This window comes from Tauraco erythrolophus, chromosome 2 (genome assembly GCF_009769465.1).
Source record: "Tauraco erythrolophus isolate bTauEry1 chromosome 2, bTauEry1.pri, whole genome shotgun sequence".
Taxonomy (NCBI): domain Eukaryota; kingdom Metazoa; phylum Chordata; class Aves; order Musophagiformes; family Musophagidae; genus Tauraco; species Tauraco erythrolophus.
This window is the reverse complement of record NC_141466.1, coordinates 131,668,263-131,729,210: the sequence shown is the minus strand read 5'-3', so window position 1 is coordinate 131,729,210 and position 60,948 is coordinate 131,668,263. Positions and strand designations below refer to the sequence as shown.

Sequence of the window (60,948 nt, the reverse complement as noted above, 5' to 3'; positions counted from 1 at the left end):
CTTAATAAATGATTCTCTTATGAAAAACTTCTTATTGATAGCAGTCAGTGTCAAGGGCACCAACAGGTCTAATCATCCTGACCAGCCTCACCTGTGAGGTGAGGCCAACCACACCCCCTCTGCTCCTTGGTCCAGGAGCTCCATTTAAGCTCAGGGCTGAGCACATCCCTTTCTCTTAGGTCATAGGCAAACCAGCTTTCACCTTCAGCTCTGTCTTCAGCCTTGCCTTTTAGCTGTATCTTGCCTCTATGTTGTAGCTGTGTTTCCAGTTTAGTCTTTAACTGCTCCTGGCTGGACCCTGCTGTTACCCCTGGCTTGGTGTGCCCTGCTCAGGTACTGTGGTAAGTGTCACTTCAGCCTGAAGGTCATCCTCAGCTCCCTGCATAGCCACACTTAGGCTGTTTCCTGATGTTTGTATGCAATGGCACCATTGCAGGTTTCTAGTGTGTTCCTGTGATGATATTCTTTGCTATATTTTTTTTTCTATGATTAGAAACAGAATAGTAAGAAAACTTCACCTAAGCAAGTGTTAGGAGGAATTTTTAAAGACTTAATGCTCAGAGTAGAGGCAGGTGACTGAGTAGTCAAACCAGACCTATCTGCAATGAGAGTTTTCACCAATTGCAAAAAGCTTGCCAAGTAAAGCATCTTTCAGAATCAAGAAACCCTTCTGTAGAAGCTTAAGTTGCAATAATAGTTGTTCCTAGATGGCACTGTGCTGGGAGTGAAAGTTAATCTGTGTATCAGAAGTGAGAACACAAAACAGCATCTTTCAAAAGAGACAGAGGACTAAAAGCTGGCTAGCACATACTTGTTTTAACAAGGATGTGTAGTGATCAGAAAAGAAAAGTAAAACTAATATGGTGAAATAAGAGATGAATTGTAAAAAAGCAACTGCTGTGAGCGTAGCAAAGGCCTGGGCAAACTGGCACCATAATGGTCACTGCTGGAATTTCTCTCTCAGATATTAATCATGACTGTTGCTGTTTTGTCTTAGTAATAAAGAAGGTCACTCTTATTTACTGAGTAGCAAACTGGGCCCAACATGTGGTAATAGCTAAGCTGGCAGCAGTATGAAAGACTCTGTATTTTATCTCTAGATGATCTACAGATGTTATGGCATTATGTTTTCTGCTTATTCTCAAGTTTATCCTAAAGGTACAATAATTTGTTTGTTGCAAGAAATGTTCATAATTGTTTGCATTCCTCTGCAGTATAATCAAGGAATATATCTTATGCCTTAACAGACGTAGGTGTTTAGCATTTTTTACAATTGGCAATAGCTTTAGAAAGTGCAACCAGCTGATTCTTTTTCAGTCAATGTCACCACCCTAGAGTAAACAGCTGAAAGTGGGAGGGAAATTCAGAGCTTCCTTGACTTCACACAGGCTGTCTACATTAGAGTGTGCTAAAGCTCCCTTGCTAATTAGAGTAACGGAATACTGCTTGCCTATTGATTACTTGGACTGCAAAATATTAGGGATTTCATGGTATCATCTTCTGGAGTTCTTCAGGCTTTGCATGGTATCTCTGCTACTTGTCATGAAATAATGAGCAACTCAGACTTCTTTAGGGAAAGAGAGGCAAGATGTTCTTATAGCAAATAAAAAAAAATCTTAAACTGACTTTTCTGAAAAAAGAGAATAGCTGCAGGAAGACAAGAGATTAGAGTACCACTGAGTCAGGAAGCTCTCGAGGAACAGCAACAGGAATGGATTCCCATCCTGAGAATGAGCCAATGCAGATATGAGGAGACCTGAGTGACATCAGGAAAACCCACCTTAAAGGTCAAAGATTCTCTTGATAAAACAAAGGTTGTTAATGGCAGTACTGGAATGTGCAGATAGCAAAAGGCAATCAGAACCAGAATAAGCTCTGGTTTCAAGGCTTGTGTTTCAGTGCTTTATACTGTAAATAGATAGGCTGCTATTGTAAATTTATTTTTTTACCTGTCTTGCTCTTCACTGCTGATAGATGGCAGCAAATGATGAAAGATTTTCATGTTGTATTGCATTGTTCCTCTTTCTGTAGAATTCTCCTCTTTAAAAACAAAATGGTGCTGATTCCACACTAGTGAAACGTATGACCCCTGTAAAAGGCAATGGTTTGGTTTAACATGCTGTATAGTTGAAGCAAATGATGAAACTTTGTCCATTGTCTTCCTAGTCCTTGTGATACTGGACGTTTTCTGTGTTGATGCGACTATTTTTGTTCTGTGCTGAATCAAATGGTTGTCTCTGGTTACTTGATGAGTCTTGGAAAAGCAATTTTATTTTTTTCTAGGTCTTGATCTATTTTGAACTTCCCTCTAGTCTTGAGTTCTAAACATGTAAACAACTTGAGTTATGCTGCATTATGGCTAGAACAAGAAGTGGTAGTGGTGGGGAAATTGCCTGTTGGAGAGAGCCAATAAAATAATTATTATTCTTATTGTGAAGCCACAGTTAACCTGCCAGTAAAAGAAGGCTGAGTTCATGGTTAAATATTGTTTCTAGTGTAGAATTCTACCTGAAAACACTTAGATTTTTTTTTTTTAAAAAAAGCAAATATGGGGTGTGGGAAACTGCAAGCAGGCACAGAATACTCCAGAGAAAAATCTTTGTGGTTTTCCATTGGAGACAGCCTAATAACCAACCAGTTTCTAGTCTGTATTTTGGCACATGTAGCACCTACATAAAAGAAATTACATGCAAACACTTCTGGGAAAGGCTTGCTAATGAAAACCTGAGCACTAATAGGTGTCGTTTTGGAAGTCAGGTGAGCAATTTGCATGAGGAGAGCTTTCCCCTGCCAAGGCTGCTGCTCCAGCTGAGCAGTCTAGCCCCATGCTGGCTTCGGTCTTTGCCTCAGCACTGTGCTTGAAAAAGGAAGAGAAATGAGCTTTGGAAAGTCTGGATGAAAGCTTTAAGTAACATGGAGATGTGAGAGAAGTCACTCATTGCCAGGGAGGGATGAAAGAGGGGAGATTTAGATTGGATATAAGGAAGAAATTTTTTACATTGAGGGTGGTGAGGCACTGGCACAGGTTGCCCAGAGAAGCTGTGGCTGCCCCATCCCTGGCAGTGTTCCAGGCCAGGTTGGATGAGGCTTTGAGCAACCTGGTGTAGTGGAGGGTGTCCCTGCCCATGGCAGGGGGATTGGAACTGGATGATCTTTGAGGTCCCTTCCAACCCAAACCATTCCATGATTCTATAAATTTGGGAGGTTTTCCTATGTTTTAGCTCTCAACTACTCCACTTCCCACTGTATCGATCAAAATCACCTCTAGTTCAGTCACGTATGGCAAATACTTTTTTTTTAGTTTCAAAGATTCTTGTCAATACCCGAAAAAGTGTGATGCTGGTTACCTGTTAGGGGATGCTGGAGGCGGGAAACCTGGTTGGGTGCACACGTCCTGCAGCAGGACACAGCCTCGCAGGGCCGCTTCTCCCGGTCCGAGATCGGTTCGGGGCGCCCCGATCCCGCCCCCCTCCCGCCATCCCGGAGCGCCTGTGCGTGAGGCGGCCGCTCCCGCGGGAAGCTTGAGCCTCGCGCGCTGCCGTCCGAGCGCCGCGCCCCGCGGGGGGACCCCGCTCGGCCGCGGCCCGCTACGCCACAGCGGCTCGTCCTTCACCGCCATGTCCGCCCTGGCGAAAGCCTCCGGCGCGCTCAAATCCGTGGATTACGAAGTGTTTGGACGAGTGCAAGGTAAAAACGGGGGCTGTACGCCCAGGGGTGAGAGGCGCGGTGGTGGCGGGCCGCGCATGCGCGGGGGGCGGCGGCGTGTGAGGGAGCGGCCGCCGCCTCCTGAGGAGGAGCGCGGAGGAAATGGCTGTAAAGGCGCCCCCGCCATAAAGCTCGCCCGGCTCCTGCGGAGCGCAGGCTGTGCTGTCAAAAGCGCTTCCCGATTCCCTTCTGTCAGCGCGGTTGTGTGGGAATGACCCCCCCCCCACACACGCACACCCGCCCCTTGTGTTGGCGGGAAGAGTTGGCAGCGAAAACTGAGTCAAAGGCGATTCCTTTTTTACCTAAAAAAAGATTTTCCTAAAATTTTTTAGGAAAAAATTTTTTACCATGAGAGTTGTAGAACACTGGCACAGGTTGCCCAGAGAGGTGGTGGATGCTCCATCCCTGGAGACGTTCAAGGCCAGGTTGGACGAGGCCCTGAGCAACCTGATCTAGTTGGAGATATCCCTGTTCCTTGCAGGGGAGTTGGACTAGATGACCTTGGAAGGTCCCTTCCAGCCCTAACCATTCTATGATTCTACACACTGCAACACCTTCGTTAGAGCAAGCGGCGTGTGCTGCGCTAATGAAAATAACTGTTTGTCCAAGGAAAGCTGGAGGCCCGCTTCTCTGCACATCTCCAGAGTTAACATTTGTAACTGCTCCCTGAAATTTCTGTGAGAAAAGACCGCAGGTGGCCTGTATGCAGTTTCCTGTAACTTTGTATTACAGTGAGATTCCTAAAAGCGACGTTCTTTCCAATTATCCTGATGTCCGTTTCTTTCTTTTCCAGGTGTTTGTTTCAGGATGGTAAGGCAATGTCTGATCTCCCAGTTCTGTTTGCAGTGTAGTGTTGCCAGTGCTAAAAATACAGCAGCAGGTCTGTAGAGCACAAAAACATATCCTTTGAGTTAGACACTACAGTATTGCAAGTCCATTTAAAAGGGACAAAAAATGGTTTTATATTGCCGTGGTATTAAATTTGATTTTTTTAAAGCTTGCTAATGTGTTGCTTGTGTAGTATCTAAAGGTTTTGTTTGGATTACTTGTGATAAAACAGCCGCAAGAGCGTTGTAACATATTAATCTTTAGAACAATTAAATTGGAAGATCTCAATATTGGCTTCTGAAACGGTGTGTTCTAGTTTATTTTTTTTTTAATGGCAGTTATAGTACTAGTATTTAAAGAAGCTGATTGTGTTTCCTTTTAACAATGTACTACAGACATGCAGTCTGTGGCTTATCCCAGGCAAACATCTCCACCAGCTCTGAACGTGCAACAGGTAGTTTTGCATTTTGCTGAAACCCAAGAAACAAGAGGATGCGTTTCAAACAGGATTGTTTTTTTCTGAAAATAGTGAGCCATGCTTAATATTACTTAAAAGTTGTTATGCGTAGTTTACATATATTGTGAAACAGTGCAAAATTGAAATGGGTAGAGGATTGCAATATAATATATCTTGAATTTAGCTGTTTTATCAAGTGGGAAGTGCATGTCCATGCAATATGTGATGGGCAGGTGCAAGCTTGCTCTGCCTTGTTTTGAGCTGAGCTGAAGCCATGTGAACACACACCGTAGTGCCAGTCCTGAGCTAATAAGCAGTATCGAGAAACAGATTGTCAGCTGCATTCCCATGCTTTTGGACAAGTTTCTATGGAGAAGCTGCTCATAATCAACTTCAAAAATACTCTTCATAGTTAGCAGCACCTTTTCATTGCCTAGATTACCTCAAAATTTGTTTTGTCTTTTGGAATATAGGCATACTGACCTGAAGTTTGACTGTCAACATTAGAATAAGTGTCTAAAGAGGCTGGTAGTGCAGTGTGCACATTCAGTATCTGTGTACTGTTTTGGGTATTACTGCACATACTTTAAAATATTTGGCTAGTTCTCATCAAAATGTATTGAAAAATCTCAGATTTTATTGTTAGAGCCATCAGTCTGATATTCTGTAATACAAGATAAAAACATGGGCCATTTAGCCTTATACCTCTTAGCTAAACAACATGCAAGAAGCAAAACAGAGGTATTGTAAATGAATTTGCAATTAATGAAATGAAGTACTGTGTATTGGCTAATAGTGTTTTTATTGTCCTACATGGAACAAAATTTTAACAGATTCCTGCAAAACAGGGTTTCTGATCCCTACCATTTCAGTGCTCATACACAAATTATGAAAACCATGCATATATCTTGTATGTCTGTGAAAGACAGAAAATGAGAGGTTTTTTTAAAAAAAAACACACCTCAAAACCAGGATACTTGGAAGTTGCTGATTTCATCACAAGAAGTGAATAGCTGGGAAGCCATAATTTGTTGTGGTATCACAAAAATATTAGAAAAACAGTATAATTAGGTTATGACCTTTGCTGCCATTTGTTAGTAACAATGCAGCAGCTGGAGCTAGAATCGAAGAGGTGAAAGTCAGGATTTAAAATGAAACTGAAGAAAAGGAGCTATGAAGTTTGTACATGTAGCAAATTTAATGAGTTTAAACACTGGGATTGCTGAAGTGGCAAATGAGCAGTGATAGGAGCTGTAGAAAGGAAGGGAGTAGGTACAAGGGAGCCATGTGGGATTAGTAAGAGTCCTTTGAGATCAAGATTATGTTAAAAGTTCCTGAAATAAGGGGAGCAAGTCTTTGGCCTCCCTGTGAATGGAAAAGCCTCACGCCATCAGGAGATTTCTATGCATGTACAATGATAAAGCAAAGAGGAGTATTACTTTTGTTATGAGCAGTGTCATGTCTTGATGGGAGCCATCATCTGTGTCATTTTTTTAAAGAAAATTATTAAACCTGTGAAAACGTAAGTGGGAATTAACTCATGCATTTATTCTGTATATGTAAAGTCTCATTCTTCTCCAAAAGTGGGCTGCTTCTGCTGCAACTTCAGAGCTGACAGGAGCATCTTAGTGCCTGAGTATGAGCATCTTCTATGGATTTTTATTTTGGTTTTAAGTGTAGGTCTTAAAGCCGTGAAAATGAAAGTGGGGTTTGAAGTGGTGTATGCATGTGATGTATGTGTTGACACTGATTGTCTTTTTTTCGTTTTTTTCACATCAGTACACAGAAGAGGAAGCTAGGAAATTAGGAGTGGTTGGCTGGGTTAAAAATACCAGTCAAGGAACTGTAACGGGTCAAGTTCAGGGCCCAGAAGATAAAGTAAATGCAATGTAAGTATTTCTGTGGGTCTTTTTAGTCTTAAAGTCATTTACAGAAACACTTTTAATCCAAAATGACAAGTAGATTCATATGTCAGTAATGCAACAGTACTTTCAATGATCAGATTTGGTGTTGAGGAGATACATTCTTTCAAGCTGTAAAAAAGCCTTGAAGCTTTAGAAATAGTGTTTAGCATCAACCAGTTTTAATTTCTAATGTCACGCAGTTTGTCAGTATATTTCTCTAACATGTTTTTTAAAATCTTGTGAAATGAAGAAAAAGCGTTTTCATACATGTGAGCACAGATCTGGTTTTTAATTCTTCAAAACATCTCTTTAAAGAAACAGACTGAAGAAATTCTTGAAATGCTTGCTCAGCCTGTGCTTAAACCAATTTAAAGGAAACAAATGGGTTTAAGTATGATTGTTTCTTTCTGATTTAAGAAAGCTGATACATGGACACGTTTCAGCAAAGGCCTATAGTCTCTACCATCTGAAAATAAATTTTGAAATGTTTTGGTGTCTTTAAAAGAATGGTTGTGATTTTCTCTATTAAACTGCCAGCTTCCAAATGCTTACAGCTATCAGTCTGAGGAAATGATGCCTGGAAAAAACACAAAGCCCAATTCAGTTGCTTCCAACTATCACTTTTTGCAAGTCTATATAGGGAGATGGTTGGGAGCTTTCTAAAATCCTACAGTGGTTTGTTCTCTCAAAGAATGAGTCGTGGTAAAACTTTCCTGTGTAAGGTTTGTTATGAAAGGGCAATTTAGTGCTAATTCTGCAAGCACTTTCCAATACAGGAATTGCTTCAAAACGGAACTTTTAATAAAGAGAAGTTGGCTTTTTTCAGAGAAAATATTGTTACCCTTTCTGGTAAAGAGATTTATATATGATTTTCTCATATGACTGAACTATTTGTAGTCATTTTCTTTAGTCTTGAGCTTAACATTAGGTTGCTCTTTTGGGCTGCAAAACACTTACAAAGCCAGAGAAACATCAGTTGTTTGTTTCCTAGGTCAAGTTTATACTTATTTGCTGGAAGACCTTTGCTAATAGCCTGATCTAAATATTTTGTAGGTTTAGTATCTTGATGCCATCTCTCTAGTTAATTTAGAATACTGAAAATGAGAAATCAGGGTTTGGTTTCTATTTGTTGGAGTACTTTTTCTTTTAAAAACTCCTAGTCAGTTGATTTATTCTCATTAAGCAAGCTTAAGTGAAAGCACATCTCAGCTCCTGGTACTGCTTGTATTTGCATGAACTAGTATTGCTGCAGGGTGCAGTGTGGTTTTTTCTATCCTTTCCCCTTTTCTGTAACCTGTGAGATGGGATTTAAAGGAAACCGTGCTTACCCCAACACCTGCAAGTTTGTGTGTAACAGGGGATCTCACAGTAGAGCTGCAAAATTAGACTAACAAGACTAGGCTTGTTATCAAAGATGTGGTGGCTTACAGACTATTCAAAAAAATATTTTTTTTATTTTCCATTGTTAAACAATTTTAAGCTGAGTCAGCAAGCTGAATTGCAACCAAAAGAAAGTTGATGCTTTTGATGTACATTGTGTTTGATATTCAGAGCAAATAAAAAGCTGTTCTGAGTTGCTGCTTCTTCATTTCATGCTGTAAATCAATGTTTTTTTATGATGTGGGGATAATGTTGCAGTGCTGAAGTTAAAATATGGTTTTGAAGTATGCATTGAGATATGGATTAGTAAACTGGAGATCCTAGAGTAGAATGTTGAAGGATAAGCAGTTTTTATTGCTCCCTCTATGGGCTCCGATATATTGAAAAGGTAGTAAGTTAATTTTTGAAATGAAATTGGTGAACTTGCACATGAAAAGGGAGCTATTGTATATGAACAGCTGCTTTGAAAGGCCCTTATTTTGATCTTTTGTTAACGTGTACTAGCAGAGAAATAAGTTAGAGTTTTCTGAAGTTTTTTCCAGAGCTTATAGCATTTTTGTAATGCTTAGTCATGCTTCCTAGGAATTCATAATACTGTATTCTAGATTCAAGAGTTGTTTAAAATGTTATATTAAATAAAAACAAAAATAGGCTTTCTTCTGCTATGGCAAATTAATATGAACCAGTAATCATGAACATGTATTTGTATTGAAACTGTGATAAATCATCAGGAGGAAATTCTGGCACCAGCCTCCTATGCAAGCTCTGGTTTGTATTTGCTGGATATTCAGAACTTGAAAGGGGCTGTATGTGCATGACACTACTTGAAAACGCTCTTCAAAGAAATACGGTACATCAATCAGTATTGTGAGATGTTTTAAGAGAGGTTCCTGGTGAGTTCAAATATTGGAACAGCGTGTTGCATTGTAGGAATCTTTCAGGAATAGTTTGTGCAATGTCTTTTGGACAGGTATTTTTACTCTTGCCTAAGTTTCCAAATTAAACTTTAGGCATGAACCAGCCTGATTATCAGAGGTGCAGCACTTGGATTTTTAAAAATCATGTATTAATAGTAATAAAACAATTTATTGGTAGTTTTACTGATTCTGACTTGTTAATGTTTGTGTTTTTCTGGGGGAAGGTGGAAGAGGTGTTTGGGAGGGAGGAAAGGGGAGATAAGAGGATGAAGATGGGGAACGTGTAAAAAGTCTGGGAAGAACACCGTGAGGCAATTCAACGTTACCAGAAGTGTGGAGTGAGTAACAAAGCTTGCCTTTGTTCCGGAGCAGTAAGGTGGCAGGCCTCTAACCCAACAGTTTTCCAGCAGCAATCCTTTGCTCCTGATTTTCTGACCCTTTTTATTCTACTTTGCATCACTACTTGTATTGTGACACGCAGCTGGGAAGCGTCCAGTACAGGCTCAAGAAAAAAATAGCTGTATGATTTTTTTTAATGCAGGCTGCAAGGTAAAAATGTAATCTGGAATTGAGGACACTCCTGGTGATCTAGTTTAAGCGTTATTGTAATGCGTGTGTAGAGTTCAGATGGAGAGTGACCAGAACCAGTGTAAAGTGGAGAAAACAAGACTTAAAGCAGGAGAGTTGGAGGTATGACTATCCACCTGTACTGTGGGTTTGGTTCCTGTCCTGCCAGGGAAGAGAACCGGCCTTTTTTTCCTGAGCCGGGTGTAGTTTCTTAAACAGTGTGCTGAAGCCTGAATTTTTTCCTAAAACGGGGAAGCAATTGTCTCCCTGCAGACTTAAAATGTGCTTTTGATTAATTACTTCTAAAGATGGCGTGCAAAATAGCTTGCTCTGGAGCATGTACCAGCTTAGCTGGCCTTCTGTCTTTTGCAGAAATAAGTGGAAAATGATGGGTAAGTATGAAGGGTTTGGGCGTAAGTTTTGCACGTGCAAGAAGTTGTGTTCCTTATTGGATCATTCACTTAGTGTTGAAAGAGGATTTTAATCGTCGTTGAAGTAGTGGTGGAAGACTGACTTTGATTTGCATTCTGTGATGATGAGATCTTGATCACACTGAAAACTACCACAATTTACAGACTCTCCTGATGCCAAGGTTTTGTGTGAATTTCACTGAAAGGCAAGAAGCTTAAGGTATGAATGAGCAGGCTTTGATTTTTTTAGATGTTTTCATTTCAAGATTTATCTTCACTTTGCTTTTAAGGAAAAACTTTTAGGTTCTTAAAGATCAAATGAGTTTTACATTAAAAATTGACTTGAAAACACGTTTTTGTTTTAACTGGGAGATCTTGCAGGCCATTTTAAAGGGTATTTTTAAGAAGCCTCGAGAAGCTTTCCCCTGGAAGCTTGCTTTAATATCCCGAGCTTTTTAACCTCCAGATGGAGCTGTTCGTTCTGGAGAGACTTTCAACTACACATGCTTCGATTGAATTGGATCTATTTTTAGACTTATGGTAGAATCCATCTTTTTCCTTGCTTTTTCCCCTACTGTATTTGATAGTCCTGTCTGTTTCTTTTGCTCCAAACGGAATAACGCCCATTATCCTTAGATACTACAAGCTCATTTTCAGTCTTTGACCTGTTGGTAAGCCAGAGAATACTGAAGTCCCAAGAAAAGCAGGGTCCCAAGGTTTTCAAAACAATGACATAAGGCTTTACAGTAAACTGAAGGCTTTTTTGCCAGCCCAGATATTGTTAAATGGGGTAGAAAAGGTCCTTTAGTTTCTTTTTTCCAGGAAGGCTTACAGTACAGAGTGTTTCATTATAGTATCTTGTGATATTTTTTCCATTTTATTCATGAAATAAGGCTAGAGCCTTTGTAGTCATTGTGGTTGTTGCCATAGCAACTTGCACTGACAGGCTAGAAATCGCTTTCCTAAGATGATTTTTTGAACTTTGAATGATGACATGTTACTTACTTATCAATTAAAAAAGGAAGAGAAGACTCCAATGTAGATTGCCAAGTTCAGAATTTATTCCAGAAATCAAAGATTTCAAGTCAGGCTGACTCTTAAAAGTGTAAAATCTTAGGATGTTTTTTAGGCACAAGTAGTGTGTAACAGTGTAGTAAGTCTTATTTTTGTCTTTGTAGAAAGGCCTGATGTTAAATATAGATTGCTTGTCTTGGAAATTGGTTTTGATTAGTAAATTAATGCTAATTTAATTTGAATGGTTTAATTTTTAATATCAATGTCAGTTAAGAAGAATTAATATTAAATACGTAAATGGTACACACTGAAGTAGTTTTCGAGTCTTGTATCTGCATAGAAAAATCTGTATTTTTGCCATATAAAAGGGGAGAAGGAATTGTGTTAATTTCTGTTAGTTTTCTGTTTCATTAGTCAGATGTATCCAGGATTCCTGTCTGTCCCAACTAGCATTGACTAAATACTCTTTTCCTCCATGTTTTTTAATCGTTTGCAGAGAATAGCCCTGAAGCATGACATGAAACTAAATGCTAACAGAAAAACCCTTCCATATTTAGACTATGACTGGGTTCCTTGAGCAAAATTCTGTATCGTAATATGAAATTCATGCTGAGATAGATCATGAACAGATTTTAGTCTGTATTTTGAGATTTTTCTCTGCTTCAAAAGGATATCTTTTTAGACTTTAAGCTCAATCTAAATCTTATTTAGGAGAAGAAACTGTAACACTTCTTTGCACATGAACCTAGGCATAATGGTAGACATGAATCTGCAGAGGATGTTTGTACACACAGGGAAGTGCTTTAGATTTTGAAATACATTTGAGACACCTGTGATACAGTCAGAAGCCCGATTTTGAAATGAAGACAAAGGCAGTTGAGTGAAAAGTTCAAAGAGTTTGGAATTATTTATGGATTAGGGGGAGAGTATGGGAGCTGGTTTGGGTTTGGCAATAGTGGATCTGCAAGATGCTGTGGTCACAGATTGTGAATCAGTTTCAATAAGCAGTGAGTAACATCAGAGCAGCAGAAAAAGGGCAAAACTTAAAGATGCTTATTTATCCAGGGGACAGAGATGCAGCATGATACACTAACCAAAGGTGAGCTGTGATAGGAAAAAATGATGGGAGACTGGCCCTAGAGATAGAAGGAAAATTCTGAAATCTGTTAGTGTGGGAGAGGAGAATGTCAGAGGGATGAGCTAATTGCAGTGAAAGTGAAATACCAAGGGAGGGGAAAGCAAGTTTATGGTCTGACACAGCAGAGAGGGTTTAGCAAGAAAGGGATCGTTAGACCATCTTAACACAAGTGCTTCTGAAACAGATTACATAGGCTGTGAGAAGCTCCTACTGATCTTCAAAGGCAAACACTGTTGTTTTCAAATAAGGCTCCAGATCCATAGAAACACATTTTCAGGGTTGCGTTTATTAAAAGGTTGTAATAATTTATTACTGGAATGATTTTTATTACTAGCCATGTTTGAACATAGTGGCTGCAATTCTGCTGTGTGTTTTATCTGGTGAAGGAATGAGTAGGCCATGGTGGACGTTAGCATCCCATGTGTCTAAAAAAGCATATTGATGGAGAACTGCTAGATTTGATCGTGCAAAGAACACTGGGCATTGTATGTTCAGTGTTACAGAGAACATTTACAAGATTGTGAGGACTAATACTTTTTGCCAGGCTTATTTTCTGTAAAAAAACATCTGCTCTGATGTAGAGCACTTCATGTTTACCTTGTATCTTGTCAGCAGGGCAGCTTCATGCCATAGTGGTATGGCTGAAATATTCCCTGGACGGGCTGTTCTTGGGAAGCTGACAGGGGGGAAATTGAAATCACGTTCTCTAAGATTTCTTTTTTCACTTTGCTAAAATATGACAGAGGGGAAAAGTGTTGAGATGTGTTCTCATTTCTGATTGTAACGAAGTACAGTCTTTACATTAATCAGTGCTGAAAGTGTTTACAGTATTTCAGTGTCTCAGTAGCAGTCAAATGGCATGAAATAGGATGGAGGTTTTATAGTTCAGTGTGGATCCAAGTATAACAAGCTTGGGGTTTTTTATTTTGGTTTTTTTTTTCAAGGTAAAACTAACCTATACTGGAAAATTAAATTATGCTAAGCTGTCATCTTTGTGACTAGTATAATGGTAAATGTGACCGTCTCTTCTCATACTGAATTCTTGATTATGGATTTCTTATCTGTGATTATTTGATTATTGCTCAAAATTGACTGACTGAATTTTAAACTGTTTCAGATATGCAGGCTCAGAGCTTGGTCCTGTAAATTAAATTTACTAAAGGTTACTGATAATGACCTGGGAAAGAAAGGAATTAAACCTTCTTCTTTGGGGTTTCAGTGATTCAAAACTAGATAAATGAAGTGCAGTTTATTACTGTACTCTGCTTAAAAGACAAGGTAAGTCAGAAGATGCAGTTTTTGTTGCTGGTTTCTGAGAATAAAACCAGTAAGTCTGTGATGATACTTAGCTGAAGGAGAGCTGCATGCTTCCAACACAAAACTTGGAGGCCTGCTGGCTTGCCTGTGGCTTGCCCTTGTTGTGCCCTTGCTATTTTGTTTTCACAGTAGTGCTGACTGCCCCTAGGTGAGGTCCCTTCTCGTTAGTCACTTAGGGGCACAGCAGAAGGCAATTCTCTCCCTGTGGACCAAGAGTGGTGGAAGGAGGAGAGGTGTAGCTCTCCACTGAAGGTCACACAGCCCACCACTGAAAGAGCCAGAAACAGAAGTGGACTCCTGGCACAGGTCCTGTCCTTTGGACTCTGCTGGATTGTCACTGTGTTCAGTTTGAAATGCCATCAGCCACTAAAGCTTTTAGCCATGATTATGTCTTTCTGGTTATGGAATAATGCAAAAAGAATGTTTTCCACGCTTGCATTTCTTCTGCTGGGGTATAAAGATAGCTGTCTTGTACGACCTTGTAGATGGGTTTGAATTTGGTGATTTTTACAGTTGCTGTGAATTTGCTGTGGCTCAGTGGAATTGGAATTCTTTATAAAGTGTCTGCTTCCGTTTCTGATCACCAAAGTGTTCATAGTAATACGTTTTGATAAAAATACAGTTTAATAAACCATGCTAAATGTAGGCTTATAACACAAATAGTTAATTAGAATTTACTAAGTACTGTCTTATTAGAGCATAATGCTCATGCTTTCTTCAGCTTTTGAGTATAAAATTTTTTGAAGGTGTGCACGCTAAGCAGTTTAGTCACTTTTGAGAATAAAACAAAAGCTTCTGTTGAAATTCTCATGTTCTCATGGACACTTAAACAATGCCCTTACTTACTAACCTTAATTCTCACAGCTATTACTTTAAAATATATGTTATAGTTTAGTCTCATACCTTAAACTCAAGTCTATTGAGGCATTTTCATTGTTGGGGGGGAGGGTGGCACCTCTCAACAGTTTGTGGTATTTGATGCTTGAATTAATTCAGTGAAGAATGTTTCTTCCAGCCTATGCCATTCTATGATTCCAGCTCCCTCTGAAGCTGCCAGAAATGTCTGTTTGCTTTAGGAGCCATATGACTCCTGTTGTTCATTAAAATTTTAAGATGTTCCACACTTTGCATGTTTTTTTTCCTTTAGAGACCTACGAAGTTGCTACAGGCCTATTCTATGTACCTGGTCTTTGTATTGCTAGTGAGCATATTAATATTTGTTTAAGTGTTGGATACAGACAAGACAAAGCTGCTTTCCTTTTATGTGTATAGAGCATCTACCAGATGTTGTTCCTGCATTTAAACAGGACTGAATTTCTGGAATCGTATCTCTGGAATAAGAAGCATTAGTGTATACAGTGGCTTGGAAAATTCAGTGTGTGATCTTGGGCAAGGTGCATAACTTTTTTGAACTTTCTGGTGACTTACCTCTTTGGAACTGATGGTTCCATGGGGATGTTGCTTTCATATTTCAAAGTCCTTGGGCTTAATACATGAAGCCTTAATTTGCTACAGAATTCCAGACTTTCACTTGCTTAGCTGATGACTCTCTGTTAACATTCAATTCTCAAATCTCTGTTGCAGTTGAAAGCAAGTAGGACTGCAAGGTTGTTTTGGATTGTGCTATAAACACAGGCAAGTGGAACTGTTGTCTGAACACTCAGGTTAAGGATTTTCTTGCACAGTTAGAAGTGTGATGTGCCTTTCTTACATCCGCACTGGAAAATCAAGCAACTTATTTTGCCTCTAAATTAATCTTCTGAATTAAACCACAGTAACTGTTCTAGAGTGACTCTATGCAGAAGTGGTTGAGCTTTCTGAGAGACTTTTCAAAATGCAGATGCCAGTAAGATGTGTGTTTTTTCTACTGGAAGCTTTGTATTCATTTGAGTATTTTAAAGGTTTATGCATTCTTTACAAGTGATATTACTGGGACCATGTGTAATGCTTTGATATTTTCCAAGTGGAGATGTTATCTTATTACGGATACAGTAGAATGTGGAGCAGTTCAGTGCTATTATTCTGGCTTTTTGTGTCGATGAAAGATGGTTATAGATGTCTTTAGGGCTCCAACACAACTTTTGCAGAAATACTGAGTAAAAGTTCTGTTTAAACTATATTTTGAAGGAGATTTTTTGTACTCCAGCTTGTCAACGGGAATAACTCTGTGCCCACAGTTAGAAACAGACCTTTGGCAGCAAACTGGTAATTATCAATAAAAGCACATACTTGAGAAGTGAAAGTATCTTTGAAATCTGTTGTAGATGCTGTATTTGACAAAGCTGCCTGGGGCTTTGTGGTGTGGAAATAAAACTATACTTTAGTGGTGTGAGGTTCTAAATGTTTGTCCTGTCAAATATGGCTTGATCTGTGAAGATGGAGACAGTGTCTGCGTTGCCTTCTGGAGGCACAGTCTTCCTTGGCCATTGCTGAAACAGCCCAAAGCTGTGGGACTCTTCACAGCAGCAGAACATGGACCTGAGCTGCTGTACTCTGCTTCTCAGCACACTTCTCTAGCTTGAGCTTAGTGCTTCACTGATGATGTGCTGTAGCTTCCAGTCATCTGAGCACAGGGCAGAGCTTGCTTGTGCTTGCCTGTATCAAAATGCACAAGTGTAGTGGGACGGAAATTGAGAAACTTGTTATAATTTCCTGTGTGGAAAAGGCTCAGATGCTGGGGGGATTGAATTTATTCAAGTGTGTGGATTACACACATGCGATTGTTTATAAGCTCCAGTGAGTTTGTGTACAGGCATCTTGGCCACAGCTTGCATGTGATGTTTCAAACAAGTTCTGAAAATAAAAACCAGCTAATGTGTGTCTTAAAAAAAAAATTACACTTCTGAAGTTGTTCTTTGTTTTGCCTTTTTTGTCAAACATATTTTCTTTGACCTCAAATTCTGAAGTGTTTTTTCTACTGAAGTGAATTGGGGCATTTAAAAATGTTTTTTTTAACTGCATTGCTTAAAGCTAATGTATTTCAGCAGATTAGGCACAAAGATTGTGTTGGGATGGTTGTGACTTTGTTCAGTGCTGTCCAGGAAGCCATGCCAGAAGCATGATATAAATTCTGGAATGATAATTCTTGGTTTGGTTTCAGGTAAATGCTCACATTTCTCCCTATGTACTAAAGTACGTAGTAACTTCCATTGGCATGAACTAAGAAATAGCCAGGGATGCCTACACTGTAGCTGCATATCATAGTGGATATTTGCCTTCTGAAAAGCGCAAGGCATAAGAATTAACAAATCCTGTGTGCTGAAAGGGTAACTAACACTGTTTATACAAACTTAGAATTTGGTAAGGGTGTCCACTTGATGTTCTAACCTACAGAAGCTTACTGAGAAGAAAAAGCAATCAACTAACTGGTCTAAAAATGGAGCTGGGATGTGCAGAGCAAAGTTAAAAGATCACAACTGGATTGGTGAAGCCAAGCGTTCAGAAGTTGGGATAGACTAGAAATGAGTTGTATTACAGTGCACTAGAAAGTCTGGCTTGTTCTCTGATCTTCCCACTTAATGGCTGACGGGCATTTTTTTCCTTTTGTGTGTGTGCCTATTACATTTGAAGATTAATAGTCCAGTAAGTAGGGAGCAAGCCTGTTATGACCACTTTTGTGTCTTCAGAGGGGTGAAGGGTGTTACTCCGGGTCTAGAGGTTGGTGTTTGTAATCCACAGGAGAAAGCAACCTTAAACTAACATTAAGGTTGCATAATGGAAGGATGAAAAGGCCTCTGCAAGAATGCTGCTGCTGTCCCCAAAACAAGTGTTATGAACTGGGCAAACAGATTCAGGATGAAGCTGGTAGTAGCCTTTGCTTCTGATGAGAAATTGGGAGGGAATGTTTTCCAGATATATTAATCATATGTATAGTGCCAGGTACAAGAACTCTTCCGTAGGAGTGGAGAGGTTTTGTAGTCCGAATGGACGGCATGCGAAGGAGGAGCAGACAGTTAATGGTGAGCCCTGTGTTGAGTGGGTGGAGCTGATTTCCTTCTGAATTCACTAGTGTAATTATGCCCCTGTCCTATGAATCTGACTTCTGCTGATCTTACCAACACTCTGGTGGTAAAGAAGCTGACTTGGAAAAGCATAATCTCTCTAGGATTTAAACGCTTCATTAGCTAGTTGAATCTGGGACTTTGAGTGAAATCTTTATTACTTATGCTGTGCTGTACAGATAGCCAGAGAGGAAGAGGAAGCTACTTAGAGCTTGTGTTAAGGGGAAAGAACTCTGTGTTGCCGAGATACCTGTTTGTTTTATTCCACAAATTACTGCAGTACTGATTTGATTCGTGAGCAAGCTATGTGCAGTTTATTTGCCATGTCTTTATAGAAGATGAGTATGTTTCACACGTACTTAGGATATGCCTTTTGCCAATAGGAGAAAAAAAACCCCAAAGTTGCTTCCGATGCTGCTCTTCTCTGCCCCTATTAGTGTATTGCAGCAGTAGAAAAAAATTATGTTGCTGGGTAACTTCATTACAGAATATGTAACTCAATTTTCCCTTGTTCTTTTTTCCCAACTCTCCATCTGCTCCCTTGTCTTACACGCCAGGGAAATCAGTGTTTATTTGCTTAATGTGGTGCCCTTAGATTCTTCCCTAGAGCTATGCTGGATGTTACTTTTTGTAGCTTTACCTTTGTTTTATGTGGCCCCTCTGGAGGGGATGCTCAAGTCTCTTTATGCAGAATCATTTCTATAAACTTGGAGAAGACACTGGGTTGGGTCTGACATCCTTTTGAACTCAAGTTGAGTTCACTCTGTGTTACTGGGTTAGAAGTTTTCTCAGGCTGATATTCTTTGTGATGATTTTTTTCCATAGTTGGGGTGAAACAGCTGACTGTTTTAATTGATAATGAATACTCTGCTTGTGTACCTTAAGTACTTTCCACTGGTGTTCACACTTGTGCCCCTGTGTTGTGATGCTGTGGGCTCTTCCTGCTTGTTTCCCTGCTGCTAAAGGAACAAAGAAAATTGGGCTGGAAAGTATTCAGAATTTAATGAAAGAAAAGCAGGGTTTAAAGTGGGCAGCTGATGTTATGTTTGGAAAAAGATTCCTTGAACTCCCAATGACCATTCTGATGGGAGAGGGTCCTGGACAAATAGTTTTCCTTTCCTGTTTTGACTCTATAAGCCATAGAATTTTAATATATACTAAAAAACAAACCATCTGTAGCAACAGACCAAATCTATTCCAGCTCCTAAATCTCCCAGCAATCATTTAATGAGATTTCAGTCATCATATCTTTGTATCTGAGCAGGTTTGGCCTACCATACAGGAACTCACCTGAAATCCTGTTATGTTGTACAAATGCCTATCCTGAGCCTCTGGCTCTGCTCATTGTAAAATAGCTATTCCTTGAAATTAGATTTCAAGGTCACTACTAGGAAACTTTATAGACAGCACAGCTATACCCTGCTGTCAGTCTATGTAGTTTTAAAATGTTCTTTAAATTTAGATGGCTTAATGTTTTGCAGAGGAGATTTTCAAGAGCTTAGGAAAATGAGATGGTTTGGCTCTGTGTTCTAGGAGGAGTGGAGAAGAGCAGCTGGCTGCTGCCAGTCTGAGATCTCCCTGACCTGCCTTGCTTTTGCAGACTGGATCCAGGAGCTGGAGCCTGGAAACTGGTATCTTCCTTGTCAGGGGGCTGTATGGACTCTGGCCCGAAGTGATGTCTGCAGAGGCTGCTGCAGAGCCAGGAGTGTTGGAGGGTTGGGTCTTGAGCAAGTCTGCATAGCACAACTGCCTCGGGGCTGTGAACTCAGAAAGCTCAGGCTCCCCAGCAGCCTCATAGACATACTGGCAGCATATTCTGATGAAAACCAGTTTGTTGGAGTGCAAATTCAGTTCCTTTTGGAGATGAATCTGTTCAAACTCCTAAGTCGGCTGCCTGCTTTGCAGTGAATCCCACCTGTAACCTATCTGTGGTTGGGAGTATATACACAGAATTTTGATTTGTGCTGATGCTGCAATTTACTGTTGCGTGTGCTGCACCCTATTTGGCTGGGAAACTGTGCTGGAGCAGTATTCCTTAGCTTCAGTGACAGGAAAACACATTTGCTGTTCCCTTCTATTGGTCCCAAACATCACTCATGTGATGTCTACTTATGTTTAAAAAAAAATCACAGCTGGGATATAATCAGCTTTGCAACAGTCCAGGCAAACAGGGCTCCAGTGGTGCTTTGCAAGATGACTGCTGTCTGTTTGGCTGCTTTTCCAGATCTTTTTGTTACAGCATTTGTTGCCATTTTATATTCTCCTGTTGCCCTCACGAACGCTTGGCAATGATCCACCGTGTGGTGTGAGACCTGCTAGGGAGAGCAAAGCTGATGGAATGCTGGCTGTCCTAGTGATGAACCCTGCTAACAGTTCTATTTATTTGTGCTTTCAGCTTTCCTCTAGCTGCTCTGCCCTCTCAATTAGGGGGAAAAGTGCTGAATATTAGCACTGGTGAGATGAGAATCATCTCTGCTTGGTTTGAAGATTGAAGTGCTTGGCATACCAAGTGTGCCAGGGATTTTAGGATATTGTATTGGGATCTCCTGAAGATGGAGATGTAATGGATTTCTGTATTGCCCAGTTTGCAGAACACATCAGCAGTTCTGTGTGAGGTTCAGCTGTTGGGACCTAATGTTACCCAGCCTAGGGGATGTTTGATGCTGCTATTGCAGTTGATTACATCATAAATACATCAGCAATATAGTATAACTTAAAAAAATAGAGTTAATATTTACTTTATACTATTGTAATGGTGCCAAAATTGATAGCTGTGAAGGTACTATGTGTATTTGGAACGTGTGCTGAGGCAGATTTTGGTAAACATTTCTCTTCAAATTCCTAGCACAAATGTGAACTAAAATTGGAAAAAAATACGTTGCATAGCTACATATGGATCATTCCCATGCTGTATTTAGAGGAACTGGGCTGCAGAGCAGCATCAGTACGGTCTCCTACAGCAGATCTGGGGTGGAGTTGAGAGGGAGCAGTGGGGCTGTTGATACTCAGTCCTGCACTAATCATTATAACAAAGTTTCTTAAGTTGCTAAGTTCTGTGCATAGCTTAGCTGAAGTCAATAAGGCACTGAAGAATAACACCTTGCTCTAAATTTCAGGGTATAGCTTGCTTTTTTGTAGCTTCCAGTAACTGCATCTGGACCGTTTTGAACTGTGTTGCTGTGTTATTGCATCAGTTGATTTCTCTGCTCCAGATGGAGCAATCAGTTTCTGCTACATTCAGAAGAAATGGTATCTTTATACTTCCAAAATCCCCCTGATTTTCAACAGTACGAAGAAAAAAATATAGGCTTTAGTTGGTAAGGATCCCGTTCTGCTTATTAATGTGTAAGAGATTCCTACTACTAGAGGAGGATAGTAAAATTAAGTGATGAAGCCAGGGAACAAGAAAGTAGTAACTTACAAATAGGAACCTGTGGCACAGAGGTGAACTGATTGGCTTGATAGCACAGGAATTTTTGTTGCAGACTCTGAAGTTGTTTCCTGACTCCTGGTCCAGTCCTTCACCTCTCTGTTCTCTTTGCCCTTCTGAGTCTTTAGTTTAAAGCAAAACTGTTCAGCTTTGTCTGTATTTCATAGCTATTAATAAGAAAACAAATGCTTTTTGTAGTTCTTGGACAATAGAAGTGAAGGGATTGTTATGTATGCCAGCTGGCAATTTTGTGTTAAATGCTAGCATTAGTAATAATTAATTGGATAATTACATAGAAATTTTCTTTCTGGCTCGTGTCCATGTGGATAGTATAGGCAGAAAATTCTGAGCCATAGCAGTGTGGAGTGGAATGTAGGAGCAATTAATGGTTTCAGTGAGTGCTTGTAAACAAGGTCAGCTCAGCAGGCATTCAGGAAATCTCGCATGAAATGTGATGCTGTCTTCATTATCCTTGTAGAGGGTTTTGGTTTAGCAGCAGAACAGCGGGCAGGCTTTCTCTCTGCCATGTTGTTTGAGTACATACAGCAGATTTTTCAGGAATTGCAGACCCAAAGATAAACATTTAAAAAACAGACCTATAGTCTTGTACTAAAACTGTTATTCTCATCTTCTGAAAGCTATTCTTTTGCCTGAGTTTAGTCACAATTATTCAGTGAATTTAGGCTAACAAAAATCTATCCAACTTAGTGTCTGGTTTACATTTTTAGCTAATATCAAGATATGTTCCTGTTCCAACTAGAAAAGGCTGACAACTTTAATATTGAGCCCTGCATGTTCTGAGAAATGCTAAATGTTTTGCATGATTGTGTTGGGAGCAATCTAATAGACTTAAAAACCATCTCAAGTGTTCTGGTTGTCAGGTGTCTAAGGTATGCCTCCTGGAGACAAGTGGACATTGTGAAGAATGGAGCATGTATGGGACCTGGGCATGAAGCGGCATGTTGATGGGATAGATGCCAGTGTTTGCCTTGCCCACTGAGTTAAAATGTCATGTTGCTGTGTGGGACGAGATGCTGGGGCTTGTGGGACCTGTGCAGGCATCACTGAAGAATCCTTCCCATGAGACCTGCCTGATGCCTTTACGGTGACAACAGTGCCCCTGAGGAAGCTGTGCTGTTGGCTCTCCTAGTCCTGGCTGTGCTGTAACTGTCTTCCCAAACGGAGGTGAAGAGTGAGCTAAATGGCTTTTGTTGGAGTCTTGCATGGAAACTTCTCTGCTCCTGAGGGATTGTGTCACTGGGAACGTGACTCCCTGGAGAAAGGCTTAAAGAGGTCTGTTACCATGTGTTTTGAAAATAGAACTTAGTAAAATACTCTAAATGTTTTTCCAGCTGATGTGGTTATCACAAGTTATGACATTAATCTTGAAAATGATAGCTTCTGTATGGATATGGAGCCCAGGTGTCTTCAGTGGGACTCTGTTGGTGCAAAGGTCTGTCTGCGTATCTCCCTGACTGCATCGTGGTACTTGTCATGGGAAACATTTGTCTCTCTGCTTCATTGCCTGTTCAAAATCATGGCATACGCTTTGGGATACGGGGCACTTGACAGAAATAGCATATTTTTACTCTTTGCCAGGTGATATGTACTGTAGCCCCTTTGGTTAATATGAGCCAGTATTCTGGGGTAGCAAAGCATTCGCAGTGGTGGTTTCCCTGGTAGGCAGCTGCTTATTGTTGCTGTTGTTGGAAAAAACTTCAAAGGACAAAGTGGGAAAGGACAGAGAGTTTATAGTAGTTTCAATAATGTGTTGATGTCAAAGTCTATCTGGTATGTAGCAAGTGTTAATTTTAAACAGCTGTCTTTAGGTAGAAATAAGTTCTCTGATCTATACCTCCTAAAATGTGATCCAGAATTGGCTTGTTCGGCTGGTTGCAAATCTGCAAGTGAAAGTTGGCAGCAGTGAAATGAACACAAGCAGAGGTGGTGGGGGCTTGCTGGCATGCAGTCCATCTGAGGTTCATGTTGATGCCACTTGAGAGCATTGTGGCTGGTAACCCTTTTCTCCTCTCAGTGCCTCCCTGTCTTAAAGTGGATCAGCTGTGTAATGTGCCAGCAGCTTTTGGAATTTGTCTCAAGGTCAGATCTAAATACAGAAGTACGAAATGATTTGTGCTTCATTCAGTGATTCTGCCCCTCTACTCTGCTCTTGTGAGACCCCACCTGGAATACTGTGTTCAGCTCTGGGGTCCCCAACACAAGAAGGACATGGAGCTGCTGGAGCAGGTTCAGAGGAGGCCATGAAGATGATCCAAGGGCTGGAGCACCTCTGCTTGGAGACAGGCTGAGAGAGTTGGGGCTGTTCAGCCTGCAGAAGAGAAGGCTCCAGTGTGATCTTATTGCAGCCTTCCAGTACTTAAAGGGCCTACAGGAAAGCTGGAGAGGGACTTTTTACAAGGGTGTGTAGTGACAGGACACAGGGCAATGGATTTAAACTGAAAGAGGGGAGATTTAGATTGGATACAAGGAAGAAATTTTTCACTCTAAGGGTGGTGAGGCACTGGACCAGGTCGCCCAGAGAAGCTGTGGCTGCCCCATCCCTGGAAGTGTTCAAGACCAGGTTGGATGAGGCTTTGAGCAACCTGGTGTAGTGGAGAGTGTCCCTGCCCATGGCAGGGGGATTGGAACTGGATGATCTTTGAGGTCCCTTCCAACCCAAACCATTCTGTGATTCTATGAAAATGGAAGGGCTGTGCTGTGTGTTCCCCCTCCGTTTGCTGTAGGCAAGTGTAACGTATGTTCTACATCATCATTATATAGTCATCTTGGTCTTCATGGGGAACTGAGCATTTTTAAAAGTTGCTATATATTTAAAGAGAATAAAGTTGTAGTCCATGGCAGTGTCATGTAAGACACTTGCTTAAAACAAGCATTTATGTTTAAATTATCAGGATATAAGAAAAATTTACAGTATTTATATTAACTCGTGCATTGTTGCCATTCATAGATGGTATTTCGAGCAGGACCCTGCGAGCTTGCCTTCTGCTGAGGTTTCAGGATTGATATAGTAAGAAAAAGATCTTTTTCTTAGCTTTGGAGTTGATAGGGGTGATGAGATGGAGCTCACTTAAGAGCAAGGCAAGAGATGAAGTACTCTAAATGCTGACTTAAAAGAAAATGTTAATTCTGGTTCTATAACTGTCTCAAAGAGTAAGATGGGCAGGAGAATCAAGTCCTCCTAATTTTTTTTTGCCTTGATTCTATCATGCTCCAGTAGAAAGAGCAGCTGTCTTGAGGCCAGCAGACATGGAAATCCATGAGCACTTTTGCCCTCCAAGTTGTTCTGGCTCTACTACAGCTTGACAGCAAACAAGTTCCTCTTGTGGTGATTCGAGTTGAAGTTTTGGCTGTGTTTCTACCACTGTAGTGAGACAAAGTGACTGGCTGACAAAGAAATTCTGCTTTGAAATTTAGGCAATCTAGTGATATATGAAAAATAAAGCGAGTCAGCCTCAAAGGATTTTTTTCAAGGCATACGCATTTTGATGGAAAGATTTTTTTTTTCCAAGAAAGGTGAAAAAGTTAAATTCCTTTGGGAGAAAGGGCTATAACAGAAGAAGTCATGCAAAGAGGGCTGTAGGTCTAGCAAATAACTTGTGGTGTTTAGTTGATGAATAAAATATTTAGAAAGGGAGGTTAGTTTTTAGTTAGTTAACTCTCTAGAGAACAGCAACAGTCTGTTTTGTGAAGCGTGTCTTCAGGCACACTGATAACTTGATAGTGGCTCAGTGATGGCATCTTGATTACTGACTATAGATTTTTGTGACAATACTTGATGTTTTTTCTTAAAACTCCAGTGCTTGGTACAAGCCTGTTCTGTAGGAATTGAAATTATATTTGAAGAAAAGTTTCCAGCCTTGCATGTTGCAGAAAAGTAGATGCTGTTAAGATACTCTGAAACCCAAAGGCAAGCTAAACCTCTGAATTTTGTTCTGAAGATCTCCTAAGATTTCAGCTGGTCTCATGATTTTCTGGCACTTAATTAATAAATCTGAATGTGTGGGATTATTACTAATCTTTAGTGAAAAGGAGATACTAAGAGTATTATGAATAGTTTCCAGGTATTTCTTGTTCTGTGCCATATCTGTTCAGGTTCATTGCACATTCTGTTGTTCTCCTAGTAAAAAGGATGGTAAAAATAAAGAAAATAATTATGTTCAGGTAATGCCAAGATATGTTTAAGTCTTTCATTTTTTTATCAGACCCAGTGTAATACTAGTGACTAATCGGAAAGAGCAGATCCTGAATCCATGTCTGATTCAGTCAACTGAATTCTCATTTTTTTTCTGGGAAGTGTTCAGCTAGAGCTGTATCTGAATCTAGGGAGGGGGGGACCCAAATTTCTCGGCTGTGCAACAAAGTTAAAATGTAGTGTGACGTGTAGCTCATGAACCAATAAAGTATGGTATGAAATAATCAACTGGTTCCTAATTAGATTCTCTGCGGTGGGAATCTCATGTGTTGCTTTCTATCCATTTGGTATTCCTTCCTTTGTCTCCTGCAGTCTTTCCTTGCACTGTGGAGTTTTGCATCTTAGGATGTACGGAGTTGTATTTAATTTGTGGTTTGCGTTGTGTTTCTCGCCCTGTAGTTGCATACAAAAATCTCTTGATTTATCGCATTTAAATTATGGTGGTCTTTAAACCACCCATGTCCAGTGAAAAACTATGTGTGTACAGGGCAGGGCTGCTGGGGGAAGACTTGAGAGTCGGGATTAGTGTGTGAAGAGAGGACACAAACTGCTTTTGGTAGGAATGAACTTCAAAAGGGACCTGAGGAGCTATAAATTACATGTCTGATGTGTAAGATACAGTGAAGGGAGCCAAATAAGTATACAGAAACTTATTCCCTGCATCTGAGGGATGCTCAAGGGAAACAAAGCTTAAACTGTTTGTTCTGAACATATGTCATTTTCATTTCTTTTCAGTGTGTTTCCAGAGTAGTTATCTTGGGTGCAGTTGTGGATCTTTAGTGAGCATTTCTCCAGTTAGTTTCTTATTGTTGGGTTGCTAGCATGGAACAAAAATTGACAAGATAAGGATGTTTTCCTCAGGGTCTGCTTGTTTGCAGTTTCTGAAAATCACTAGCTTGGGGAGCAAAACTGGATATTTTTGAGGTTGGCAAGGTCTTCGGTATTGAGCAAATTCTTTTTAGCTTGCTCCTTAGAACTGTGTAGGGTTTAAATGGTGCCAAGAAACTATTTTTTGGTTGACTTGATGTGTACAGTGTAGTTACTGTCAGGAAAGCTTTACTTCAGTGTGTAGGCTTACAGCTTTCTACTCTGTGCCCTCGCAAAAATGGCACAGTGAGCTGCTGTTTGCTTTGTTTTTCCAGATGCACTTACCTTTTCCAGAGCTTATCCTGAAGTCATCACTCACTTTTGACTCAGCGTGAAGAGGTTCTCCAGAGCCCTGGGTTGTCCTGGGTGAAAACAAGCCTTTGGTCATATCTACAGCATTAGAAACTGTCAGTTGTTAACATTTTTATTAAATATGTTAACGTATTGAACATATTGCATTGATGTCAAGTTAAGGAATCATTTTTACTCATAAAAAAGAATTTTGCAATTAACAATCACTCAGGGCATTAGGTTATCAGAACAATGTAATCATCAGTGCGTTTGGGTTTGAGACAATCAACAGGAGGAAAAAAGAGTTGAGGGATAATAGTGGGAAATGTAGGAGCTAAAGGGAGATCTCTTTTGTTTTAAAGGCCTCTATGTACTACAACTCCGCTGTTGACTGCTGCTTAATATCAGTATGGTCATGTTAGGTGATGCCAAATTTGTGGCCTGAAGACTTCCTGGTGTGCATGTGGACTGTTAACTAGGTAAACCAAATTTTCTTATCAGTATCTTCAGGTTGCGTTGTCCCTGTGCATGATTATTTCCATACTCCTGCCCTTTTCCATCAAGGCCTTTTCAAAGGTGTTGTAATTCTACAATTCTGTGCTTGAGAGGGAAATGAGATGGCAGTGGCTGTGATCCAGCTAGTGTGTTCATACCCTGAGCGTAAGGGTGGGGGTGGGCAGGCTGTGAGTGCTGCCTCTAAATACCTGGAGTGGGAATGTGGATAACATCTCAAACGGCTCCAGCTGCTGCTGTGTATTTCCACTCAGATTAGTAGGAGGCTTGTAAACTGCTTTTGGCTGGAAGTGTGTGTTCTGTTAAAAGCTGTTCTCAACATTGACACTATGGGGGGCTGCGCAGACAGGGGCCATCACACAAATGTTAGCAATGGGCTGACACTATTAGTTTCTGGAAAGCATCTAATATTTCAACATATGACTATAAAATGAATAGGATTGAAGAGGTTTTGGCAAGGGCCAGAAGAGAGATCCTAGTATTGTTATAGTAAATGAATTGTAACTGAGTTGGGAGTTGTGGTGCCAATGCCCTTCTGTCAACTTTTTTTAGATACTATTTTTCAGCTACTGCTTTTCCAAAATTACTGTGTACAAGAAGGTGCAAATAGGCCTGAAATGAAACTACTGGGAAAATGTGTTTGGGTCCAAAATATCTGCCAGTGCTACCATGAGCGTAGGCATAATACTGGAAAGAATAAAAAGGTGACAAACATTTTTGATGTTACATTGCAGGAATGAAAGCATCCTTGATTAAAGATATTTAATAAGCTAAATTCTAGGATAATTAGGTTTATACTAGGGTGCAATCTTCAGTGGGATGACTGAGAAGCCTTTTATTTGTCTATTCTGCAATGTACAGACACTGTCTTTCATGGCTATGTGCATTGTGCTAAAGAGCATGGTTGTCTAAAGACTTCTTACACTGCTCCTCATCAGTCTTTGGACCTGCATCACAGAAATGAAGGTGTTCAAGATCTTTTTCAGTCATAAACTCTAAAACAAATCATGCAATGATTCTGCCTTTGACTCTAACTTTTCTACTTTACCCTATCTAAGGCTAGAAAAAAACTTCTGCTTGACCAGCTAGCCTGTGCTCCTCGCTTTGGTCTTCGTGTCTGAGCTTCTTCCCTGATTCTCTTGTTGGCTTTTACAGTTCACTGCTAACATCTGATTTCTTCTCTTTATTCTTCTCTTTAGAAGCTGTGCTTCATCTGTCACTAGTACAATGTCTCTGTCTCTGTGCAGCTATTTGAAAAAAAGATGATTTAAAGCTGCCACTTGTATTTGGAGGATTTGGTTGTCTTGCCATTCAAATACATATTTTTTACTGATATTAAATTTATCCTTGTTGATATGCAGTGTAGGCTTTGTAGTTCAGTGTTTTCACACTAGATGTCAATCTACTTGCATACCTAGAAGTTGCTATCTATTTTTTGCTTCTAGATACTTCTTTCACTACACTAGTAGAATCTTGTTTTCCATCTAATTTGCAGGGGAATCAATGCCATGAGAAAATAGATGAATTTATCAGTTTTCTTTTGGTAGCTAATATTGAAGAACATTTCTTCCAAATAAGACAGCACTGTTGGGATTGCCAAGTGTAAATAAAATCTTTTATTTCAGTGAAGCTGGTTGACAGCTCTAACTGAAAATGAAATTTCAACAACATGGAAGCAGAAGTTGGAAAGACTTGAGTAGAAATATTTTTTGTAATTGCTGAACAGCAATTTAATATATATTAACATTTAGTTTTGATAGCTGTTTCTTGCTATTTGAGCATTGTAGGTACTGAGTTTAGTAAAATGGCTGAATATTTGTGTGTCTGGTTTCTTGTTCACTGCATAAAACTGTTTGCAAGAACAAATTCTTAGTTCCCAGAAAACAGAGGCTGCAAAAATGAGTGCTAAGCTAGAGGGAATTGTAGATGTGTGCTCATGTCACCCCACCTCTGTTCGACTTGTTCTATTCCTGTAGCAGGCAGTGTGTTGAGGGATACAAGATGAGCCAAATTAAACTTAGTAGGAACACTGCCATCATAACAGTGAGTATGAGAAGGAAGTGTGAGTATGAACCATTTATAATCAATTTTTCAGACTTCCAAACATACATACAATTAATCTTGTACTGTCCTGCATGGAAAAACGTAATTCATAAAAATGCAGAGAAACTTGTTTCAGTGCTGCTTTTCTTCATCTCTTTCCCTCTTTTCACATGCTGTTCTTGCAAGGTCTCATTGCAATGAGGTCTTTGAATTCCAGAGAGGAGGAACACTGTGATATCTCTTGTTTTGCAAGCACGCCACAGCACAGTGCAATTTTAGGCTTACAGTGGCAGACGTGACAAAAGGCATTTGAAGTCCATTTGACATGGTAGTCACCTACAAGCCAGGAGATGCAAGTCTTAACCTACATCTGTACTTAAGGATGAATATTCTGGAGGTGTCTGTGATGGTTGGAGGTATTTAACTCCAGAGGAATCCTGAAATTTTTCAGTGATTAAGTAGTACTATTTTCAAAGAGGTAGAAAGATTAAGAACAGAAACACTTCCAAAAAATCGGTTTTAATATTTTTTCTGATATTATATCCTGCTTCTGCTGTATTTCCTCTTTCCCTATTCTAATTCAAGAATTTAATGGTGAAAAAAGGAGCTGAGATGTTTAATACCATGTGGAAGCCAGGTCCTCAGCATCAACCATTTTACCTACAAATCTGGTCTTACTGGTCTGTGCTCCTGGCTGATGTAGGTGTAACCACACTGTTTCTAGTTAGCCTGTTTGCAAATGGTACTTAAGTACTAAAACAAAAGCATTTCCCATCTTGACATTGCAGAGATGTTAAGAGGACTGGAAAACCTTTGAGACTGGCAGCAGTACAGGTGGAAGCTGCTGCCTGCCACGGTTTTTCCTATGTACCTTCAATAGTGTCTTTCTCTGAGTAACTGTTGAGAAGTGAACGGAACTACTTGCTGCTTTGAATGCTGCTTGCAGAATTCGGTGAGAGACTTGAGTGTGACTAGTCACAGAGCAAGTACTAGTGGTTGTTAACAATATAACTCCCTTATGTTCATCTCTTTCCTTGTTGTAGCTCCACTTTTGTGGCAGACCTCTGAAAAAAGCCTGGTTTGTTTTTAGGTACTGTTAAAATAGCTAATTGGTCTAACATGCATAATTTTTTTGACAAAGGTAAAAGTGATTCAGTATGAAACTGTTGCTAATATGCTTTGTCATCTCTGCCATCCTGTTCCTGGCTGGCTTCCAAAACTAGAGTTACCTCCTGGAAATAGCCGTGGAGGTTTTCCATGGACAGGAGGGCCTGTTCCATGGAGCAGAACACTGACTGGCACCTCTAAGGTCCTGCCTACTGTTGCTCTCCACCTGAACTGCTGCTCCTGACTGCAGCATGTCCCAGCTTAAACCCTGGGGATGGAAAGTTGGTGTTTTTTCTTAGTCAAGCAGTGTTTAAAACATGTTTTAATTAGCGTCTGTGTAAGATGAACTTGACCCTAGTTGGAAATATTCAAGTAAATTATCTCTGCCATGAAGATGTCTTGCATTAACTTAAGTTCTGTCAGACTAAAGCATTCAAACAATAGTAATTCTGCCCTTACTGTCATGCAGGAGTCTTGTTATAATTGGGGTGTATAAGTAGTGGTGTACCAATGCAGGTAAAATTCTTCCTAAACATTATTTTTTCCTACCTGTTTGGATCAGAGTTAATATTTTTGTATGTTTGAATAAATGAATGAAAGTTTGCGTGCTTTTAAGCTGAATATGCTTTATAATTGTATCTTAAGTAATTGCATAAACTACTGAATTCTTCAAAGCTTTCACTGCTCTGTTTGGGGCAAAATAAAATACCCTATGATTTCTTTAATTTTTTGAGTAAATATCAGTACCTTATCTAATTATTTTTCATAGTTTTCCTTTAAAAATTTAAGATATTAAAAATTCTAAACGTCATTGAAGAACCAAAGCTGGGCCAGTGTTTCCAGTGATTTGGAGGTCTGGTACGCATCGTTTAGACATCAGTTGGAAAAGTGAAAGGATGCATTCAGCACGGCAGTAAAGCAGAAAAGCCAGGCAGAGCGTGATGGCGAGTTAAACTGGATTTTTTTCATTTAGTTTGCATCATCTCTGGTGCGAGGAACCCAAATGCAGCTGGCTTTGTGTTCGCACTGGGTTTTAGTGCTGTAGGGAGCTGCCTCTGGGCGACTGCTGCTTCCATGTGCTGGCACTAAGAAGCCTTAGGAGCAGCATTGGAAAGAAAGAGCGTGAAGGCAAGATGTGGCCCGCTGCCAGAGACCTGCCTCGCCTGCTTAGGTCATAAACCTTAACAGCAATTTATAATGTAATTTCTTCATGGTGCCTATTTGCAAATTATTTAACAATTTTAAATATGCAGAGGCTTGAAGAATTTGTACTTCATTGCAAAGTTAATTGCAGATGAAGAGTGACACAGACCTGAATTTCTTAAATAATTCAATTAACTTTAACTTGTTAGTGGTTTTTTTCTTACAAGGTCAGAAAATCCTTTTAGCTCACAGTGGAAATGCTGTAAGGTTAGGGACAATGTATGACTTTGTGAATAAAAAGATTGATGGAATTTTAACTTTGGGGTTGGAACATACTCTTAGTTGAGTGGCAGCATCTCATTGTCTTAAATAATAATGAAGAGTAATCAGGATTTCACTAAATACACCCTTAACCAGAAAATCAGATTGGCCCCATGTTGCAAAGAGCAAACTACAATGTATGACACGAATGGATCAGTAAGTAAGAAGATGGGGAAGGACATTTATGTAACAACAGGTAACATGGATCTCTGGCTGCATCCCAGAATATCTTTGTGGTGGTTTTTTTTTTGGGGGGGGGGGGGCGATTTCAGGGATTGATAATTCTGTCCAACTGATGCTGCCTTGACTGCTTTACAACTCAGAATTACAAGGCTGGATGCTTAAAATACTCCGGCGGGGCCAGTCTGGGACCATTACAGGTGCCCTGAACCAACCTTACAAGGATGTAACTGCAACCAGATGTGAACGCAGGCTAGCTGGGAAGAGAAGTGAGAACTTCATCATGGTGATTGTAAGCTAAAGGTATTTCTAGCAATACCTGATACTTCCAGGTACAACTGGAACTATTGTGTAGAAATGTTTTCTTGAAAAGGAAATTATTTTAGGATTTCAGTTTTAAAATATTAAAAGACTTTTTGGTGCCTAATTCCACTTGGTAGCTCAAAATACTTTTTAACTTCTTGAAAACAGAAATTGCTTGGCTTGGGATTTTTTTGGTGGCTTAAGTCCTTTTGTTTTTTTGACTTGAGATTCCTGGCAGTATATGGTAGAATGTAGTCTTTCTAGTAATGCTTCATTTATTTTGCATTATTTCATAAGACTTAATATCAATTGGAGACAACTTCACACACTGAGTTACTGTTCCTGGGGAATGAATTGAACAGGGCTGTTCCTTTGTAGCTGACTGATACCAACCCTGTTAAAAACTCTGGTAACCACTGCTGTGCTGAGAGCTCTTCCTGACCGATGGGGCGAGCGTAGAGTCACTGGGGCCGTATTTCCTGGGCGCTGCTGAAAAAAATAGCTATTGGATGTGTATTATTTTAACCTAAGTTTGTCTCAAATACCCACTAGAAGTGGTGAATGTACATGAAGTAGTAATTAGGGAAAAAATAATTTGCTTTTTAAAAAAATTGATCAGCTGGAATGATTCGTATCCTCTAGCCAGCATCTATCATGCAACAGTTTCATTATCCGAAAGAATTTTGCCGTAAGGGAAATGTTTTGCATTCCTTAGCAAACATAGTCTCTCTTCCAGAGTTCACTGAGGTACCCTGAAGTACAGTAAATAGTAAGTAATTGCTTGAGACTCGGAATTTTGTTTAAAACTGGATTTACTCGGGAAAGAGTGCAGTTTGCATGTTATGTAGTAACATCATAGAACAGAGATTTGATATTCTTTATCATATTTTACACAAAAATCCCCAGTTTTAAGGGTGTGTTACTTTGGAGCAACCTGCAGCGTGGTTTCTGTAGGAGCATGTGAGTGATTCTGTTTAGAAATGTCCTTAATGGGAAGTGTACACAGTTCTTTGTTTCTTACTCCCACATTTGAGCCTGTGGATCGAGGGAAAGCTCATTTGTCTTCACCTTCTACCGATCTTCCATCATACACTGGAGATGCTCTGCCCTGGGTTTTACCCCTGCTTGGGGCTTTGCTGTGCATCCCTTACTCCTGCCATCTGCAAACTGCCCAGCAACCAAGGGACCTGATCGGGAGGTTTAAGGTGGTGCACTCAGTCCCCATACATGTCTCTGCCAATGTTCACAGACTGTAGTTGTTTTGAGCATGGTGGTGAAAATGAGAGAGTGTGAATGCTGACGTGTTTGAGTGCTGCTGTAATATGTTCTTCTGCCTTTAACTGTGCATATTTCTGCGCGCTTACTGTTTGTGCTTGCTTCTTGCTCTTTGCCACGTTTAACTCTGCTTGTAACAACTTCTTGTTTTTCCTTTGTCCTTTTTGTCAATGAGTAGTTCTCTTCTGTCTGAAGTACCAACAGCTCATAAGGAAACTTTGTGCCAGCTGCATCTTTAATGCTTTAGCGAGGACCTGTGATTTTTGACTGTCAGAACTTGCTCGTGGAGCTGATGGTGAGCATGGTGAGTTAGAGCTGTGTTCAGTGCTCTAGTTGTGAGTAGGGTGTGTGTGGCAAGGCAGTCCTGATTTGAGAGTAACAGCAACAGTGATGGAGGAAACACTGGGGGCAAGAAGATTTTTCCATGTATAGATGAGTTGGAAAGCTACCTGTTACTCTGAATGAGGTGCTCTTTGCATCCTCCACTTGAGTCTGGTGTCCAGCCAGGCTTCTGTCAGAATTGTGTGGCTGTTCTGTTTAAGTGTAGCAACTCTGAACATGGTTGATGTTAAAACTACAGCCCTGTAACCAGTTTGTCCCATGTGCTGGTGGGAAATGTAATTGCATTAAAACTATATGTAGGGAGCAAGGCTGGAGTTGTTTATCCATAGTTTTCTGTTCTGGTAATTTGTTCTCTTTGGGGTTCTCTCTGTTTTTTTTTTTCCCCCACTGTATTTTTTCTGAATCTTGCTAAGTGAGGGTTGTGGACATGTTTAGGTGAAAAGAGAAGTTTTTAATCTTCAAGTGCCCTGTTGCTTCAGGGTTTTGTCTGTTTCCTAGTTGGTGTTTGCTGCTCATACCAGTGGTGTATCAATTGTGTATCTGGGAAAAATGGGTGACTTTTTCCCTAATAAAATTAGCGTTCTGATTTTGTGAAAGGTAAGAAACTGACATCCCTTCATCCAGTTCCTGGATGCCATCCAACCTTTCGGATACATCAGTGCTGTGGGTTTTGGAGCAAATCTGCTCTAGCAGTTTGGAGTGATCTTTCTCTATCTCCAGACACAGTGAAGGAGCAGTAGAGGATGTTGCCTCAAGTTCATACCAGATTTCTTTGTCTAAGAAGCTAAATCCAGATTTCATAATCTAAAATACTTAATCCTGGAGTTGTTTTGAGATATGCTTACCAGTTGCTTGGGTATAGCTGTAATGGATCAGGCTCTTGGGTTAAAAATTTTTGTAAGTGAATATCCTGAGTAGGAAGCTATTGAAGTGGATGGTTAACTTTCATAGACTTTCACTGAACTGATCCTTAACATACTGTGAGGATGAAGCACAGTTAACAGCTGAAATAAGATGGGGACTCTTCAGTATTTATGAATTTTGGGGCTTTGTCTTTCAGTTTGGGAAAGCAAGTCATGAAAAATATCCGACAATTAAAACAAAAATGAGATGGAAACAATTAAAGCTGAAATGTGGAGTTTTATTTATTTTGGAGGATAAAAAAAAATTAAGAAAATGTGGTAGTATTTTTCTACAGACTGTATCAGAATATATGGATAAATAAGCAAAATTACATAAAGGAGTTAAGGTTGTTTCTATCGGTAAAGCAAAGGAGAATCAAAGAACTGAATTATTTGTACCATAGTAGTAAAAGATCTGTCAATACCCGAATTATGAGCTCTTGTTTCCATTGTTTAAGTAAACCAAAAAATATGTGGGCAAGACTAACATCCTGTATTAAGTTGAAAGCCAAAACGGATGTACTGTTTTAATTAAACAAAAATCCTTTTTGCTGCTTTATATCATAAGAAAAAAGTTGTTCTCTAAGAGTAGAGATGCTTTTTTTTACTTGTAGCCTCCTTCATAGGAACCCTTACAGCTCTTGTACTTGAAATGCTGAATTTGTCATGGAACAAAGGAATGGGAGAGCCGAGTTAAATGTGGGAGCTTTTAACTTGCAGTACGGTGTTGTTGCTTTATTGATGCTACACAATATACACTGAGAACTTTAGAAGTGCAGGAGAGTTAGACATATGCTTTACTTTGATTTTAATGCAAGTTCTGTGGCTGAATTCCCCGCATTGCAATGAAAACTGAATCAGCTATACACTGGATTGTTTATGGCATGTTTAATTTTTAGAATCAGCATTACAGGTGTTCACTGTCTAATGAATTGTTAGCAGAACTCAGTGATGATTGGATTCTGACATCTGTTGGCTTCGGAGTACCAGGATTTCCAGTCTCCCGAAATGGTTTAGTGTTCCTAATAATTTAGCATGCGGTTTGGTATTTGTGTCCAAGAGGAAATGTGCTCAGGTGGTTAAGATAATGTTGGTATTTGAGTTGTTTTGACTGACCCTGATCTTTGAAAATTAAAGTCTTCTGAATTGGAAACCTACTTATATCTTACAATGTATTCTATCTAGAAGTGCCACAGTAAGGATCTAGCTCTTTATTCTTGCCTACACCATGTATAACGCAGGTTGTGCCCCATGCAGGATGTATCTGTCCCTCTACTTACCCAGCACTAGCGGTTGTTACTTTAGATATCTTCATGTGTGCTTTCTAAGGAAAATGCTCGTAGAACACTAAGCTACTAATTTCTCCAAGTACAGGAGAATGATTCAGTATGATGTCAGAAGTGAAACTTTTACTTTCCACTTCTTGTATTTCTGTAATATGTGGAATGAAATGGCGATCACACCTGCTTGTTGGAGATGTAAAGGATGAAATTCTAATTCTGTGCGTCATTGGAAAGACCTTGCTGATTTCTGCAGGGTGAGAATTTCACACAATTGGGCTCTTTTCCTACAGAATGCCCTGGCACAGCCATCTTGCTTCACTGAAAGCAGCATTGCTCCCAAAAGGGGTGGCAAGTAGTAAGAAGACAAATAAGAGTTCATTATCATCTAGGATAGATGCAGTAGCAGAGGACTTTCACAGAGGTGAATTTAGTCCTAAATTACATACTGAGGGAAGGAAGGAGGTGTATTTATTGGTGGTGGGGATGTACCTGTAGAGTTAGAAGTGGTGAAATTAAATTTTTGTTTAAGATTGATTGTAACTCATTCTGCTTATGTGCCTGTCCAGCCAGGGTTCAGTTATACCATCACAAGCTAGATTTTTCATGGAACCACTGTGTTGCTCAGTGTCCAGGGAGGGCTTGTTCAGAGGAGGCAGTGGGGTTTGTGTAGTAAAAACTTGTACCTTGTCATGGTTTAACCCCAGCTGGCAACTAAGCACCACACAGCTGCTCACTACCCACCAGTGGGATGGGGGGAGAATCGGAAGGGTAAAAGGGACAAAACTCATGGGTTGAGATAAAGACAGTTATAGGTAAAGCATAAGCCATGCATGCAAGCAAAACAAAACAAGGAATTCATTCTCTCCTTCCCGTGGGCAGGCAGGTGTTCAGCCATCTCCAGGAACGCAGGGCTCTGTCATGTGTAACTGGCTTGCAGAGACAAATGCCATTGCTCCAAATGTCCCCCTCTTCCTTCTTTTTCCCCCAGCTTTATGTGCTGAGTGTGATGCCATGTGGTATGGAATGCCCCTTTGGTTGACTGGAGTCAGCTGTCCCAGCCATGTCCCCTCCCACCTTGTGCACCTCCAGCCTACTGACTGGTGGGGCAGTGTGGGAAGCAGAAGAGGCCTTGGCTGTGTAAGCACTGCTCAGCAGTAACTGAAACATCCCTGTGTTATCAACACTGTTCTCAACACAAATCCAAAACACAGCCCCGTACCAGCTACTGTGAAGAAAATTAACTCTATCCCAGCTAAAACCAGCACAGCTTCTGGTCATGCCTTCTGTTTTCACCAGTCTTACCAGTGAAGAAGACAGGAAGAATAAAAGCGTGATTGACTGGTACCTTTAAACACTGCTCTGAAAGGTGGGTGTTTCACTACTTCTGCTGTAGGTTTCCTCCGTGCTGCCGGTCAAGTAATTTAAACCAGGCTTTTCCTAAGTGATGCCTGTTTTTCTCCTCTTACTGGTACCTGGTTTCAGACCCTGGAGTGTGACTGGCAGAAGAGATAAGCACTGAGCTCCTTCCTGCTCTCAGTTACATCTGTTTGGTGATGAAATAAGTGTCCAAGGCCAGGTTGGATGAGGCTTTGGGCAACCTGCTGTAGTGGAGGGTGTCCCTGCCCATGGCAGGGGGTTGGAACTGAATGATCTTTGAGGTCCCTTCCAACCCAAACCATTCTGTAATTCTATGAAATTTGTCATATAATTGTAAGTTACTCTTAAAAATCAGGCCTAGATGATCTCAGAATGGGCATTTGAAATCCTGAAGACTTTTAGTGTCTTTATCTGGTGCCAAATCTAGCCCCCCTTTTCATCTGATGTATGTTGTATCCCGGATTTCATTGCAGCTGCTGTAAGGTAAAGTTCAAATTTAACTGATGTGATTTATAAAAGTGTTTCGACTCCTCTCTGGACAATAAGGAAGCTGGAGCATACTCTTGTTTTTATCAAGTGCATGATGACACGAATTGTTCTGACATCAATTGTGCAAAATGATTATTTTAGAAGAGCTCCCCCAAATCATACACTGATAATGTTTGTAAGCTCGTGTAGCTCTTCCTCCTAAATTATTAGTTTTGTTGTTTAGCTTCCAAGGTCTTGGTGTTGCAAAAAAGGGAAACATCTTTTATTCTGTATGCACTTATAAATGACCAAATAGACCTTCATGAAAAAGAAATTCAAAGAGCAGGAGCGTGCCTTTTGAGAGGTTTTATTCTAGGAAACATGCCAGTCTTCTATGCCAGTATTTCAGCTCTCTGTCTTTGGAAATCTTTGTCACTGGAAGCAGCAAGTAACTCAAAGTTTATTTTGAAGTGAGTTCTCTGAAATGAGCTATTGCAAATACTTGAGTTATTTTTTTCACTTTAAGGAAGCGGTGACTTTGCACTGCCGTCCTGAGTCCCTTCTTAATGCGCATGTTAGCAGAGTTGAAAGTCAGGAATGTTGTAGTTGACAGGGAAAGGGCCAAAACCTGCACATAGGTGATCCCCGTTGCAACATGACTGAACGTCACAGGAAGCACTGAGTCAGGAAAGACAATGCGGCTGAGCATCTGTGGCTAAACCAGTGAATTATCCCAGTTCCATGAATTCTGTTGGAAAGCCCTTTCTGTGGGGTGTGTGGAGGCTTTGTAATGGGAAAGAACTTGTTTCAGAGTGGTGAATCATGACTAGCCTGGTAGCATTCAGTACGCATCCTTCTGTGCCTTAATGAGGCACCAGCAATTAGCTACACAACCTAAGTATCCAGCATAATGTTAATGAAATATTTCTATGTAACAAATTTCAGTAAAACTAGCTCCTAGTAAAATTACTGGTTTTCTAGGGTTTTTTTGTAGTTCATGACTGACATTACAAAACCTGCATAGTCCCTGCAGCAGTGTGAACGTGATCAGAAACAGATCTGTCTGCTTTAACTGTCCAGGCAGAATAAATTTAAAAAAAAAGGGAAGGGAAAGAAAGAAATGGCATAAATTACAGAAAACAAATGAGATGTTTGTTTTTTGATAGCCCTTGAAGCTTGAGGGAAAGATGAAAAAAATTGGAAGATTTATGAGTTCAGGAACATATTTATACTTTGCCAGTAATTCTGTTCTTACCAAGCATTTCACAAAATATCAAAACCTGTTGTATACTAAGAAATTATAAATATTACACTCTCTGCTGTTGTAAAGAGCCCTGTGAGAGGCAGTAGTTAGGTGGTAAGGTGGCATTGCCTGAGTAGTGCTCTTGAAAATCTACTAGTTGATATGCTTAATTATATACATAAAAAAGCAGAGAGCTGATTTTACCTAACTCTTACTGCTTTCAAAAAGTCTTTTTTATTGTAAAAAGTCTTAGTGTTTCATTATTAAAGCACACATTCTTAGCTCATTGCCCATAGTTCTTCCGAAAACATATTTTTAAATCATTAAATGGAAACCAAACAAGCCATTTGAACTAGAAAGCATTAGAGAAACTCAGATTTAGCTCGTTGATACCCATGTCAAAGGAACATGCAGTTATCCTAAAAAATGGATCAATGTGTTGTTTTAAGATGGAATTTCTTTGCAGTGGAGAACATTGCTCAGCTCACTGTGTGTTCGGGGAGCTGGAGAAGCATTTCCTGGGTCTGTTAGTGTGTTGACCCAAACACCTTTTTTCCAGCTTGTGTCTGGATGCGCTTTTCTGCTCTGGCAGCTTGCACCACATGAGGTATAAGGGACAAAATTAAAATTTTGATTGTGCAAGACAAGCTGCCCATTAATAGTTAACAATGCCTATCTGGAAGCAGTACTTGAATATAGTATGGGCCAGTCATCTTCCAAAGATGGTTTCCTTGGTTTAGGCCCTTTTTACATGTTTATTTCTTACAAGTAGCTGTAGATCTTTGTTCAAATTTTGTAAAAACAGAGGTCACGTCTCTCTCACTGTCCTTATTGGAAGTGCTACTGTTGACTTGAGTAGAAATAAGATGCTGTCTTCAGTAGAATACTGCTTTTTTTCCTAGTTTAAGTCTGAACCTCTCTATACCCCAAAAAAAGTACTGCTGAAGGGCACATTGTAATGAGTCAGCAGGAAGATGTCTGAAACTAATGGGAAATTTAGGAGGAAAGATCAAGCCCATTATCCTCATAATAATAATAATTAATCAGTAAATCTGCTGACTTGCTTTCTGTAGGTGGTATCTTTCAGTAGCATGTACCATAGCTGCTTTGAGAAGGCAATAGTTTAGGATTTCCAGCCTGGGTTTATTTTGTAGAAAAAAAAAAATTTTTTTTTTCCTAGACAGAAATCTCTATTTCTTGATTCATTTTATCACTGTTGCAAATAAACAGGAAAATGCTTTTTAGGTAAATACTCTGAAAATCAGGTTTAATAAAAATTTGATGTAATACAGCACAAGAACCACTGAATAGTGAGAACATGCATCTGATCTTATTTCAATAAATGTTAAAAGCCTTGTTTAAAATAACAAATTTTTTTTACACGAAGAAACATTGAACCAAAATATGTGTTCACGCTCCGATAGCTTCCTTAGACAGCTTGGAGCTTTGATGTGAAGTGCGTTTATTTCGACGTGAGTATATCCATAATGACAGTTTATGGACCGCAGGGCCAGGCTTTGCCGTAGGCGTGCTAGCAGCACTGTTGCTGCTCACATGAATAGGTCTTTTTTTTCTATAGAGCTTTTTGTGATTATTAATAAAAAGTATAACACCTAACAATTAGAATCATAGAATCACAGAACAGTTTGGGTTGGACGGGACCTCAAAGATCATCCAGTTCCAACTCCCCTGCCATGGGCAGGGACACCCTCCACTACACCAGGTTGTCCAAAGCCTCATCCAACCTGGCCTTGAACACTTCCAGGGATGGGGCAGCCACAGCTTCTCTGGGCAACCTGGTCCAGTGCCTCACCACCCTCAGGGGGAAGAATTTCTTCCTTATATCCCATCTAAATCTCCCCTCTTTCAGTTTAAAGCCATTAAAGATGTTACAAAGCCATTAGAGATGATACAAAGCTGATTTGAAAAATGTAAGCATGTCAGAAATCAAGTAACCTATGGTTGAGGGTGACTTTTGTTATCTCTTATTCAAGATCTCAGCTGATCTATCCAAGATACCTCCGATCAGAGGAGTTTAGGATGGTGACTTGAAAGGCTTCTTTAGATGATGTATTTCATACCTGCCTGCAGAGATAGCCTGTGTGTCCGATGGACTTAAAACCAAAGTGCCCACCAGTGAGATGATAAATTTATGGAACTGATAAAGCCAGTGGAGAAAAACAATGTTTATGTTGGGTGTTTCAGGAATGGTATTTTTAATGTGTATGAAATCATAAGCAAAACATCGTAAAGAAGTAATAAAGAATGGAAATCATCTTCTTACTGTAAATGAAATACAGTTCTTTGGGATGTGACAATGTGGAAAGACGTAGTCCCTTCCGTAAGGTCTGTTTGCCCTTCCGTAAGGGACAGCGTGCCAGAGGCTTGGCACATATCATCTTCTCCTCTGCAGCTTGGGCTGTTTGCTGTGTCTAGAGGCTTACCTCGAGGCAGAGGAGACAGACTGGTCCTTGGGAAGTATGACTGTTTTTAAATACAAGATCTGTCTGTTATTTATGGAAACACTAAATAATACATATCAACAAATCCTAGTTCTTGGTGACAAATCTCATCTATTGCCAAGGGGATTTTATTTCCTATACTATGGGTACAATGTTACCTTCCTTGTAAACATAGCATGCTGGATTCATCGCAGGAGCATGTTCTGTTGTGCTGGGAAGGGCAAATAGCTCTTGTTGAATAAAGAGTGTAAGAGCTGTAACATAGCCTCATGTTAATCTTTTGCTTCCTCATTACTGTAGCTACATTTATAAGGAAAAAAGAAAATACAGCATTGTAAAAGTAAGTCTTGACAAAGCCCAAATTTTCTCACTGAGTAAAATTCAAGCAGACTGTTAGCTGGTATGATCTACTTGGTGTTTTTCAGAACTGTTGCACTCTGTAATATAACATTATTAAAACATTTTCGTGATCTTTTAATTCATATACTAAAATGTCTAATACTTTAGATCACAGTTGCTTTAAAAAAAGCTTCTTGAGATTGCAGGTTAAAAAGATGGGTATAGCTGCTTCCTTTGAAAGTGTGCCAATTAAATTGCCAAATTAGATCATGTAGTGTAAAGTCAGTGGAAAAAATGGAGATGAGCTAGCTCAGTGCTTAATAAGAAAACTTCAAAACTCCTTTGCAAGCTATAGATCAAGACAAATAAAATTCTCAGTCATTATTTTTTTTTTGTCAACAGCATCCACTTCTGTAGGGGCTGTACACCATGTGTTGGCAGTGATCTTTTCTTTAAAGGTAGTTTGTAAGTCCCAACCTACATTAATTAGCAAGAAGAAAATGTATGTGGAATACAAATACCAATATATTAAGAGTAAATATCAATCTTGGAGTTGTTTTGGCTGAGATTTTTGTGATAATCTGAGGGGTGGGTTCTGGTTTTACTATAAAAATGGGCAGGCAGGTGTTTTGTGTGTCTGAAAGCAATTGAGCATGCACTTCAGCATGAGGAGCAGCTGTGCTCACCCACGTGGGTGATTGTAGAAGGTACTTGTGTAAAAACAGTTGCTCTGATGTGTTTTGGAGTGAGCCAGCCTTGTAGCTCCTGGAGCATCCAAACAGTGGGATTCTAGGGAAGGGTTAACTGTGCAGTCACTGCAACACTGGAAATGCTCAATAGTCTCGCTGCTCCATAACATAATGCTTTAAAAACAGTGATGCTTCCTAAGATCTCAGTTTTTTAAAATTGGAGATGGCCAGTTTGCAACTTCTCAGTGAGTCTCTTCATTTTTCAATCTTAGCTGTCCTAAGCACTTGTAAAGTGAGGGAGGCTTTTGAGGAAAATAGCAAAAGTCCCAGTGGTGCTCGAAGGAATTCACTGTGTTTTGGTCTGGTGTTATTTTTAGTTCTTGCATAATAAATTTATCTGTATCTTTCTGTGTAAATCTGTCTTCTGAGAATTACATAGAGGAGAAAGCAAGCATGGAGATGTGAGGGTTGGTCCTCAATGTTTTTTGTCTCCCTTGCTGAACATCGTTTCCAGAGAACAGAAAAGTGTTGCCTTTCAAACTCTGATTGCATTTGTCATCTGCAGTTTTCTGTCTAACTTGAATGCTCTCTTGGACTGTGGATGCATGTTGGTTTGATGTGAATTCTCCAACTGGGTGGCTGTAACTGGGCTCTCTTTACTGTAGTGGCTGTTTTATTTTTTTATCAGGCTGTGTAGTGAAATGAATTCTAAGCAAAACTGAATTGGTCAAAGTGTGATTTGTTATGGTCTCCTGATAGGCTTGCTTTGAAATGGCCCAGGTGAGGGTTTAATTAACATTTTTGGATAGAAAATCGATGGTCAGAGGCAATAGTGCTTTACTCTTTGTTCAACTCTATAGTACAGCCATTTTTCACTTACAGTTCATGGGGCCGATGCGTGCTACTGGGTTTTTAAGCATTAGAAGCAGCTTTGCTTTTCCAGAAGCCTGAATTGGTACACCAACAGCAACAGCTCCTCCTCGTTTAAGCTTCCTGTGTCCTTAGATTTAATAGATGTGGAATGGGAAATAACTTTCAGTTGCGTTCTGTGCAGTGGAGTGGGGTTAGCCAAAATTCCCTGTCTGCCTTGGGAGCCAGATCGCACCCTGTAGAGGCAGCCTTATTGCAAGTCAAAAATACAATAGGCCTTTTTGATGCTTCTGGCTTCTGGTATGTTACTGCTTTGGGAAGACAGGACACAAGCTTAACAGGAAATTCTTCTTTGTCTGGTACTTTGTGGCTGTAAAAGCTGTTCTAAGTTACCGAAATGGCTGAGTTGGGTTTTACTTTTCATTTTACTACTTTACTCTTCTTTGTTGGAACAAATTTTTGCAACATTGCTTAGTCTATTTTCCGATAAGATCTATGAAAGAAGCCAAATGTGACTTGCCTAACATGGATTAAACAACGAGGTATTCTGCTAGCTTAATACAAATACACTTATGATCCCATGTTTAAGTAAATGACTAAATTCTACTTAAAGTTTACCAAAGTGATTAATAGGGAAATCCACAACAGATCTTTGTATTGTGTGCAAGAAAAAAAAAAACAACTTCAGACTTGGTTTCATTCATCCTGGGATAATTCCTCCTCTTGAAATTAAGAGGTGAAGACATTTAATACAGATCAGATATGAATAACAAAGTAAACTTGAGGTACATAGTCAAATTCTGTGCTAATGCAAACTAGTAATGACCATATTTACATTAAACTCTTGCCAATAGCATACACAATGTGTGATTGACATATGAGCCATTTTTCTCAGGTTTATAAATAGAAATGCAGCACCAAAACATGTATTTGAAGCTTATTCAGTATTATCACACCTAATTTGTATCTTTAATATATTGGATTTTGCTAATTTGCCCTTGCTGTTGACATGACTTTCAAATAGTACCTTGGATGACAGCTCATCGAGTCTTCTCTAGAGGAACACTGGTGTTGAGTGCAGCAGGGTTTGACAGACAGGGAAGAAACAAACAACTTAACAACATTCATCTGATGGCTGTGTTTGAAAATACAAAGCCAAACATTAGTTTTGATTAAATATCTCCTTCTTCCCTTTCTAAAGCAGTTCCAGGACTTCTGCTAAATATCCAATGGGCCAAGAAATTCCTGTTGTCAGGATGCCCGGAGCAGTGAAGAGGCAGCAGCAGTGCAGCCTTCCCCACTCCTGCAGGCTCCAGCTCTATTCTGGGGCACCATGCCCACGCCTGAGCAGGTTGCTTCGTTTCTAGCCCACCCACTTCTTGGCCTGTATCTTCAGACTACTGCTGGCTTTCTCTTTTTTGTTTTAATCCTCTGAAGGAACCTGCCACTTGCCTTTTTGATGGACTGTGGTGGGGTCATTGTAATCAATGTGCTAAAATTCCCCTCCTTAGCACTCTGCCTTGTTCTCCCTCTGCGACTTCCACCTCCCTTTTGCCGGTATGCACGTGCAGAAGGCACAGATACATGGTGAAGTGCAGGCATTTGATCCTGACCTAGTGTGGCCCCTTGCCAGCAGTGTGGGTTTGGTGTCGTATCAGGCAGCAGGCACAAGAGCTTAAACCCCCCCCATCCGTACCTTTTGCCCGAGGAGGTGCAGCAGTTTCCATGGCAGCACTGAGCAGAGCTCTAGAGGCAGCAGCTTTTCAGGTCAGGTGGCTTCAGGCTTCTACCCCAAGCTAGAGCCTAGTTTTGGAAGCTAAAAAATGACTAGGAGAAGAGGATGAAGGCCAGTAGGAGAAATCTAGCTGTGTACGTATTGCTTGTGTCCTCTCGTCCTTATTCTACACTAAAATGTTAGTAATTCTTCCCAGGATTCTCCCTGGGATCCCTCATGTATTTTCTTCAGAACCTGTTTTCTTCACCTTACTAAGGTGCTTGATTGCTTTTGCAAGTTCAAATGCTAAATGTATTTGTGGGTTTTTTTAGGCCCCACTGACCCAGATCATGTCAAAACCCAATATTTTCAAACACATTTGTTACTGAGATTTTTATCCTTCCTGCTACTTTTTCACAACAACATGAAACCCTATAAATTTTTCCAGATTCCTGTTTCACTGTTAGGCTCTGGCACCAGGAGCAGAGGTGTAGGGACAATGGAATGGCTCCACAGTAAGATGTGAGGTGTCTTTTCAGGCTACTGGAGGCTTTACCTAGATGTGAATTTCAGGTTTATGAAAACAAAGGTTTTAAGATGTTTCTAGACCTTAGGATTGTAGAGCAAAGCTTGAAAACCATGACTAAAGTTCTTCCCAAAAGCTCAGAAGCCAGACAACAATGAAAAAGAATTCCATGTTTCTTTTGCAAACACTTAAATATCAGGACTTATGAAAACTTGACAGTACTGTTTTGGCATACAACAGCATTTTGGAGGTATTTTATAAATATTTGCAATCCTAGTCTATACACTGTCACAGATGTAAATACAGTCTTCAAAAAGCAACATTCTCTCCAATATTTTATCCCAAACAAAGGGAAATAAAGTGTAAACAAGCCAGGGCCTTTGTTTTCTTTCCCTCTAAATAAAAGCACATTTCTCTTGTTCCACTGTGTAAGTGACACTGGCTAAGGTGGAGAGAAACAAACATATTCCTCAACTGTGCCCAGCTCATGAAGTATTGATGCTGTAGGTTGTTTTCAGGTCCATTTCTGGCACTGTGGACTGTAAATTGCTCCAATCTCAGGATAAAATAGCTTGGCTTTTTGCACATGATAAATGAACTCTTGCAGAAGCATCCTGTGTGCGGCGTTGTTTTGATAGCACAGGAAAAACACGTTCATTTACAGGCTGGTTTGGCACTCCTGCTGCTCAGAGGTGTGGAAAGGCTGCTTCTTCCTGCATCCCAGGTACTTTTTCCCTATCAAAGTAGGAAAAGATTTCAGTCAGAATAATGTCAACCAAGCTGTTTTTTAGAGAAATCTGGTTTATAGCATAGAGTTTGGTTAAATAATAAAAGTTATTCAGGGAAACCAAAGCTACTGTACTGCCTGTAGCATTCCAAGCGCAGCGGTTTTTAGGGCTGTGCTGGTGCTGTCTTGTATTACAGAGGCAAAGCTCCTTAAATAACATTTCCAGAGAACTCTCCAGGTATGACCTGGTCAGGCTTCATTCTGACAAGTTAGCAGGTAGGAACATGTGCCTCCGCTTGCAAGGAAGCTGCCCGCTTGGAATAGCGTACACAGCCGGGCTGTTTCTGCAGGAATCTAAATTGGGACGCTGCAAAACCAGCTCTTTAGATGTTGTTTTCCAAGAATGTTGCATGGTAGGAGCCTGGTTGCCTGGGTAACAAGCCAGAGTCACTTAGCAAGGTTCGGCTTAGTTAATGAAATGATAGGAGGAACAGAATGGTAGATCCAGTTTTTTTAAATGCCTAGGAACAAGCTGCTGTGGATATGGAGATTGGGAAAGTGTTCAGTGTGGCCAGGAAGCTGTTTCAGGCACGCTGTCCTCACCGGGCCGAGGGAGGAGATATCCAGAACGGTGAGGAAATCCGTGTGCTCCGGGTGGCTTCAGTAGCAGCCCCTGGAGACTCGGAGGTGCCCGGGAGGGTGGTTTCGGTTCGTGCCAGGGTGTTTTTGTGAGCAGCCCTGCCCAGATGCAGCAGTGGGTGGAGAGCAGCTGCTGGGAGATCAGCTCTTGTTGCAGACTCGTTGAAGCACTGCAGCTGTAGAAAGATATCCTTGAAAATTGAAGAGCAAGCTGTATTCTGTCCTGCCACGGGCTAGTTCAAAGGAACGTCCTGGTTTGGCTCAGACAAGTGAGGTGGAGGCTGTTTCTCGCTCCTGAAGAGCAGTGGGTGGCAGCAAGTCAATCTTCTGCTATAAATGGATGCTATAACTGGCAAGCTAAAGCTCGAAATGCCAGTAACTGTAGCTAATCTCTTGCCTGTGGTGGGTGATAGGAAATTCATGGCACATCTGAAAGAAAACTCAGAAGGCTGAGTGAGGCAGGAGGAGGATACAGAACCTTTTCCTTAGTTGGGTCTACTGATCTGGATACTAATGAAAGCTGAAACGGTTCTAAAAATATTACCCTTATTAAAGATATTGGAGATGATGTTTTCTGCTCCAGGTAAATGAGGAAAAAACTGTGTGTATTGCTTTTAGCAAATAGTGCTGTCCTGCTTTCTTAGCTTGTAAAATAATCTGTTCCTTCATAGTGTTCAGTGAAGGGTCTGTCACTTGAGCAAAGTGAGGCAAGATCCATCCTTTGCAAAGTGCCAACATCTCAGTGAGGAACTGAGCCCTTACAGTCAGCAAATCCCAGGTAGGGAGCAGCTCTGTCTTCCTTCCCTATTCCCTGCATTAAATAGGGAATAAAATATGTGCATCCTATAAAGAGTTTCTATGGAGCTGGATTGTTTTAATTGGATTTTCCTAATTTGTACTTTATCCTTGTTCATGTGAGAGTATATGGAGCTGACAATTAAGTTTGCTCTTTACAGAGTTACTTTCTTCATGCAGTGGAACTTGGGAATTGGAAGCAGCCATGAATAAGTTTTGGTCTTATGTATGGTTGTGAAGGCTGGGTAAGGAATCTATTTCTTTGGTGAGCTTGTCTTGGTCAAAACCTTTCAAATGAGGAAAAAAAAAAAAAGGAAAAGTCTGTTTGCTTGTGAATATCACATTAGTCTTCTAAAAATAGTACAGATAGTTTTGAGTGTTACAAATACATGTTTGTTTTTTTTTCTCAAGGACATGCAACTATATTAGAGACTTTTCTGCTAAATAAACAAGGGGCTTTTCAAATTTTCTATCACATGGAGTAAAACAGACTGATCTACTACCAGCCTTTTTTCCTTCTGTTGAAATACCTGGTCTGCCTTTAGGAGTCCAGCACAGAGTGGAAAGTTGGAGTCTCCTGTTTCACTCATGTATTCCTATTGCTGTTATACTCCTCACTGGAAAGGCTCCATTGTCCGAAACAGGCGAGAAGGAAGGTTGTTCACAACATGAAGCGAAGAACAGGAAGTGTGAAGATATGTAAACATCTGACATATTTATTAATTTTAGTTGCCCTATACTAAATTAGAGTTTTGTCACACTTTGAACATGAGATACCCGTATCTGGTTTGTGTTTTCTAGGAAGTATTTCCATACAGAGCCTCTGTTGTAGGGGTCAAAGGGGAAGGAGCTCACAGAGCCCTTTGGTGCTCCAGTTCTCAAATTCACCAGGCATTCTCCTAGGATTATATTTCACAATACCTGAGTAGTAGGACATACCTGCTTTCTTAACAACGAATGAAGGATGTATATTTTCTCATGATCAAGAGGCTGTGTGTGAGGTTTCAAGAACAAGGTTAGTTGTGTAGGTCCTGAGTACAGATTTAGAACTTGAATGTGCTAGTGAGGAGATGAATCCCATGAAGAACTAGCACACTTTGGAGAAAGCAACTTGTCTCTTATAACCAGCCAAGACATTTGAGATGTTTTGCAGTGTTATGTTGTGTCAGAAATTGTCTAAAAAAATCTGGTCACATGGGGTCTCTAACAAGATACATTTCTATATGTCAAGTGTATTTTATTTACTGGCTCAAGATAAGCAACCTTTGTGCACAATTCTTATAAAGACATCAAAACCAAGTTTCACTGCAAGAGCATTGCACTTGATAATACTCAGTGATTTTTCAATGGCTTAATTAACATATTAAGACAACTTTTATGGTCTTCAAATTGAAATTTAAATGAACGATGTATTTTTAATACTAATCACAGTTATATCTTTATACCAGTTTATGCATCATTAAAGTTATAAAAAGTATGTGTGGAAATATTTCTCCCTAAATATGGTACACTAAAATACTTTCTCTTTCCTACTTCTGAGACTATAGTACAACAGAAAATACTGAGAAAGTATTTTTTGTAAATAAGCCTCTCTGTAAGCAGTGTTGTCTGCTGCACTTCACGTGTTTGTGCTCCTCCTTTTATCACACAATGGTTTCTCAGGACTGTGAATTAGCAAATTACTGCAGTGACAATTACCTTAGGGTTATGTGTTCCATACTATTTTGTAGTGTGTTTTGGAAGGGGGCAAATTAATTACCAGCGTAATGAAAGATTGGGCTGTAATACAAATACAGGCAAAATCGCCACTTCAGAACGCCTGTATAAAATTCAGTATTTATTATTACAATTTAGTATTGTGACATCATTTTTGTTTTTTGTTTGCCTTGTCTTTTTGCTGGTTCTGAACTTCATCTTTTTTCATTTCAGTTTCCATTTCTTTTAGTGGTCAGAAAAGGATAAACTGTCTGTTAGTTCTTTCTTCATAGTATTCTTCAGTTAGAATAGTTTTTAGGTCCTTGCTAGAAGTATAGTGTTAAATCTATTTACCTATTTTATAATACCTATTTTAATGCTATTAATAAGCACTTAAAGGGATTGTTAAAGTAAATCTGCTTTAGCCTTCAGTCAGATGTGGCTTTATGTAATATTTTGTAATACCTTTTGAAATATTGACACCTTTTAAGTAGGATTTCTTTGCTTTTAAAGCAGAAAGGAAGGAAAACCAGAAGAATGAAACGTAACTTTTATATGCTAACACACTTTTTTTTTTTCTTGCAGGAAATCCTGGCTAACTAAAGTTGGAAGCCCAAGTTCTCGCATAGATCGAACCAATTTTTCCAACGAAAAGGAGATTTCCAAGCTTGACTTCTCAGGATTTAGCACTAGATACTGATAGAAGAAAACATCACTAAGCACAATGCTATGCTGTTTCTGCTGCATGATATTTCCTGTGCCTCCCTAAAATGTCCCAAGAGCATTTGGATGCTTTCCATACTAGAGATAAATGTAAATGGCCCCTGTTCACATGAAGGACTCAACACCATGAAAGTCAGTATCTAGTCTCTAAAATGCAATTATCTATTTCATTGCCTCTTGAAAGCTAGAGAAATGGTTCCAAGTGTCAGACATGAGCTGTGCACAGTGAGATTTGTTATATATAGCCACATGGAACCTAATCTTTACTCTGATTCATATTTTAGACGCAAAATAATAAATTTATGTTCTACTGTTTGTAACTTCACCATAAAAACTACAGAACTGGGACATCTATTCTAACAGCTCTGTACTATAGATCATGTTGTTTGTGATAGTTAGTTAAGATAGAGCGGCAATTTAAAATAAATCTTGGGTCAAACTGAGATTATCTAACCAGCTCTGATTTGAAGTTCTCTATAATAATGCATATGAGTGTCGGAACAAGACGGTGAAATGTGTGGCCTCTCATCCTGTCTTCCTTGTCTACCTACAGCTTACATCCGTGCTGACTATAAAGGATGTTTTGATCTTTTTGCTTTTTTCTTCTCAGTAAAATTGAAGATTTCAGTTGTTTTCCTTAATGATGAAGGAAAAGTCCTCATTTGCTCCTTAAATAAGAATATATGTTGGAACCTGATTCAACATGATGCACCCACATACAAATCAAGTACACGAAAGGTCCTAAGAAACTTGAGTTATGTGCTTGCAATAAATATTGGATAAGTCTTTGCGGTGTTGGATCTGGTTCTCACACGCAGTGCTCTTTTCACAGGCGCCGAGGAGTCTGTCAGGGCTGGAGCAGACCTGTCTCCTCAGTTCTAAAGTCCTTCTGTGTCAGGATTAGCACAGACCAGCAGACTTTGGTTAGATCTCTATGTCCAAGCAGGCCCCTGCGTGATCTGGCAGTACTCAGTTAATCGGGATCGGTGCGATCGTGCTGTGACGGAGCCTCGAGCTGTAAGTCCCTGTGAGAAGTGTGTAGTACACAAAGCACAGTAATACTGCAGTAATGTGGTCCTGTGGCCTCTGTGGGTTGGCTCTGAGCACGGGCAGTGCTGGTCTCTACCTCTTCTAAGGGTAGAGAGCATCAGTTTAGACAACATCCTCAAATTTGTGGTTCTTTTTTTTACTTCTGGAAAGGACATTTCATAACTTAAGTGTTGTGGTTTTTTATCTGTGCAGAGCACAGTATGTGTAATAGGATATTTCTACTGACTACTAGATTTATTTTCACTGGGCCTTTGTGTATTAAGCAGTAAAATCTCCTTTCTAGAATTTGCAGGAGTTATTTATAAATTGTTATAGTTCAAACCGCACTTGACTTCTGTGATTGTAATACACAAGCATCCTTTGTTGGTCATTGTCAGTGACTCCTGTTCAACTCAAATGCTAAATGGCAAAGTTCAAGTGTAGTGGTAGCTCAATAGCTGTTACATCCTCTCTGAAAACTGCATCCTGCCAAACAGAAGTAGTTTATATATTCCTTGAAGCTACCTGGCAGAAGATATCCCCGCAGCCAAAAGCATTTCCAGCCAAGTCGCTTTGCTTGTATTTTGAGCAACAATGGTAGAGGAAGGCAGAAAACAAATGGGGCATTAGATACACAGGAAGAGGAGCCAAAGACAAAATTGTTTTGATGAGTTGGCATGGATGGAGCTGAATGCTCAGAAGGACTCGTAATTTTACCCCAAATCCACTAGAATGCAAGGCTTGAGGAGGTGGAAGTGGCCATTTAAAATGCTAATTTTTGGGGGGACAAAATGTGCAGGTAGGAACTTTGAGAAAGTTCAAAGATGAAGAAATCGGAATGTAACTGTTTCTCACACATTGAGAACCAAAAAAATACTTAAGTCTTGATATGAGCATTACACCAAGGATGTTAGAATGCCTTTCCTGACCAGAAAGTATTTCAGAGAAGTTATTTTTGATATGATGTTAAGCAAATATAGTGCCTGTAATGTGCAGCCTATGTACTGTAGGCCAGGTCTCTTGTTGAGTCTGTCACAAGGGGGTTTTCTCTATCAGTAGGATAATGCTCAGCCTCTGCTTTTATGTTTGTTTTGAGCCTATTGAAAGGTTGATTCTGGAATACATCTCCAGCCTTCCTCTTTGGTGGTTAGTCAGCAATACTGATGTTTTCTATTTTCAACATCCACTTCTCTCACATCAGTGATATGACAAGAGGCCAAAATTACATGCGAGTTCTCTAGTGAGTTTAGCTCTGAGTGTTTTTGACATGAAAAACCAAAATACATGTACTTTGTGTTGTACCATAACGTATTTAAGTTTTCTGACAGTGCTAGATAAATAGCACGTAGTAGCTTTTCATTCTTGGAGAAGTTGTAAGATTTTGCTAAGCAAATAAGCACTACAGGTATGTTCATGTTTCCCAGAAACCCAGGGCAGGTTTTCAGAGGAAGAGGAAAAGGCAGCAAATATCCCATTCCCTAGATCTTCAAAGTTTGGGGGAGTCTTATAGCCAGTTGTACTTCTGGAGCATACCAGTGTAGAGTTTTCCGAAGTGAATGGAGTTCCAAGGGGCAAAGTGGTCTCTTCCCTTACACTTGCTCATTCTAGCTGGAAGTGCAGGCTCAGGATCACAATGAGGGTAGTAATAAAATATAACAGAGGGGGGGAAGTATGTCCCTGTGAATTTAGGGGTTACTGAGGCCAAAGCCCATCTGTTACAAGCTGAGGAATTAATACTTGACTTTGGAGTGCTGCTGGCATCCTGGTGCATGGCCACAGGGAAATGCCTTTATAGGTGTTTTAGGCTCTTTGTGCGTTGCATTGAAATCAAACTGTAAGGCATCGTGTCCGTTCTCAGCCATGTGTTTTTCATGCAGTAAGTTGGGATCCTGTCCTCGTTGAGGCATAGAGCCAGCTTGACGAGTCACTTTTTATGTACAAGGAAGTGGTTGATTTGCACAAGGTGGCACCTGCCTTACTTGTGGGTAAATACAAGCTTGTAGGACTCCTGCCCAAGTGGTCATCAGCAATAAACAAATAATCCTGCATCTCCTTGGGGATATGCTGCGCACAAAATAAAGGCTTGCCCTGACTGCAAGGAAGAGGATAGATGGAAGATTGTAAGTAGCTTACAGGAGATGGTGTTGTCGAAAGCACGTTGGAAAGTAGTCTAGAAGACAGTGTGGCATTGTTGCTCTCCTGAAAAGACTATTATAAGTGAACAGATACCAGCCTGGTTTTTATAATTCCTATAACTTGCGTGGCTTTTTCCAAGACAGATGTCGGAAGACTGTTCAAAGTAACTTCTGTTCTCTGTCTGAAACGAAAGATCTTTGAGAGCGAGGCAGGATGCAGTCCTGCAGTCTGGGGGGGTCAGGGCTTAACCAGGAGCCTGTGGCATGGCAGGAGGTAGTGGGAACTTCCATCCATCAGCTTCCTGGGTAGGTGAGGGAGGCTGACCCATGTGGGTAGTGAATTCAGGGCTTCCAAAGTGGGATGAAGAGCTTCTACAAGGGATTGGATGGGTCTGGGCAAGACACCTTCTCGTTTGGGGAGATTTGAACCGTCTGTAGAATGTGGTTGCTTGAAAATACTTCTCCTTGCTGCTAATCACATGTTGCTGTGTTACTGCAACTAATGGAGCGTGTCTTGTGCTGCATGCCTTAATCTTCTCCTTTTATTTAATCCTCAGATTTTGTTAGAGCAGCGTGAGTCCGAAATCATCCATCACATGCTGTGTGCGGACCATCAGAGCAGTATCTCTAGATTTAGTGAAAACACTGATTTTTGAGAAGTCAAAGAATTCCCCTGGTAAGATAAAAGAAAAAAGGCAAGAACAGTTGGCTAATTAGACGTCAGAACTAAGTTGACACCTTTTTCCTTTTCTATTGCATACTGGTATCACTCAATTATAACTGTAGCTATCTTTTAATTTTATTTTGACTTATTTTTTAAAAATGCAATGCAGCAAGAATGAACGATATGTAGGCCAACTCCATTATTGCTGCAAGTGGAAATAGTTTCCACCTATCTAAAAAGGGTTGGGACTTCTGAAAATCTGTACCCACTATTTCCAAGTTACTTGTGAATTCTGGACAATGGTGACTTTCTTGAAAGGAAATTTTGTGCCTGACTTGTGTTCTACTGTGATTTAAAAAAAAAATAAATTCATGTCATTAAGCCTTAAGACCAGACATGTTAACTAAAATTGGAGCTTAACTCCTCAATGGCCAGGCAATTTCAGAAATGTATGGGTATCTTTATATTTGACTAAAGAATAAAATTTACATCTTCCCTAAGCAGGGAACAGAACGAGAGCGTTCTGCCTCATCAGGAATGATGTAATCTTGTATTATGCCATTTACTCTCCATACTTATTGTTGTAATGCAGAATAGGAATGTTTTGTTTTACTTGTTCATTCTTGAGCCTTCATCCAGAGAAAAGAATGATGGTGTCTGCTGCCATACTTTCTCTTACGTGACACCAATCTGTCACTTTTTATTTTCTTGATATCCTCTGGAGCTGCCTTCCTTGGCTTGCTTTCTTCTTAGAAAACTGTATGCATGTTTGCTGCTGGAATCCTCTTACTGGACAGAATGAACTGGATTAGTCCAGAGAGCTTACTGATTAATGGATAGCTACATACTACTACCCACTGAAAGTACTCTAATTTGAAGGGAACGCTGTGTTGAAAGTTGAGGGCAAAAATGGGTGTATGCTATAGGTTTTTTTTTAAAAAAAAAGCCTGCACAATGGCAATACTGTAGACTGGAATTTCTGTAGTATTGCTCATTCTTTGAGGTTCCTCGCAGTAGCTTGTGTAGTGGATATAAGTACTAGTATTTGAGGCAGAAGTCATGTCTGTGTCAAAACCAAAACACATTGCACAGGCTTAAAATAACTCTGCTTGCCCCAATTAATTTGATTTGAATACTGACATAAAGGAATAAGAAATGCTGAAATGGAAGATGGAAGGAGGAGCAGCCTCAGTTTTGGTTAAAAGAGCTGCAGAAATGGATCGAAAGGTTTTATTAGTCAAAATTCAAGAATGGTTTAAGTAATTATGAGGATACTAGTTGTCTTCCACAATTATGTGATCTTACTGTGATAGTTAATATACATAAGTATAGAGATATAAAAACATCTTCTGATTAATCACTTCACAAATCAGTTATGAGGTGTAATTGCCTTTATATCAGAAGGCAGCAGCATGAAGAATTACACTCTAAACAGCCTTAATGGGGGAGTATGGAAAGTTTGGCCCAGTATCATCACAGAAGAGACCTGCTGTTCAAAAAGGTGGTGTGGGCTCTCTTGTAGCTGTGCACATCTTGGTGTTAACTAAGGCCAGTGATTCCTCTATTTTAGAAATAGGGAAGTCTTGTAACATTTCTTCCTGCATTCGAGTTGTTCCTGAATGTGGACAGTATCACACTTCCTGAAGATCTTTTTCCCAGTACAAGCTTACTGATGTGCACAGCCAGCTAGAGACACGAACTTGGTTTGCAACGTTAAAGGCTTTAAGCCATGCTTTTGGTTGACAGACATTTGATCAGTGTCAAGAAGTAAATTTTGTCCATCGTAACTGTGCTCTGGTATCTATTCCAGAAAAAAAGGGACAATGCCCCTTGGGCTTTTTGAGACCAATTGTTTTCCAGATCTAATATGTTTTAGCACACTAAAACCAGACTGAATTCAAGGTGTACCCAGAATCCCCAGGTTTCTCCGTTAGCTGAAAGGTAACCTGGCGTTCACTTGTATTTGGCAGAGAGATAATAACAAAATAAACAATGGAGAGACACAAGTTCTGTCCTTGGAGGCATTAACTTATGTTCCATTGGAATGCTGCCATGGCCTCCAGTGAGAACAGTAATTGGTCATGCAACTGGAGGAACGCTACCAAGCAAGGAAATGCATTATTAATGGGACAGTGTTTGAGAAGTGGTAGATAAGATGGAGACACTAAGTCATTTTCTTGGTCCTGGCTTTGGTTTTTCCTACTGAAAGAAGTATCACTGTGGCTTCAGGAGCATTGTAAAAGCCTGAACTTTCTTGCCTGAAGTTCACCACTTGAAAATACACCAGATACTGTGCTATCCCAGGCAAACAATTACAAATTTGTAGTTGAAGTTGTTCTGCAAAGAATGGTAGCAGAGATAAGTGGAGTCATACAGCCCTGCAAAGTGCTAATAGTAACACCCACACCATTCCAGCTGAGGCATTGGGATGGTAAATAGAGCAGGAAGAGGGCGGGAACTGGACTTTTAAAAAGCTTAACGTGGAGAAATTTAGCTGAAGTTGTTTGTCTGGAGCTGCAGTCAGTGGCATTGCTGGAAACTAGTTCTTGGTGAGCAGCATAAAGAGAAAAGGGCTAGCTGGGGAAGAGGGGCTCAGCAGAAGAGGTCCTGTCTTGAAGGAGTTCTTGAGCTTGAGAAGGTGTTTAGGAGCAAAAGCTCAGGAGATATGCTTGGAGCATGAAAAGAGAGGTCAAAATAATCTATCGACTGTTAAGAGAATCATCTCTTCAGATGGCATCATCTTGGTGCTCTGGGCAGATCACAGCTGGGGACATCTGAGACTGAGCCTTGTACAGCTGCTGCTGCTGTTTTGTATTTTTTCCCTGTTTAAAAACAAGTAGCCTCATGAAATTTTGATGACATGTGCTGCTGAGCTGTACAACTAGTGTACTGCTGAGTAGCCTGGTTCACTTGGGGGGAGAAATCTTAGTCCCAGGTAGGAAAATACAGATGAATTGTGATGGGATAAGGGAGGGGCTATAACAGCAACATCTCTTGTCAGAAACGACCCTGTGTCTGCAGTCAGGAAATAGATAGACAAAAAAATTGCAGACTGAGTTAAAACTAATTAATGACCTACCGTATAACTCGGAGAGAATAAAAAACCTGTTCAGTTATCTAAGTTTGCTGACACTTTCAAAACAAAATGATGACTAGATAGTAATGTGTTCTGCAAAGAATGAGTGATATACCAAGATGAATAGGGTTTAGGCACTATTTATCACAGTTAAGCCATAGCCTGAATACCATAATGCTGATGACTTAAATTCCTTATGCAGACAGTATAATCTCAGTCAGTAATGTGTCTGTGAGTAAGAAGAAACTATTTCTCTCGTTTTAAACTGAATTGTAGGCGCAGAGTGGCTGTTTGTGCTTTCTCTTATTTCTAAGATACAATACTGACATTTGTAACACCACTTTGGTCTGAAGCAAAGTCTGTTAGAGCCACTGAATTCTTACATTCTCCTGTGTAAAGGATTCAGAACTGTGAAATTCACCACTGGTGATGAAGGACTCACTTTCTGCCTTTGGTCTTTCAGTAATATGACGTTTAACCTAGTCTGAAGGTGATGTTTCTCAAACTGAAAGTGCGTTTTTTGGTTCCTCTAGACTCTTAGCTCTTCGAGTTTGCTGGATCCTGATAAGCATGCAGTGTTTTGTGATAAATGCCTGCCCAAACCTTTCCTGCCTGGAACCGCCAGATGAATAAAAATGCTTAGCACCTTTCAGCTTCCAGTTATGGAACAGCTTTATTGAAGGTAGGAAGTGTGATTTGCCAGGTGTGTGAAAACTAAGGCACGGAAAGGTTATAAGTTTTGGTTTAAATGGTAATTTCAGCTCTAAAAAGGGATCTTTACACCTTTGCAACTCCTAAACTTTGAGATCATGAAGCTCGCTCAGCACCAAGGTGCAGGTTAGGAATGGTGCATAATACCTTCCTAGGCAGGAACTTGGGCGAACCATTCCGTGTTTGTCCTTCATGGATACATAGATGGATGTCACCCTGTACACGTAGGACATGTTGGTGATGTGTGCATCATCTCTGTTTAAATAGCACGTGTGCACTTCCAGCTTCTCATTCACGTGGCAAGTCTTTGTCCTGTGGAATAACTAACAGTTCATGTTTATGGTGTTAGTACTCCTGAAATTCTTGTGAGCAGAATGTTACAGCTCTGCACATAATTATTTATAGAAATTATCATGTATGAAATAACAATTTTGTTCTGACCTAGCCATAAAGTTTGCTCTTTGGGTGGTAGGAAACGTTGCACTCCTGAGCTGTCCTTTTCTTCAGGAGAAATTCTATAATATTTTGGGACGAGGGAAAAAAAAAAAGGACAGAAATAGTCACAACTTCTGAAGTTCTTGGCTTATTCGAGGTACCTTTGAAATGCACATGTGTTCTGCAAGAGCTAACTTAATTGTTCTGGAGAGACTGATGTGTCAGTTCTGCTGGTAAGAAACCCTCACAGCTTTTCAGCCAGGCAAAGGGCTGATCCCAACGGCCAGGCCTGCAGGGCTCATGTTGCTCCTTACCTGTCTAATACTGAAATACAGCAGCAAAGTGCTTTACGTGCACATGCAGGGCTGGCTGCAGTGGCTTCTTTTAACCCTTTCAGTTTGTGATAGAACTGAATGCCAGGAGCTGGTTTAGTGTCTGATGCAAAGGCTAGTTACTCACTCCAGTATTGCATCTTCAAATACAGTGTTAGATTAAAGAGAGTGAGAAGAGTTCTGCTGTTGTACACCTCATCATCAACGATGCGAAACTTCACCTTCCATCCCTAGGTGATGTACTTTTTCCTCCCCCCAGCCCCAACCAGTTTCCTCTGCATCATGCATGTACCATCCTCTTTACCCCGTTAGCAAGAAACTAGTGAGAATGGGAAAACATAAAGCCCAGTACCAAATCACCTTCCTATCTGGTAGCTCTGCTGACCAGCAGCTGTTTACCTCTGGGTAGCACTCTTCACTCCCTGGTTGCTTTCCTAGCTGTTTAGATAATATTCATGAAATGTAGGGTATGAAAATGCATGGGAAAGCTGAGGTCTTTTTTTTTTAATATCCTCCTTCCTTTTTTCTAAAAGCCATGGCCAGAACTTACTTGCTTTTTTTAAAAACTGTCTGCGGGGGAATGGAGACACTAAAAGCTGTAGTGGGTATGCCATGGCTGTGATAATGAACATGCTTTGACATGCTCAGTACAGGTTTGCCTTGCAGCAAATCACCAGAGAAATTCAACTCGTGTTCAGTCCTAGGGGAGGCCTGGATATGGTGTTTTGCTTTGTAGCAAGCCTGTAGGGTTGGGTTTTCAAGTGGTCTAAAGGAAACGGTTTGCAGAACAGGGCTGTTTTGCTAAAAATACTACGAAATTCTGAAGAACCCTAGTAATCAATGTATTATCTTTGCTGCTGTCACTGGAAAGTGGAACAGGAAAAAAAACATTTTTCCAGAAACTAGGAGGCAGACTTAACGATGCTCCTAATTGCTGAAATTAAAAAAAAAAGTCAGCAGTACATTATTTAGCATCAAAACACCTGATGCATCTAATAAGAGAAGCAAGGGAAAATGCTCTCTGAATTTTTAAAAATATGCTTTAATTTGGACAGTAATTAACCACAAATCAAAGACCCACAGCTATGAGACAATACTTAAAGAACAACCCATTTAAAAGAAACCTGAAGCAACCACTAAAGTAATGCAACTGGAACAAGGATTCAGAAAGAAAAAAAAAAAAAAATCTCCCTGTTAGAAAAATAGGTGAAGGACTCTCTAGAAACAAACGTCCTTACTGGTGCTGCCACCCCTACTATCAGTGTAGCTTTTGTCTTGTCCCGTGATGCTTGCTGCTTAATGGTCACGGGCTATTTTGTTACGCTTCTGAATATCACAGTTGTTAGAGATAATGTTTGTCTCCATGACAGAAATTCTACCAATTTACTGCTTCACACTTCCCCACTAACTTATTTCTCCTCAAACATCTTTTTTCATGTTTTGAGCATCTGAACTGTGATCCATCTGCCTGTGACAGAGATGTTTATTCTTAGTCCAAGATGGAATTTCAGACTTAGGTTTCTTAGTTACTGTTTTCCTTCACCCAAGTCCTATATATTTGCGTGTATGATATTGACAACTTAAAATTGCAAGTGGAGAAACTTAAAAAATTGAAGCACCTTGAATGGTTCTAGGAGTCTTCTGGAGTATGTTGCTGAACCACATCTGGACAGTAGCTGCAGCATAAAGTGTAAGGGCTATATACAGACTTTTTTACACCGAGCTGCTTCCATTTTTTTCCAGTCTTTTGTTGCTTCACATTAGACTCGTCATATCCTGACAGCTAATTCCAAGACACTCCCTTCACGACAGTCCTTTTTAGTTCCCTCGAGTGTGAGGTCAGCTAGAGTTTTATAGTCCACTCACTCCCAGAAACCTTTGTAGTTCCCCTCTGGGATTTGCCTTTCCATTTTGTTTCAGGCTTTCACCATTGATAGAGCTCCCTGTATAATGCTAATCCAGGAACAGCCTGCTATACTCCCCCTCTCCATGCCTCTCCTCTAGCTATTCCATTTTAGCTGATAGTGATGGCTAATGGCTTAGGCTCCTGTTTGTGCTCTAGTTCCAGTCTCTCTCAGAAGTCCTGCCTCAACAGCCACACTCCATTGGATACTTGGGGGTGATACTTCCTGACAGCGTAACACCACTGGGGATTGCATTACCCAGGCATGCAGAAAAGAGAAAGTGCCTGTCTAGCCGAATAAAATAAGCACACAAGTAGAAAAATACAAGCCAGAGGTAGAGCAAGGGCTGCACACTAGTGGGCTTTCATCTGTTCAAATTGCTCTTCTCTTTCATTAGGAAGAAAACCTTAATATTAAAGAAAGACAGGTCCTGTATGCACAGGCTTAGGGAAATTGAGTATCAGAGCTGACCAGTCGGTTTGAGGTCAGAGTCCAGTGTGTTTAATCCAAGAAAACAAAATGATGTGAACCAATCTTAGTTTTT

The 60,948-nt window shown here is 40.1% G+C and overlaps 1 protein-coding gene across 1 annotated transcript; it reads left to right on the top strand.

The window, feature by feature from the left end:
* The first annotated feature begins 3,617 nt into the window (after positions 1-3,617).
* Positions 3,618-50,100, top strand: ACYP2 (acylphosphatase 2). Its single transcript, XM_086631153.1, has 4 exons — positions 3,618-3,687; positions 4,499-4,515; positions 6,770-6,879; positions 49,981-50,100. The coding sequence occupies exons 1-4, from the start codon at positions 3,618-3,620 to the stop codon at positions 50,093-50,095; spliced, it is 312 nt and encodes a 103-aa protein (XP_086487279.1). The 3' UTR covers positions 50,096-50,100.
* Positions 50,101-60,948: the final 10,848 nt, after the last annotated feature.

Coding starts and splice junctions, on each gene's coding strand:
- ACYP2 (XM_086631153.1), top strand. CDS start 3,618: ATGTCCGCCCTGGCGAAAGCCTCCGGCGCGCTCAAATCCGTGGATTAC. Junction 6,880..49,980: donor GAAGATAAAGTAAATGCAAT/GTAAGTATTTCT, acceptor TTTTTCTTGCAG/GAAATCCTGGCTAACTAAAG.